Below are 71,824 nucleotides of genomic sequence, written 5' to 3' on the forward strand. Positions count from 1 at the left end.
AATAGTGGTGAGACAATGTTGCTACATCATGGTCAAATTTCCATCATTAGAGCTAGATCTGCAGATCCCCTCTGTTCCATTTGTCCATGGCACATCCCAGGGGAATACACAGCTGCTGTGACAGGACAGCCCAGGGTTCCCCACCTCCAGCTGGGGGACCAGGATGAGTCTGGCTACATCCCAGATCCCCAGCAGACTCTGGAAGCATAGCCAGGACTAGAGTTTGGGGAGGGTTGGTAATGCCTTGGGGAGGTGAGGAAAAAGAAAGAATGGGTTTCTCCACAGAAAAATTTATTTTAAAATAAAACAAGCAGAAGAGGGAAAGAAGAGCAACAAAAAGTCCTGACAATGGCACTGCAGGAGGAAATGTTGAAACCCAGCAACATGCAGTGAGGAAAGGATGGGGGCACAATAACAAGGATTTAAATGCTATTTAGGGTGAAAATCAAAACTTGGTCATGACCCTGAGACGCACAATCCTTGCTTTGGTTCTGAGTGTCCTGGGGTGTATCAGGCTGCTTGAGGGAGGTGACTGTCCCACTCTGTTCTGCACTGGGGTGGCCCCACCTCGAGTCCTGGGGGCAGTTTCAGGTCCACAGTATTAGCAAGATTAAAGCTGTTAGAGAGCGTCCAAAGGAGGGACAGGAGGAGGTTGAAGGGCCTTGAGAGGAAGCCCATGAGGAGCAGCTGAGGGCACTTGATCTGTTCAGATGGAGGAGCCTGAGGTCAGATCCCACCAGGGGCTGCAGCTCCTTATGAAGGGCAGCTCCGTTCTCTGCTCTCTGTGACCAGGAACAGGACCCAGGGAATGGCTGGAGCTGTGCCAGGGAGGGTCAGGCTGGATTTCAGGGAAAGGTTCTTCCCCAGAGGGTGCTGGCACTGCCCAGGCTCCCCAGGGAATGGGCACGGCCTCGAGGCTGCCAGAGCTCCAGGAGCCTTTGGACAGCGCTGCCAGGGATGCCCAGGGTGGGGATGTTGGGGTGTCTGTGCAGGGACAGGGGCTGGAAAGGGTGATCGTGTGGGTCCCTCCCAGCTCAGGACATTTTGTGATTCCATGATTCTAAGTGCTCTGCTTAGCTCATGTTCAGCACTCTTTAACATTCAAAGCTAAAATTTATGTTCTTTTTTTTAACTGCTTGTGATTTCCAAGTGAGGGTGCTGGGGATGGTACCAGTATAACCCACAGCTCCTCCAGTCACAGCCTGCTCACCACAGCTCATTATCCTGAGTTCCCCATCATTCACAACAAAGACTGGAACAACTCTACTCCTTGCTGTTGACATCCATGGAAGAAATTGTTTGTTTTGAGACAGAATTAGTTCCTTGCAAATGCGCAAATTATCTGGGAATACGCATTGCGTGAACTGTCATTGTGTATCGACCACAGCAAATGCGTTACATGGATAAAGGGAAATCCACAGCGTACTTTAAAAACCTGGAGGAAGCAGTGTTGAAGGAAGAGGGAAAAAGTGGATAACTGCATCCTTATAGTTTTAAGCAAGTTATTTCTTCTTTTTCTGTATTCCAGTTAATAAAGCCAGCTCTTTCCACTGATCCTAGAAAACCTCCCAAGATGACTTTTAACAATTCCATTCCACATGCCTTGTCCAGGGTATGCTTCCCCTGTTATGGTTGTGTTTAAGCTGTATTGTGTTTTCCAGCACCGCTAGAATCATAGAAAATAGTGAAAATAGAGATTCTTTTGTACCATAGTCTGGATTAGCAGATTGAGCGAGCTGGTTAATGGAAAAACTTGTAGATGACATTTTCATGTGGCCTATGCTCAAAAGATGAATTATCTTTAAAATATAATTAGCCTATAATTGCTCTGACATTATTTACCTGTATCTCTCCCCTTAGATTATACCTGTCCAGTATCAGGTAAATTAGAATTTGCAGAGTCTTCCCTAAAATAAGGCGGGGCAGAAGGGACTAGAAATTTCCAGGGTGCCTGAAATCACACCACCTTAGCCAGGAAAAAAAAGTCCTGATATGCCAAAGAAATCACATTAATATTTAATGTTTTAATCAAGAGCTCTGTGATCCAAGCCAAGGAGGAGAAAACTGAGCACATCCAGTTGCTGGGAGCCTTTTCATCCATCAGTGAGAAATATTTGCTGAAGGGTTGGTTTTCTTCCTACCTAAACTTGAGAGACTATATTTTAAATGGACAGAAAGAGCCTGAAACCATAACATTTCTCTTTGTTCAAGCATTAGAGTCAGCTTTAACTTAGGCCAAGCTCTAAGTGGCAGCAACTGGGCACAGTCTGGGCATGCAGAGGTGACAAACGGCTGCTAAATGGCAAAGCCACTCTGGCCATGAGCTGGAGCCAAGGAGCTGTGGGGGAAGAGCTGTAGGATTTGCTGACCCCCTGTGGCACCAGCTCCAGGCTTCCCATGGCAATTTGGCAAAATCAATATATACTGTTTTACTTAATGAGATTGGAGTGTTTCCAGTATTGCAACATCTATGGGTCATTCATTTCATTTATTTCATGTTGATGCCTTAGGAATTTAGCTTGTATATTTTTCATATATTTGTAATTCTGCAATTCTTTGGTGTATAACTCTGAATTCCATATACATTGCTAGCTGCTCTCTTCCCATTTTGGTCACACACAGCAATTCCTCTCCAGACCTGGCAATCAAGGACACCTCACTGCCTCAGGCCCTGAGAAATATAAACAGAAGTGAATGGAGGGGGAGCAAACCTGGGGTAAATTACTTCATTACCTGAAGCTGTAATTGGAAGATTAACCCCCAATATGCAAATGGACAAAACAACTAATTTGTCAAAGTCAAGCTCTGATGCAAACCATCGATTGATATTCAATGTGTCAAAGCAACCCTGAAACACAAAAAGCAACTTTCTAAAGTGCTAATAAAAACAATGTGTTTTCAGATTTTGAGTTAGTTTTCTTTTTTCCCTTCATTTTCTCACTTATAATTAATATAGAATGTGACAAAACATGAGATGATACAGCTCAGTTTTAGAAGTGACTGTTTTACCAGCTGAACTTCCTTCAAATTCCCTGCTAATAAAAACTGTGCTTTTCCAGATAATTGCAGGAATGATGTTCTGTGAATCTGCGAAGCTCCTCAGAAATTCCTCTTAGACATGGCTTGTTGACTTTGCTTGCTTGGAGTATTGTAGGTGCCTACAGGAAGATAAAATCATCCCCGTAACCACAGGTGACTTTAATACATGGGGGAAAATCCACTGAATGAGTTTTAGGGGTGTTTCTCTGTAACTGCTAAGAGTATCTGTTGCCAAATCTGACAGTGCTAATGGAATAAAATCTTTATTTTTTTTTTTTTAAATAGAAGCTGGGCCCTCACTAGTGGTTAAAGGAACTGTTCTGTGAGTAACACATGGAGCTTCAACCAGCCTGCAATCAGTCAGTGACTGCTACTAAATCTACCTCCATTGTGCCATTTGGGTTTTGCCTTTTTTTTCTTCTATATGCTCTCTGTATTCTTCACACATCTATTTGTAACTCTGTCGCCTACTGTATTATTTCCATGGCCTTTCCCTAGGCAGAGAGACAAAACAAATTCCAGAGCTCCAGGCTCTGGGGGGTTACAAGGCCCCCGTGCTATCTTGGTTCTTCCTGTGAATCAAGGTTGAGAACAACTCTTGGAGATACATTTCATGGACAAATGTCCTGGTTTAGGGCAAATTTGGGAGAAAACCCCCAAATAGGGTCCCTCTGGGAAGCAAACCCAAACGGCCCCTCCCCTCAACTGGTCCAGGAAAGAACTTCCTCAGAGAAAAGTAGAAAAAACTATTTATTTGACAAACAAAGTGCCCACAAGCATAAAGAATAATATGAAACAATAAAACCTTTCATTGCTCTGAAGTGAGATGGTAAATTCAGAAAGCCCTTGCTGTGGGTAGCTCAGCTCTCCCAGTCTGATCAGTCCCTCAGGAGGTCCAGGCCCCAATGGGCCCCAGGGGTGAGCTCCCGGGGCTGCTCTGGGTTTTCAGTCCAGAGAAGGTTTAAACAGTCGCAAGAAGAAGGAAAAAAAAAACAATCTAGGGAACGTCTCTGCCCTAGCTAGATAAAACTAACTAAGAGCAGATGAGATCTCTGTCCTGCTGTCTGTGCTGCAGACAACACCATCTGGGAGAAGGATGTGTAGGAGTCAGGCAGTTCCCTCAAAACAAACCCCACACTTCTTCTCTCTGCTTCCCTCTCAGAACCAGTCTTAAAGGTACAGAACTTAACACACAGCATAAACAGGACAGACAATTGGGGATACAAGCACTAAAAAGTCACCCCAGGACAACAAAGTACAGCCAGTGCCAAGAGGGGAGCTCCAGAGAAGGACACGGGGGGGGAACTGCCTCACCATTTGTCCTCCTAACTGGTGCTCTTTATTAATTATGCTAATTTCCTAAAATCTATAAAAATGTACTCATCCCTGGGGGCTGAGTGGGCTTTTGTGGACATCTTTCCTTAAGTGCCTTCGAAGGCCTTCAAATGAAGATCCTCTTTAATTATTTATTTATCACCTCCTTACTAAAATTATCTCGTGCTTCATAACCAGGTTGGGCAAAAGGCAAGACTAAGTTAATTAATTATGTTTTTCCCATGGTATTTCTGACTGCTGGCCCTGGAGGCACTGAAGAGATCAAAGGGAGGCATTGACATCCACTGCATTTCTCTGTATTTCTTCTTGCCCAAGGGAAAGAGAGAAAGAAAAACAAAAAAAAAAATCCCAAAACAACACAAACTAAACCAAAACACAAAGAGGGAAAAAATTTGAAGTGATTGAAATAAGAACAAATACCTAAAATGTTCCACATTTCCATCCTTATTCCATGTGATTTCTTTGACCCTGCTTGCTCTCAGCCAAAGCCCAGCAGTTGGTGCATCCCCTTGTTCCCTCAGGATTCTGAGTGTTGGAGCTGAAGATCTCCCAGGAACAGATGGATTCACTCAGTTTTGTACCTGCATAGAGGAGACTGTGCCATGCAGAGATTTTATTTCTTTGAATTTTACATTGGCCAGCAGAAAGGGCTGCACAGCTGCACATTGTAGCCCCTGTATAGATCCATTCATGGATTTTTATTCCTGTGTTCAGACTGTGGCATTGTTACTTTGTCATCCAGCACAGCAACCATGCCACTTGAAAACAAAAATTCATAATCCCACTGGATCCCAAGATTAAGTGAGTAAGAATTAATTGTTTTCTATCATTGTCCTCAGCCCTTTCTATCAGATGTAACCAGACTGAAGCCAGCCCTTCCATCAAAGTACTCAAGAGGGGACTGAATAAACTAGCTTTAAACATTCAAACTGCTTTGTTTTCTAGAGAAAAACCAGAACTTATAGGCAACTCTGAGTTTCGTAATAATTAGTTACATTTGTTTTCACTGAGTTTCTGTTCATGGGACTCAGTGTTTCAACCTGTAACTAGGAATCATCAGATCCTGCCTGTTTCCACCACTGCATTTCCACAGAAAGGTCTCTCCACTCCCTGTTTGTAGTGAAGCTGATTCCTCTGTCTAAAGCCTTTGGCAATCTAAGGGCAACAGATGAAATATGTACAGGTTATTTTTAAAGCATTAGTGCCAAATGTCACAGATTTAGAGAGGGATGCAGTGTGGTGCAGAGCAGTGATTGAGAAACTACAACCATACCAACCAACAGTGGCACTCTAAATAGCTTTAAAATGAGCAGTAATGAAATCAAGCGCAGTTGGAAATGGAGAGTAAGTCTGTACTATATTTTGTAGGTCTGCCTATATTTTTGTTTTCTTTTAAGCATGTAAACTAAGAAAATATAAATTGGGATGGAGGGAGAGGGTCAGAGGAGAAACAATTGGTGCAAGACAAGATGGAGGTGAGAAAATTTCATCCAAGGTGGTTTTGGAGAGCTGAGCACAAATCACCAGCATGATCAGCAGGTCCCTGTCTGTGCAGGACACAGAAGAGCCTCTCAGAAAACCTCAGCACTTGTCAGACATGAAGATGTGGCACTGAGGGACATGGTTGAGGGGTGGCCTTGGCAGTGCAAGGTTTATGTTTGGACTCAGTCTTAAAGGTCTTTTCCAGCCTCAGTGGCTCCATGATTCTAAACCAAATGAAAATAACATGGGAAAATTACATAAATGAAACACAACACAGAAATAGGCAGAAGAATACTCAGGGCCCTTCTGAGAGCTTAGGGCCAGATTGAAGCAGTTAGCAGAAGTTGGAACAAAAGTCTTAACAGAAATAAGGGAATTTTTTATAAGAGGCCTTCAGATTTAATTACAGTTGTTTTCAGGAAACAAGCAATAACAATAATGCCTTGGACTTAAGAAATTAAACATTCAGATTCACAACAGTCACAGATAGGACTCTGCCAAAAGCCTGCCCAGGTTCACAGGGATGATCATTTATCACCTTGGGCATTGCTACAAGATGAACAGAGCAAGAGCAGGTGACAGAGCATAGACAGAAGTTCTTGGTGGAGCTGCAACAGCTATGGATTGGATTGCTTCTGCACAGAGGTAAGGATGGATCCTAGAAAAAAGCTGTTTTCCCTAAAAGCCTCTTTATGACGGGGGAAGAATAAAAACCCCAAAAGCACCACCACCAAACACCACCAGTCAAGCATTTCAGATCACTATTCCAAAATAAGCACAAAGCCGAGGCAAAGAGTTATCAAAAAATATGCTTTGGAGAAAGTTCATAGAAATTCACATATATTTCTGTAAAACTTTTTGATTTATGAAGAAGTATTTTCTGATTTATGCTTCACTGACACAATATTTCCTTGCCCTTGTGTTCAGTGCATCCAAAAAGCCAAGCTCTCAAAACCTCTGTGCTTCAAAATTCTTCATTACAAAAAGCATAAAATAAATCTCTTTAAGTAATTACTGCTTGATTACTAATTCCACCCATAGTGGTTTTAAAACAGAACTTAGAAAAGAATAGCAGAGTATAAAATTGCATCAGAAGACAAAGAGATGGGGGGGCAAACATACAAAGGAAAAATATCTTATGATTGGGAGCAGAAAGTAATAACAATTACAGATTATTTTTGCAAGTTCAGAGAGTCATAAACACCAGACCTGCTGGCAGAAGAAGTAGCATAAGATTTATAAGAAACCAAAGACATTTTGATTTGCGGGACTTGGAAATAATGATGTTCAAACAGTCTCATCATATTGATAAGGGAGTAACCAAAAAGTGCTTTTTAAGCCTGCAATAATGTGTCAAAGTGACTTTTTTGGCAAGGTAACAACCACCACAGGAACACCTCAGTGTTGGGTTTCTTATGGGTTCTGTTTTCAGAAAAGACTCCAAATCCTTGCATGAAATGTGCATTAAACAGAATACCTATTTCTCTTTAAATCTGGCTAACACGTGTTTTTGAGGTGACTTGACCTGGACTGCACTTTTTCAAAAATTTGCCTTACAGTGACAAAATTCTATGCAGGCTGCCTGTTTGGGTGAGATTGAGTACAACCACCATCCCGCCTTTCTTCTATTCATGCCTCAGAAGGCCAACAAAGGTTTTTGGGTTTGGGGGGGGTTGTTTGTTTGTTTGTTTTTTGTTTGTTTTGGGGGTTTTGTGTTTGTTTGTTTGTTTTTTTCTTTCCTATGCTCTTCCCACAGTACCTGAAATAAAACAGCATGGACATGAGTTCAATGAAACCTATTCCTCATTTTCTATATTCACAAGGAAGAGTATTTCTTCCTCCAACAGCCATTTCTTCAGTAAATAAATAAAAAGAGTATAAACTATTGGAAAATAAACTAAAATAATCTACCTTCCTTGCCAGGAGGGAAGTAAAAGAAATAAAAGTGATACCATAGTCACGGACTTTATTTTCCCAAATCCAATTAATGTCACCATATTAACTAATTAATATCAATGCAAATCTACTGGAGAAAATCTGACATGTCTCCAAAAAGAATATTTCACTTAGAGACTTTACATCCCCAAATCTGCTTGCTGTGAGCATCATAAACTTGAGGGCTGAGGGGTGGGTACTGGAATTTGCACAGCAGTGTCACTCTGCGGCATTTAAAGGAGTCATTAACATCATTAAAAGGCACCACTCTAAAAGCCAACATCTTCCAGCATTACATCTCATAATTACATCCCACAGGGCTCCAGAGCCTGTCTGTCCATGCCACAAGTTCACTTGCAGTGTCGAAAGCTTCACCTCTGCCCTGCCCCATCTGCCTTTATACTCCTGTGAATCAAGACAGAGGTTTTACCTCCGTTAATGATCGTTGTTAAGATGCTACTTTGCTTTCCCATTGCTGCAATGACGGCAGAGGCTTCAGGAGCAGGGGCTGTTTCAAAAGTGTCTCCTTGCTCCTGAAATGCTGTTCAAAAAGCCCATGATTTCACTGTGAATTTTGAGCTGTTTTTCTTTTGAAGCATCAGCCATTGCAGATAGATAATCATATTAACACTGCAGATGTCTGGTTTTATTCCCATTACCCTCTCTCTCCATGGCAATAACTGCAACTTTTACCTCTCCCTCACCCCAAGTTGCTTGACTTTGATCTTGTTACAGTGCCCACAGTCAGCTTTGTGCGAACATATTCTTATCTCTTCGTCTTAGCCCAGATAAGAAGAGAGAGAAGACAGAAGAAAAATGATCAGGTCAGAAATGCAGCTGAAACACAGCCGTCAGGGACTGACTTCTGTACAGCTGGATGCCATCTCTGCTCCTGCCAGAACCCCTCCTAAATGATGAAGACAATATCCAGCTTCTTCCTCCCTGCACCCATGAGACTGGTGTTTTTGAAAAAAAGGTTCACTGGGAAGCACATCCATGTTGTTGTGCATTATTTGGGTTTATATTGTATTTCATTTTTATATTGGGTTTTATAATGGTGTCTTCTGTATGCCCCTGTTCCCCTGGAAAATGTATCCCAAGATTTGTCCCTGCTCCTTTTCCCTGCCTATTCTGCCACACCGGAATGTAATCCAACTCTGTTCCACTCCCACCTTGTCCCTGATTGGGTGGTGGCTTATCCCTGCTTCTAGCCCCTTCCACCTGATAAAAGCCAGGAGACCACGCGCAAAAATCCCTCTTGGCTCTTGTGACAGGGACTGGATTGGGATCTAGACCCTGGGGGGGCAGGACACAGACTGAATAAAGCCGTGATTCCCCCTGGATCAAGGGCAGACTCTTTCCTTTTGCCATTGATGGACGCCTGCTCTCTCTAAAGGAAAAGGTTCCAGCCACTCTGGGATCTTTAAAGCCCTGAGGAAAAAATCCTTCCAGCTGTGGTTTCTCTCTCAAGCTAGCCTAGGCAAAAACGGAGCTGGGGCTCCGAGAGAGAGAGATAAACACAACATATCCACAGCTCTCACAAGTGAGACTTTACAGTGAGAAGCACACAAAATAATTCTAGCCCATTCTGTCCTCAGACCTGAAGTTTTCTCTCTGATTTTTAACTAGATGATGCAATTCTCGCCACAGACTTCTTTTTTCCCCTAATTATGTGTTCAAACAATGTAAAAAGATGTTTCTGTGAGGTTATTTAAGATAAGTGACAGATGCTATGGACCCAGCATTCCTAACTCCATCCCCCACAGAGGCAGAGGAGCTTCACCCTGCCCACCAACGTGTGCATTTATGAGCCAACCCTCAGTAACATCCCTCCAGTCATAATCTGGGCTGCAAAAATCAAGACATAACTTTCCTAATATCGACAAGAACAACTTAAGGAGCACACCTTTACAGTGAACAGCATTTTTAGTTTCACAGAAGTAGGATGATATTTGATTAAAAGCTGAAGTCAGACTACTAGGAAGAAAAAGAAAAGAAAAGAAAAGAAAAAAAAAAAAAAAAAAAAAAAAGCACCTGTCTTTGGAAAGGAGCCACCAGAGCCACTTTTAGTCATGCAATAGACTCTTCATCACCTTTTAGGCACTCAAATGATTGAGAGCCAAACTGCTTTTATATGGCAATACAAAGTCAACCAACAGAAAGACCTGTGGGCTTGCAATGAACAGCTGGTTTTGTATCCAGGTCTGCGAGAGCAAGGTGTATTCTTTGATTTATGAGAAGAAGTAGAGTTCAGGTAATGCAGACACTCTGTGTTCTTTCTCTTAAAAAACCCCAACAAGCCAACAAAAACCCCAAACCAATGAACCAACCAAAGCTTCTCCACCAGCAGTAGGGCAGAAAAGCCTGAAACCAAAATATAAGTGTACACTAAAGCCTCAGAAGAAAAAAATCTAGTATTTTTCAAGTTCCCAAATTTCTGCACAAAACCCCCACTTCAGAGTGAACTAATACTGCTTCCTCTGGATTTCTTGTCAAATATTCCTTTAGGAGAAAGCTCTGAAGCTTGTAAGCTTCAAATGCTGTTGAGTGCAGCTGATTCACTCAGTTACAAGAAAACACAGAAAGTTGATTGAGCTCCAAATTCTCTCCGTGGAAATGAAAATAAATGGAATTTGTGATAAAGATTCGCTCCAGAGCTGGACTACTGTGAGTCAGTGAGAGAAGCAAGGGCAAAGCATTAAACTGCTGAAATTGCTTTGACAGATATATAGAAATTAAACACACAAGACATTTGTGGTAATAGGTTATAATTAACGCATGTGAGAGAGGCATCTAGCCTCTGAAGGGGTTGGAGGGACACGTGTGGGGGCATAACTGGCTTTGGCTTTTACTCAGCAGGCCTGAATAGAAATTAATTGGATGTTAGTAAGGGGAGAAATACAATAAGGTGGAACAAAGCAGTGTTTTTGTGATCTCCCATCTGATGAGGCCAAGAATTAGTGTCACTCACAGCTGCCACACACATGGAGCCACTGATCGCCCTTTTGTGCTCCTGCCAGGCTCACAGTTCCAAATGCCAAATTTCGTATCCCCACACAGTGCTGTGGCCTTTACAGAAGGCACAAAAACCATGGTCATCCCAGATACCTTTTCTTTTCCTGTAGGGATGTCTCAAAATTAGTCCAGCTTTCTTCACTTGTCATACCCAGTAACTTCTCTCAGCACCAATTAATTTTGTCTTTAGCACTTTGCAATAAAGACATTCCTCCCTGCCTCAAAGCTATTTTAATTTAGCATTAGAGCTCTGCCTGCATGTGAACAAGGCCCATTTTTCTCTTTGCAGATCAGGCTGATTCTGAAGGCAGAAGGTGCCAGAAATACCAATTCCAGCCCATGAAGAACGTTTCTGCCATTCCTTGGAAAGCAAGTTTTCTTCCCTTGCTCTCTTTGTACTGAAGGACGTACTATCAGTTTGGCTACTGGGAATCAGAGTCTGCAGACTATGTCATAACTTCCATTCTGAATTCCACTTCCTGTACAGCTACTGCCACAAAAACCATCAGGTCACACAAAATCTATTCAGGGCTCTGAAGTTCCAGGAAACCAAATAAAATTCAGATCAGGCAGCTGGAATATAATCACTGTTGAGTGCCTAATTCAGGATATTGAACTGTGGGGCGTGTATAGATGAGAGGCAGATGAAGTGAGTGTATCAGTCAGTTGAGGTTTCTTGGATGTACTGTATTATTACCCGAAAATCAGCCAAATTGGTGAAAGGGGCTCCCTTGGGACACTCATGATTTAATTCCCAGTTTTCTTGACTGCGAGCATTTCAGCATACGCTGGTCAGCACCAGAAAGGTGTCTCTGTGGAGAAGAGAGATAATTTCCTCCTGACAGGAATATTTTTGTAAATGACTATTCTTAATTCTAGCAAAATTTAAGCCATAGTTTAATTTGAGGCGGGGGGAAAAAAAAAAAATTCCCATCATGCTGTAGTTTCACAGAACCACAAGATGTCCTGAACTGGAAGAGACCCACAGGATCACCCATTCCAGCCCCTGTCCCTGCACAGACACCCCAACAACCCCACCCTGGGCATCCCTGGCAGCGCTGTCCAAAGGCTCCTGGAGCTCTGGCAGCCTCGGGGCCGTGCCCATTCCCTGGGGAGCCTGGGCAGTGCCAGCACCCTCTGGGGAAGAACCTTTCCCTGATATCCAGCCTAAAGGCTCCTGACAGAGCTCCAGCCATTCCCCGGGTAGCTTAAACCACTGTGTCCTAACAAACCAAAACTGAGCTGATGGCAGCAGAGCAACTGTGAGGCTGGGGTTGAGGAACAATCAACGAATCCCAGTGGCTAAATGCTCTTTTCGGATCAAAGTTTGAATTCTGTGAGAGTGTTGACCATGGGCTGTGGTGAGAAGGCCAGACAGGGCATCTCTGCTCCCACACCTCTCACTGCACTAGGTGATGAAATACCAATATATTTATAAATGTATAGATATTTGGGGAAGACTCTTTCCTTCTGCACTGCTGGAGTCAAAGAAAAATGAAAATTCAGACTAAGATCTTGTCCCATGGGTGATGCTGAGAGACCCTAACCTTTCAAGAGGATGGAAACACAAAGTAAAACTTTGTGCCCACACAACCTGATTTTAGGAAGGGAAACATGCCTCCAGCAGCAGGTTTACAGCAGTTATTTGGCTTGGGCAGAGTGTTCCTTTGCTGCAGCACATCAAGTTGCTGGGCAAGTCCCACACATTTCAGCTCCCACTATTTCATTTCAATCCCTCTGCCGAGTCTTATTCAAGTGCAGCTTCTCAAACACACCAGAAAGCCTTTCAGTTTTTGTTTTGAAGATAGAAGGTTCATAAATTACATGAACTTCACTCATCCTCAGCAGTGGAAAAGCTTCTGGAGAACACCAAAAGTTTTTGGGGTTTGCTAATTGACATACAAATGGACCAGTGGAAAAAAGGCAACAAAAACAGTCACAGGACTCAGCAGTTTTCCAATGATACCATAAAATCTCATTTCTCACAGGGAGACTCAGCACAGTGTCACTTCCAGATGTTGTCCTACTGTGGTCCACGTTCAGTTCTCAGCTGCCATCCACCAGCAGATGTTTCTCTTCATGCTATAGTCTGTAAACATTTTGCCTTCAGCAGAAATCTATTTAAGCAGTATTTTTGAAGTTCAAAGAACTGCTTGATTTCTTTTTCAGTGCTGTGTGTGTTTCTATCTGCAAGGAGAAGCAAAGAACTGTCATTTCTTTTTCTTTTAGTTCATATGTCACTGTCAAGCCTCTATTTATCTGTCTGCTCAGCCTGGGGTTTAGTACAAAACTGACTGAGAGGTTGCACTTTCTGAAATTGCAATCAATGATCAGTTTTCAAAATGCGTATTTAAAACCCCTTGAACTTCTCTTTCATTGAGGGAGCACACAAAACAGCAGAAAGCTGTTACTTGAACAGAAACTCAGAGAAATAATACAGGAGTATTGTTTGATGCTACTATCTGCATCTCACAACTACTTTAGGAGGTTCTCTCATTTCCATGAGAAAATAATTTCTTTTTTTCACAATTTAATTAAAAACAGGTCTTTAATAAAGATATTAGAAGCCTGATGTTATTAAACAAATCAGAATTTTATTTACCTTGCTATTCTTATTTTTCCTGAAGTTCATTGAACTTGCTTCAGAAGTTTTTTCATTTGTTTTTAATTAAAAAACCCTTCTAATAAATTATTAGAAGCTTAATAACTTATTAAGTTTCCAGTAAGTAATTAAACTTCTCATAAGTTATTAATATTATAAGCTCTTATTGAAAATAATAGGAATAGCAGGGGATAAATAAATATGCCAAATAAAAAATGGACTAAATAAACTTCCAGTGAGTTTTACTTCTTAGAATTTTATTTATTTTCCCCCTGCCATTCTTATTATTTATGAAGTTCAATTTCTTGAACTTCTTGAACAATTCAGCCATAATTTTCTACAGAAAACAGTACATTTTGTTTAAACAGAAATATAAATAACACATTTCTGGGGTTTTTTTGTGTGTATTATTTTACTATTTCTTCACAGACAAATCTGCATAATAAATACTTAAAGAACAGATGCAATAAATAAATTTATTGTTATTTGTAAATGGCAGTGTCTAGTGGTTGTTCTATATTTCGGGAAATACTGCAACCTCTTAACCTGTCATTTTGAAAAGTTGTAATTCTGAACATTTAGGTTTACACCCAATTCATTATTTCATATAATCAACGTTTTATTTATGCAAACAAGGAGAAGAAAATTCTAAAGGCTGCTGAATCCCAGCAGCCTCTTTGAATCAATCTAACATGGGGAAACATCTCCAGATATTTTCAGACTTTTGCTGTCTGTCCTCTTGCGTTGGGAGCTGAAAAGAGTTGGTTTCATGCAGTCTGAGAGAAGTCAAAGACAACTTCCCTCCAGAAATCATTAATATTTGAAATATTTACCAGATAAAAGGTGTTGCATTGAAACACACCCAGAACAAGTCAGAGAAGTGACTGCCCGGAGAAATTATTACCTGTTTGTGGACCCTTTAGGAGAGGAAATGTTACTGACTGCACCAGGTGATAAAAACAAATGTTGGCTTTTGTGTAGATGATCTCAAAATCTGATTTCTGGGATCTTTGAAAGATTCCAGAGCCCAGCTTTTAGCTTTCTCTTCCCACCCTCAAGCCCACACAAAGACACACAAGCTTGAATCCCATGCCAGATCTCATGTGTTCTTTTGGTGCCTTTTTTGCTCTGGACACTTTCACCTCTGTCCAAGCATCATTCTGGGATTTATTTCTCTCCTGTGAGCACGGTAAGACTTCCCTTTGTACAGCTCATTCCCTGGAGGTCTTAGCAAAGTTGATTGAGAGATCAGTTTTCCTCTCTGACATCCATCATGACAATTTGCAGTTATTCTTCCTGATTTCCTACTTCTTTATTACATTCACCTTGATGTAGAGGACACAGAGAGGAAGCAGGGGCAAAGCCAGGACAACCCTTGGAAAAGTTGTCCTGCTTGGATGTGTTCCAGTGGCATGATTTTAGCACAAAGGAGCTGTCAGAGGACACCTGAGACTCAGGAAGAGATGTCAAGTCCCTGTGTGCTTCACCCTGAGCAGGATTGAGCAAGGGAGTATTTACTCCTCTTATTTTCTCTAAGGGTCTTTGGCACAGGTTGACCTCTTTGATACCAAAGTTATGAAACACAGCAACTTCAAAGGTACGAAGGATGGGAAAATATGAATGTAAAATTAACTGCCATAATCAGAATAACTGTGACCAGAACAAACTGAAAACATATTTTAATCATCTTCCTAGACTATTTTACAAGCAGCTCCATCTAGAGAGAGGAGTGAAAGAGAGAAATGCAAAACAAACCCACTGATTTAGAAACACAGACTTAGTTCAGCTGCTGCTCTAATTTTGTTGACAATTTTTTAAGCTCTTTGAATTATTTTTCAATCTTTCTTGATTGAAATAGCAATCTTTCTTAGGTCTGTGCTGACAGCCTCACTGGATGACACTTCTGGCCTCCTCCTTTCTTGGTTTTCTTTTCCATTTCAAGTAGTTTTTGTGGCTGAAGAATATCTGTTCTTGCCAGGTCAATACACTTAAGGTGGAACAGGAACACAAGCAAATCATACCAAGGCCTGTATGTCAGCGATGCTCCTTCATCCAGCTGGACACTGGAAACAAATTTAGTTATTAGTCTATGGTCTTTAAATTCACTTTTTTACAAAAGACAGAGGGAAAAGCCACAAACCTCAATATTTCTAGCAAAAGCAGAGACATACAGAATCACAAAATCACTGAATCATAGAATGGTTTGGGTTAGAAGGACCTTAAAGCCCGTCCAGTGCCACCCCTGCAATGTGCAGGGACACCTTCCACTGTCCCGGGCTGCTCCAAGCCCCGTCCAGCCTGGCCTTGGGCACTGCCAGGGATCCAGGGGCAGCCACAGCTGCTCTGGGCGCCCTGTGCCAGGGCCTCACCACCCTCACAGGGAGAATTACATATTCTCCATTGAGGATACCTATAAATAGCTAAAGCTGGCAGGAGCAGAAGGGACCTTACTTGGTAGCTCACTCTCATTTTGATCTGCTGATCACCAGATCAGGGTAATATTATTATGTACTATTAATTTGGTTGGATTAATTTCAGGTAGCCACACTGAAATAATTAATAGAGACTCAGGGTTGGGGAATAGGAATCAAGAAATTGATGTATGCGGACAAGGGAAGAGCAGAGGACACCGACTGCCACAACATCTTTCTGTCCAGGTGAGGACATGAGAACACACAAGTGATGCTGGGCCCCACGTGCCCTTTATGGTGACTCAGGATTTCCCTCAGTTCATTGCCCATCCTTGGGAAAACCTACACCTGTGTGGAGCAAGAGAAAACCTACCCAAAGCACTGCAGCATTGCACAAAACTGAGCCCTTGAGGGAGGAAAAATGAGAAAAAAAACATGTCCCTTATTAAGAGGACAACAATAAAGCATTGACCTCTGCAAAAAAAAAAAAAAAAACAAACAAACCAAAAAAACAACAAAGTACAAGAACAAATTCTTAAAGACTCACCAGACTTTCGCCTTAAACCTTCCCTCAGCCCCAAAGAATGTATTGTTTCAAACTGACTATTTCAAGGAGATGCCGCCAACTGAAAGAAAAACCTTATGGAACATCTGGAGAGGAATGTGACCTTCCCACTGCAGGATTTCAAACACCAGAATTGATCTATCCTAGATCTGAGAGGATATCAAGGCCAGATGCTGCTATGGATACTCAGCCTTAAGTGGTGATAGTGTTTTCCTTCCATTGCCCTTTTCAAGCACTCAGATCTTTAACCAGCCTTGATAAATCAACCCTTTCAAAACCTGATCCAGACAGATGAATATTGTTTTCATTTTAAGGTTGAATCCTAGAAAACTTGCAGAATCAAGAAATGGCATGGTAATTACATGCTTGCTAAATGTGTTCTAACAAACCCACTGTTCTGTGTCTAGAGATTCAGCCTTTGAAATTTTTCTTCAATTCACTCACTATCTACATTGTCAGGCACTCAAAGTTTGAGTATTACAAGTTTAATGATTTTCACAGGAAGCCCATAAGCACAGATGCCCCCTCGCACAATGGACCTTTTACTAGATGCTGTCCTAGAGAATCAGATTAAATTAAATAGTACAACTACTTATTGCTCAATGTCTGCCTAACAGAAAATTCCTCCTAGTCTTGTTCATTGTTGCTTCACTAGTGAACACACATTCACTTAGGCTTCCCAAAACATTTGCTGACAAAACAAAACTTGGTGCATTTATTAATTGCTTCATCACTTACTGGAAGTAGTCTTGGAAGTTCCCAAGTTTCTTTGAGGAAAAAATAGTCTAAATGCACCATTTTCTGTCTTTAGACAGTAAAAGTGGAATCCTTCCATTAGACCAAGTTGGTCCAAAACCCATCCCTTGAACAATTCCAAGGATGGGGCAGCCACAGCTTCTCTGGGCACCAGAAAAATAACTCCAAGATATAATTATATTCCTAAGAAATCATCTACATTTTAGCATTTTTTTACTTTTTACCTTTTTTTTCCTTTTTTTTTTTTTTTTTTTTTTTTATGTTTAGCAGACACTTTGAATACAGTTTAATGCAAAACATAATTGCTGTAACTGAAAGCATAGTAAAATATGTCTATTCTCTGACTAGGATGAGACAACTAAATTTACCTGAGTCTCTGGCACAGGTAAGTCACACTGCAGTATAAAAATGCCACAGCATTCTCTAGGCATGTGACAGATGGGGCACTGCAGCTGAGAATACCAAGTTTGTGCTTTAAAAATGCACTTGGGGCAAAACAAAACTTCTGGTGAAAATATCAGGTCTAGTGGAACTTCCGCTAAGTAATGTATTTCTTCCAGGTCTGTGGGGCTGCACACAACCTATTCTTCCACTACAAGCTGAGTTCAGGTGGAAGACAAGGAAGAGATGTTGAAGAAATAGGGTGGTTTCCATGGATTTCCCAGAGCTGGCAATCTCCTCAGTGCAGTAGCCCTGCTCCCATCTGCCCCCCCTGCAGCCAGGGAGATGCTGAGCCTGTGCCATCCATTGACAGCAAAATGAAGATGTTTTGTGCTGCTCAGGAATGTGTTTGTGGTGGAGCAGTGGCAGGGACAGAATGTCCCAGGCACCAGCAGCTCAGCTGGAGCTGGAGCAGTAACTTGGCTCAGATGCCAAAACGGTGCAGAGCCTTGCCCACAGCAACTCTGCTTAAACTTCCTACTCGCTCCATGCTGGTCCTAGATTTCTGTCCAGGATTTATGGACAGGAATACAGACACCATGTCCTAAACAAAAAGAGAATAGTAGCTTTAGTCCATCCACTCAGCAAAACTGAGAAACCTCCCTTCAATGAAATCTGTCATATTGTTGTAGCATTTCTGTCCTTTCACAGAAAGGGTAACAGTATGCTCCACAGCTGAGTGATGTGTCCCAGCCTTGGTTGAGGCTTTTGTTCTTCCCAGTTCCCAAAAGAGCACCAAAGGGGGACCTGCCACCAGCCATATAAGCTTCATCTTGGCAATGATTAACATATTTTCTATAGACACAAAAGAAACCAAGTATCCATTTCTCTTATGTAAAACCTTCCATTAAATGCAATTTCACTTTATAGATGACACTGGTTATAAATAAGACTGACAACCCTAGCAATCATATAGAGGTTTGGAGTAGCACATCCCACTCACAGAACACTTCTGGGAACATCTCTTACTCAGGAGTCTAAGAGGAGCATGTTTAGCTAAAGCCAGAAAACACACTTCCTAGACGTCTTCTTAGAAGAGTTGGATGCCAAATAGGAGATGAGTGTAGAAACACTTCAGAGAGGTGTTTTGTGCCTGCTCGGTCTGGGAGAAACATCTGTGTGGGTCCTGCAGAGGTAAAGGGTGTTCCCTTCTGCGTGTCAACACCAGCAGGTGATGCAGAATCAGCCAAGTTTCTCTTGCTCTGCAAGTGCCACTACGGTCATTTCTGGACCCCTCCCAGCCCCACGGCCACACTGGAGTGGGGCTTCCCCAAAATGTGGCTGTTCTGCTGCTGTCTTCACTGTCCCACCTGTTCCAGCCCTACTCAGGGGTGAGGGACAGGCAGGACAGAGCTGTCACAGGCACCTCCATGGGTGTGGAGTTAACTAGGCCATCCTGAGAAAAGACATGTTCTTCCTTGGTTCAAAGTTTTTTTTTGTTGCAAAGTTGCTCCTTTGTGCCCATTTGCACAGGCTTCTCAAACTGGCACTCTACACCGGGCACACAGAACCATGAGTCAAGATTTACAGATGGTTTAAAATTAAATGACCAACCAAACTCCACTCAGACCTGTAGACTTCAATCACCTGAAGATTTGGTTCTCATTATGAAATGTATTTCCTCAGTGCTGAATTTTATTACTTCTGGGCTGACAGAAAAATTACATAATGAAATTGTGTTGCTTGAAAGGGGATGGTAGAAAAATATATAGATTGAGAGAGAGGATACTGCATCCCATATAATATTGTATTATCATATATTGCATCTTCAGTCAAAATTATAACACTTTTAGGAAAAAGCAAAAGATTTTTTTTTAAATAGCTTCGCTTTCTCAGCTAAATTTTCAAATACTATGCACCTGAAGAGACATGTTTGGTGTCAACCAAACATATACAACCAAATTCCCTGGAGGAAGTTCCTTGTGTAATCACCGTCATAGGAAGCTGAAAGAATCAGACGTTTTGTGAGGAAGACTCCAGCTTGTTCTGGCAAGGTTATTTTCTAATCATATATAAGGCCGTGCTCAGCCTGGTGCAAATGAAAGAAATTTGAACAACAGAAAAATCGAGTGAAAATACTGAAAAGAAAAGAAAATTTAACAATTTCCACTTAACAATGAAATACAGATTTTCTGTGGTTACATCTTGAAATGAAGTACCCTTTAAATTTTGAAGGATTAACTGTTCTTGGTTTTCTATCTTGACTGCATACAACAAAAGTCACTACAAAACAATTTCATAACCAGATAAGAAACAATATTTTCATCTACTTAAAACCTCACTCTCAGCTATCATCATTCACCCAAGGGTCTGTATTGACTGAAAACTTGTGAAAAAGACTCTTGCCTGAGACATTATTTCACCATCTTTTCTGTGGTTCCAATCTTTATGCTTTTATCTGCTTCAAGGGATTTTGTGTTCTTATTGCCTTCTTGGGAAAACTGGAGGGAGTAGATTGCTTACATGTGTAGCTGCAGTGCTTGTTCTCAGCACTGACCAACATGCTCTCCCAGCCTGTGTGTGGTTCAGCTGGGGCTGTGAAAAAGCACAGCTCTCCTTGTGCAATGCTCTCAGCCCAGCACTGCTGTCATGCCGCTAGCAAAAAATAAATATCCACAAGAGTTGAATGCAGTAAATAGATTTTTATGGCTGCACAATGCTTATTCATGCTTATTTATTGCTTAATAAAAATTTCCTTTCAAGTAAATACCCATTCAAGAAAGGCAGAGTTGAGAAAAGGAAATTCAAAAGAATCTACCCCAGGCCCTGGTGGCAGAGGTGATGGTCAAGTAGGTCTCGTAGGAGCAGGACTCACTTCACCAAAGTGCCCTGCCCAGGCACCAGGGAAGCAGGAATTGGTTTGGATGCTCTAGCTCCAAACTTCTTCCTCTCCCCTTGTCCTGGTGTCATCCCCTTGAGTGCCATCAATACAAGGCCCATTTGGTGGCTGTGAAGAGCAGCCTCTCCTCCCAGCCCTTGACTCACACAATGGAGGGTGATGAACAAGGGCAAGACAGAGGTAGAAAAGAATTCTTTCTTGTGTTATCTGCACCTTTCTTTCCTGTGAGTGTGGCTCATACAAGTGGAACATTTCATTATTAGAGCACCTCTCCTATATGGAAACACTGAGAGAGCTGGGATTGTTCAACCCAGAGAAGGCTCTGGGAAGGTTTTATTGTAGGCTTCCAGTGCCTGAAGTTGCTCTGAGAGAGCTGAAGAGGGATTTTGGACAAGGGCCTAAAGTGCCAGAACAAGGGGAATGGCTTCCCACTGCCAGAGAGCAGGGGTGGATGGGATATTGGGAAGGAATTGTTCCCTGGGAGGGTGGGGAGCCCCTGGCACAGGGTGCCCAAAGAAGCTGAGGCTGCCCCTGGATCCCTGGCAGTGTCCAAGGCCAGGTTGGACAGGGCTTGTAGCAACCTGGGATAGTGGAAGGTGTCCCTGCCCATGACAGGGGTGGGACAGGGTGGGCTTTAAGGTTCCTTCAAACACAAAGGATTTCAGGAATGCATGAGTCAGGCTGAAGAAAATGCTGTGGACTCTTCCAGGTGCTGCCCAACACCAGAAGCATTTGGCCACCTCCTTGGAGTCAGCAGTGCCCTGGCAGAGTCTTGACTCAGGTCACTGCTGCTGGACAGCATCTGACCCACACTCTCACAGTGCCAGATGGATGACACCAACACCACGGCAGCAGCAAATGCACTCCTCAGCCTCCTGCCCTGTGTGGCCAAGTCAGACTCTGTTATGCAATACTTGACCCCCGACTTGCAGTGTCCCTGCCCCATCTGGTGTCTCCAGGCCATGACAGTCCTACAGTGTGTCCCTTCTCTCCTTCAGAAGTGGGAAAAAATGAGCCTGTGCCAGCCTACACTGCTCTTCCCTCTCCCCTTAGTGGCCATTAATTCTTCTCCATTTCCTGAGCAGGTTGCTGGAGCAGTGCCACGGCATCCTGGGATCAGTGAGTGTCCTGAGGGTGTGAGAGAAGGAAATGCTCTTTTGTTGGGGAAGGAAGAGGTTTCCCACTGGATAAGGGGGGGGGGAAAAGAGCAGCAGCACCAAGTCCTCACCTGCACACTGTTCTACAAGCCAACATCTTCCTTGGCAGAAGAGGCCAGGGTCTAATCAGAATTTCCTGGCAAAGGATGAACAAGACAGCAAGACAAAGAAGCCAACAAGAGCCCTTTGCCTTTTCTACAGACTGCAAAGTTCAGTGGCCTTTTTTAATTCCCCACAAATTATTCAGAAACCCAGTACTCATTGGCTCAATTTTAGTGTTGGATGCTTGAAGGTTGCTGTTGCCCACCATGACTGAGGTGGAAAGATGGCTGGAGGCCATGGGATCTCATGCCCATGGAGCAGGTGAAGTGCCTGGTTAGCAAAGCCTAATTTACTTTTTGGGGGTGGTTGTTTTCTTGAAATCCCATTAGACCTTTCTGCTTCTCTGAGGAAGAAAGTACCTTTGAGAAAAGGCACTTTAGGATGACCTAATTGTGGCCTTCCAGTACCTGAAGGAGGTGACAAGAAAGATGGAGAGAGACTATTTACAAAGCCTGAAGTGACGGGACAAAGGGAATGGCTTCCCACTGATGGGAGCAGGGTGAATGCTAGGATATTAGGAAGGAATTCTTCCCTGTGAGGTTGGTGAGGCCCTGGCACAGGGTGCCCAGAGAAGCTGAGGCTGCCCCTGGATCCCTGGAAGTGTCCAAGGACAGGTTTGACATTGGGGCTTGGAGCAGCCTGGGATAGTGGAAGGTGTCCCTGTCCACAGCAGAGGCAGGAACTGTAAAGGTCCCTTTCAACCCAGGCCACTTGATCACTTTGTAATTCATGGAAGGAAGGTGCCAAACCAATAGACTTCTTTTTATCATGGGGTTTTGCCTTCAACATGTGATAGATGCCAACAACAAAGGCATGAAACAAGCAACACAACCCACAAAGCAGAACAAAGTCAGAAGTGCCCATGGGTGGATCTCCTGCACCCTCCATACCTGCTGTGTACAAACATCTATTGTGTAACTAAAGGATGGGATGAATTTACAGCAGTATTCCCAGCTGACATTGGATTGGAGAGAGAGGGAAGAAAAGAACACCCTTCCAAAGTACAGCCCCGCCAACGCGTTTTGGATATTCGTTATAAGCAAGAGCGCTCACATCCTTCCTTCACTTCACATCCGATTCACCAAACCAGGAAGCCAGACCAGGATGTTCCAAGTGCAGCCAGAGGAAGGCCCATGAGAAAGGTATGTGATACATGCACTTGGAGGCTTATCTCTAATGCAGCTAAAAAAGATGTACTGAGCTCCCCTGCGCTGACACCGCAGTGCCAGGAGCCCTCGCGTTCCCAGAGCTCTTCCCTTCCTCCTTCGCTCCGGTTGCTCCTTATCAGGAAAAATAAATAGATAGAGGCTTTAAAAACTGAGTTACCTAAGAAGCTCTAGATAAATCAAAGGATTTGTTAGGATTAGTTTCACCTGACTTGCAGTGGAATTTCTTGTCATGAGAAAAGCCAGAACTGCAAGGTATGTCTGAAAGTAGTTTCCTCAGCTACATTCCCGAAGTGAGTAGATTCTTTGTGGTGTAAGTGGATGTTTTGGTTTTATTTATAAGTTATTAATGATTTTATACTTTTCGTTATTTTTTTAAATTACAACAAAATATTTTCAAAACGCACAGCTCCAGAGAGAGCTCTAGATGTGGTATGGCTTGGTTAGCAAGCTAAAATAAAAATACAGGGGCCAAAAAAACTATAGTTTAAATATTCTGCCTGTATGTAGGCATAATTAAATATATATTTTTTACTTTTAAAATAGCAGCATATGCTGGTTGAAGCCTGAAGATTACAACTTCTCACCATTTTTTGTGAAATATAAACTGAATATATTTAAAAAGGAGACAAGTTTTCATTAAATTAAAATATTAATTTCTGCAAATGTCCTTTATGGGCAAGACAGTGTTTTCTTTCTGCTTTTTAAATTATAAGCTTGCCTTCATAAATTGGACAGCTAAAGTTTATAAACATCTTTACATATGAAGCATACTTTTACTTCCTACAGAGTTTTGCCTCACACAAGCCTCAAATTCCTTATATTACGGGGGGGAGAATATGTAGCTTCTTCACCGTGGAGGGTTTAGTTTTCTGTTTAAGGAGAGGTTTCATTGAATGCTGAGTTGGGTTGTTTTAAACCACTTCCAAATTTTTTTTTGTTATTGTACCAGCAACTCTTAATAAATTTATTAACATCATCATATATGTTCAGATTAATACAAGATGCTTTTATGACCTACACAGAATTCTGAAACCTGTAAACACACTGATAGCATTAACAAGGATCAGATGTCCACTGCTTTCCTGGTATAGAAAATAAGAAGGTGGAAGTTCTGAATATTTGAAGAATTTGCTGAGTTTGACATCTGTGCAGTTTGCGGCTCTCGCACAAGCGCTGAACAAGTTTTGCACTTTCAGATTAATTCTAGCAAGTTTCTGAGACCTTCTTCTCCATTTCGTGAAGGAAGATGGCAAGCCCAGATAAAATTTTTTGTAGGGTAATTAGAACACTGATCTTTGTTTCCAGCATCTTAACTTTTAAATGGTAGGAACGTAAAAACAAAAAAAATTGTTAAAATACAAAATGTATTGTGATGCTGGTTTTGTAGTGGAGTTTTTTCTCCTCCATTTCAAACTCCATTGCAACAAAAAAAAATGTAGTGCTTTATCTCAAAACATACAGCAGAGAAATGTCTGATGCTGAAAAATGGCAATCATTACTGAACATTATGGGGTCCTAAAAATCCTTTGCTGTGATTAGTTAGAATATGGCTATAGCAGAACAATTAAATTTTATTTAGGACATTCCGATATCCCAACAGTACAGCCTGTTTTAGTGTTCAGATGCATCCCTCACAGCACAATAACTAATTAAGATAAGAAAAATGTTTATGAACATAACATGAAATAACAAAGCTACGAATGCTGGATGGAAATTAGCTATTCAATTAAAATGTTGGGTTTTTTAATTGAGTTAATTATGACAACCATTAGAGCCTGTAACTTAAAGTGCAAAGAATGTAAGAATTTCATATAAAATACTGAAGCACTTAGCAAACCTAATTTTCTATCTATAGAATATACATATATAGTGAAGATATTTGACGTTTTGAGCCATAGTGATGCACCAGGTTTTGAAGTGATCAGAAATACAGCAGGTACTTCACAGAGTTAATGGAAATGCCTTCCCTAAAAGCATTTACAGTTTAAAGTCCTGAAAATGTTACTGACCATAAAAAGTACAGCTGCCACCATTCAGTTCACTTTTCCATTGCCCTTCTTTTCTCTTCATTGTTCCTAATGCTCCACTCTTGCTGCCTTTTTCCTTCAGGCAAGTGAAGAAATTTTTAGCTAAGAACACATCCTCTAAAGTTTTTCCTTTTCTTGTTTTTTGAATGAAAGCAGGATCAAGTCAGACAAGTTTATAACACAAATTTGAAACATTCAGCCTTCTGCCAAAACTATTCCTGATTAAGTATGAAAGTGAAAGAGAAGGTTAGGATTAACTGTTCATGGGCAGTTACCATTATAAATGGGCAGTTGCAAATAAATAATGAAAAGCATTATGGATAAAGCTTTTCAATAAATGTTTTGCCTGTAATTGTTCCAATCCCAAAACTCTGGCATTTTCAAGGTTTCCATCATCAATACACTCTCTATTTCTCTTCTCAGGGATTTAAAGTATTTTATTGGCAAAACAAAATCTTTTACCATATTGACCACAAGGTTCTAAAAATGAGGGTGACAGTTAAAGAAATTAAGTCAAATCTGGCTGAAATATTTTAGATCATCATGAGAGTGAAAGACAACTCACATTGAAAAGGAGTGAGAGAAGATGGGGAAAGAGTAACCAGAGAATATCAACAGGGAGTGGGAGGTTGGGGGTTTTTATGTTGCATAAACCCAGCAGTAAATCCAGTAACAACCTGTAGTTATGTGGATTTCAGTCCTTTTGACTGCTTCTAGTGAAACAGCATCCTTTCATTCCACAGACTTTCAGAGCAACCATTGGACACCAGATCTCTTGAGCCTAAAGGTAAGACATTCTGTAGCATTATTACACCAAAATGCAATGCAACAATTCACAATATTTTACTCAAATGTGTAAATCAGATTGGTTTCACTTTCACTTAATGTGTCACTTCTCCCGCTGCCAACACTGATGTTTCTCTAAATGGTCTTCAAACATACCTGTCTTCTCTGTTACTTATCACAGGGGAAAAAAAATTATAGCAGTGCAACTCTGCAGAATCAGCAGTAAGAGATGTGCCACTGAAATAACAAAGGTCTTAAACTGCTTTCCACTGACCTTTGCAAAGACAGATGGGCATAACCTGATATTTCTGGGATATCTGTTACATCTACTCCCACACAAAAGTAAGAACCAATCAGATATAACCTGTTTAACCAAGCTGGCTTCTTTCAGGAGGGATCAGGAGCTCAGATGTAAGAGAATGGGAGACCTCAATGAGTGCTGGTAGCCCTTATGCAAAGGAACTCTCATGACTCACTGTATTGTTCAAACTTCATCCTGTCATGATGCTTCACACCCTTCATTCCTCTGTTATTGGTTGTTGTTATCCATTTTCACACATATGGATAAAAAATTGCTTGACAGCGATAATTTGCTCTCCTTTTAAAATATTAGGTGTAAAATCTGCAAATTTCTATTCTGATGTTCCTTCTCCTGAAATGCTTTTGCTGTTCGACAGCTATTTCACGTTTGCCTTCCCAAATCTCTAATGAATGTCTGATTTGACATGGCACTGACTTCAACTGATTCTCAGGGCACTGGGACTCCCTTGGTCAGTCTTTCTTGTTGAAGATGGAGGTAAAGAATGGATGATGGACCAGGGGGTCTCAGGGTCCTCTGCTGGAGGACCATGATTGTGAGACTGATCAAATCCCAGTTGACCCTGAAATTGTGCAGGATCTGCTGCCCCAGCTTGATCCCTAAAAATCAATAGGGCCTGATGGGATTTGTCAAAAAATCTTCAAAGAGCTGTTAATGTAATCATAAAGCCTCTCTCAATGATTTTTGAGTGATTTGGGGAATCCAGAGAGGTCCCAGCCAACTGGATGTAGGGAAATGTCCTGATTTTTAAGAAGGGCAAGAAGGTGGACCCTGGAAAATACAGGCCTGTCAGTGTCCCCTCAATGCCCAGTAAAATCATGGAAAAAAGTTATTCTGGGAAGTCTTGAAAAACAGTTGGAGGACAATGCAGCCATTGGTCATAGCCAGCATGGCTTCATGAGGGAAAAGTCCTGCTTGTCCAACCTGATTTACTTATAGAATTATGGAACAACACCAAGTCAATCTAGGAAAGCCAGTAGATGTAATTCTTTTGGACTTCAGCAAAGTCTTCCATACTGTCTCTCACAGATTCTTCTGGGCAAAATGTTCATTCCACCACTGCACAGGCACATCACGGAGTGGATGAGCAACTGGCTCATGGGTTGGGCACAAAGGGTGACAGTGACTGGGGTAACATCAGCCTGGAACAGGTCACTAGTGAGGTTTCAGAGGGCTCCATCCTCATCCCTATGCTCTTCAACACCTTCATATATGACCTGGATGCAGGACTAGAAGGGAAACTGAGCAAGTTCACAGATGATGCAAAACTGGAAGGAGCTGCTGACTCCCTTAAAGAAAAGGGAGGCCCTGCAGGGAGACCTTAACAAATGAAAGGACTGGGCCACGTGAAGCTCAACAAGGTGAAGTGGCCAATTCTGCACCTGGCATGGGGTAACCCAGGGTGTGTGGACAGAGTGGGGAATGGGAAAGCAGCTGCAGGAAGAGCTCCTGGTTGATGGCAAGCTGGATGTGAGTCAGCAGTGCCCTGACAGCCAGGAGAGACATCCCTGTCCAGGAGGGCATCAGGCCCAGCATCTCCAGGCAGGCAAAGGAGGGGATTGTCCAGCTCTGCTCTGCAGAGGCCTCACCTTCAGTCCTGGGGGCAGTTTGCACACCACAATATTAAAAAAGACTTTAAGCCCTTAGAGAGCATCCCAAGGAGGCCACAAGGTTGGGGAAGGGTCTGGAGGGGCTGTATGAGAAGTGGCTGAGGGGGCATGGTCTGTTCAGCTGGAACCCTGGTGGGGTTGTTGGGGTGTCTGTGCAGGGCCAGGGGTTGGACTTGGATGATCCTTGTGAGTCCTTTCCCAGCTCAGGACATTCTGTGATTCTGTTTTATGGCTCTGTACACAAGTATTTTAAGTAGAGGACCTGCAATCCACCTAGGTCTGGAGCACAGTGCTCTATGTGTGGATATACAGGTTTTATCTTTCTCTAGAAACCTTGTGTAAAATAAGGCAATAATTCCTGGCCTGCTTATTTTCTTCTACCTTGTGATCTCTGGCTTAGACTGAGCTGTTTCAGAGATGTGTTTGAACTCCATTACAGTGGTTGGAAATATTGAAAGCCACCAGCACAAATTCATCTCTTAAATTACCCACAGGTCTTCTTGCTTCTGTCCTGCACTTACTAGCAAGTTTTTACAAGTAAATTAGCAAATGGATAGCCCTTCTCATATAGGGCTAATTGAGAAAATGGGAAGCAGCTTCAAAGCACAAATTATTAATTGTCTCAAGAAACATAGGTGATCTTCAGAGGGGCTGAACCCAATTATTCATACCTTCTTGAAATATTGGATAATATTTCAAGCCAATTACCCAGAGTTTATACCAATCTGGATATCAATTTCATCTAGTTATAATCAACTAGAACTTTTGTTCTTTGGCTTTGCTTATCTCAACTGCAGTGAATTTCACATCTGAGTTAATGCTGGGTTTATTTACATCACAGCAGACTCATTGGATGACCAGGACAAGATGCTTCGTAACTTGATATTGCACATTATTAGTGTTGTCATTTAATATTAGATAATGAAAGAAAGTTATTACTAAGTACAGAGGTTTGAGAGCTTGTTCTTCCATGACAAGATTTTGGCCTGGATTTAAAAAACCAAACCAAACCAAATCTCAGAGCATGAAAATGCTGAAATTTGACTTTACTCTGCCAGGGTTTCCCATTCTTGCACTGTTCTGCTGCCCAAAACTTACATTCTTTTTCTTCTTAGGAGTGAGCAGCTGTATTAGATTATGTAACCTAGAAATGTGCATTCTATTTCATCTGTTGAAGGCTAGTGTTTTTGGGAGATGTTTTGTCCTTCTCTTTCCCCTCCAGGGGGGAAGGAGGAGGATGCCTCCTGATAATGGCCCAGCCATTAAATGCAGGTGGGGCAGTGTTTCTTATCTCTTTCACCACCCCTCCATCCTCCATGGGAACATCTTCTGATAATGGGCCATTAGGGCCCACCAGTGACATGACACATTCCATCATCCCATTGGGAGATACTCCACACAGTGGGGGAGGAGCCAGCTGTTCCCAGCTAGATAAAAACAAGGACTGAAGACCACGAGGGATCCGGTTTTTCCACTGGATTCCTGGACGAAGACCAGACCCATGTCATCACCACTGGACTTTCTACAGGACCATCTCTACTCCACAGGACCACATCTGTTACTCCAGGAGGACTTAATTGGACTGCTTCCAACACCCTAACTACCAAGGTGCCAAGCCATATCCCTGACTCTGTCAGGGTTTTTCCAGGATCTTTGTTTGCTTCCTTGCCTTTTTTTTCTTTTTTTTTTTTTTTTAACACTACATTTGTATTTTCCTTTTTATTTTTAATATTCCTAGTAAAGAACTGTTACTCCTATTTCCCATATCTTTGCCTGAGAACCCCTAATTGCAAAATTATAAGAATTTGGAGGGAAGGGGGTTTACATTCTCCATTCCAAGGGAGACCCTAGCATTCCTTGGCAGACAACTGTCCTTCAAAACCAAGACAGCAGCAAATCCTGTGAAATCTGTAACTGTCCCTACAGATGGTCCTTCCAGTAAATACTTTTAGATTACCTGCTGATATTGTCATGTCACAGAATCAGAGAACCTTCTGTCTTCTGAACCTGTGGCACACTTGTAAACAGCATTTTAATTTAACTTTCTTACTAATATATTAGATAAAAAACACCTTTTAAGCCAAGATGGGAAAGCTTTCAGAATAGCAATATTTTCCCAATGAAAACATTTACAACTAAGATTAAAGTTAAAAACTAATTAATAAATTAGATTCTTGCACTGTACAAATGCAGCAAACCAAGGATGGCTCAGCTGCTTTCTGTCACAGGAGCATGACTCCAAAAATCAAAGAAATGTTGCTGAGAAGTCAGATCTCATATTTCCATGAAAGACATCAAATCCTGCTACAAAATGGTACAAAAACAACCTGAAAACTATTCAAAGGGCTTTGCAGATGATGGGTGCACACTCACCCTGGTGTGAATCAGACCCCATATGTACCCAGATCCTTGTGGGGACTCTTTTTGTCTCAGCCCATTCCCAATGCCACTAACTGCATCTGCAGGGAGGAGGTGGCATGAAGGAGTCAGAGAACAAAGAGTGATGGGAGAGCATGGTGAGGGAGCCACAAGAAATTATGAGAAGATGGAGAGGTCGACAAAATGGGGGGAATTGAGAGAGATCATGGATAAGCATGGATATTAGGAAAAATGAGGTGGATAAGGGAAAGACAGATAAAGAAAGGTGGATAAACGAGAGTGTAAAAACACGAAAGCGAGGAAAGGAAACTTGGCTAGAAAAATGGGGGAAAACAAATATCACAGAGGAAAGCATTCATGTACAGAAGAGGAGGAAGAAAAGCCAAGATATGCTAACTATGGGATAGCGGGAATTAGGAAAAGCAAAATACATTGTTTTTTGTTGTAATGCAAAAGAATGGAAAATCAAAAGAGCCAAAGAGGGAGAAAATGAGACAGTAACTAAGATGAAGCCTAGAAAAAAGGCTCAAATGTTTTTGTTGTAAAAAAAATTTTTACAAGACTGGTAGAGTGAATGCAAACCTGGTGTTCTGCATCATGTCTGACAACCCAAACCACAGTCCACTGTGACAGTGGAGTTTCTTTACAAAGCAGCACAGAACAAATCCCTGGGATTTGTTTCTCTTTTAAATGAGAAAATTAATTGCATCCCATAAATGTCTGCAATATACTGAGATGCAAATTCACAACTTCAAAGCTGAAAGGTCAGCTAAGAACAGAATTTGTCCCTAATTTAGATAACAGCAGTGTCTGAAAAGTAGGGGGTTTGCAATGGGAAATTTAGACTAAGCTTTTATTTTAAGGGGGATAAAAAATAGAATTTTCAACATGAACTGTGAACTTGTACTTTCAAAAGGAAGGCTGCTAATGCTGTAAATTCCCCTGCAGATATCAGCACGTGATTCTGTAATTGAAATGCTTTCAGATGAAGGATTTGTTTGCTGTTAAGGTTTTTCATGTGATAAATGCCAGTTTCAGAAACTAATCATCCCAGCCCTGTGAAATTCAGACAATTCTGCCAGCATGCCCCATGTCAAACCCATCACCCAACAAAAGTGCAGCAGAGAGCGAGGGAAAAACATCTCTCAAGAAGCTCAGAAATTCCATATGTTTGTGTAGGTCTGTGTCCCCCCTGCTGTTCCAGGTGTCTTCACACAGCTCCTCTGAGAAGCTGCTCCAAGCACCACTCAGGTATTTTTCCTCATCAGCTTCCTCTCCACCCAGCACTCACAGAAGTCCCATTTTGTCCCCCATATTTCTGGTGGCTGGACACATCTTTCCTTCACACAAGAACTCCATTTGTGGGTAATCCCTAAATGTCCCAAGATCCAAGCTAACATTCTGGATGCTTTTTGGAAAAAACACAGGCTAAGCACTGTTCTTCACACTTCAGCAGATGTTCTGCACTCTAAAATACTGCAACATCATAAACTGCTAGTACCTTCAATCAGAAGCAGTAAAAAAGAAAATAAACAACTTTAGATATTTACAGAATTTTCCAATCTGGGGACTGTAATGAGTGATTCCTGCTCCAAGGCAGCAATTCGCATGGCCTCGTGTTTCCTTGCAGATTTTTCAAGTCTTGTAAAGTCAGCTCGTGTTACCTTTCTATCATCTTTCTCAGCTAAACTGCCACAGTTCGGGAGGCTGACTAAGAGAAACAAAAAATGTAATAAAAAGACCTCCCAAAGAGGCATTTTTCCTACCCCAGAATAGTCGTGATGAGTCCTCAGCACTAAAATATACAGATTTGCTAATAAGACAGAGAAATGCAAGGGGGCTGCAGTTTTATTTCATATCAGAGCTTCAACCCCTCAATCAACTTTTTATTATACAACCACTCTTGAAGCTGTTAAATAAAATTTGATCATTCATCTTCCAAAAAACCCATTGCTGCTTTGCCATTCCTTCCAGTCTGAAGCTTTTGGTGCCCCGGACTGCAAACGCGAGCAGTGTTGTTGTCAGCACCTAAAGAGCTCAACCATTCCTTGTTTCCATCTATGCCCTTGCACAGAACTCACCCAAATAGGCAAAAAGAGCCCAAAAACCCAGCCCTCATGGCACACATGACATGCACATGGCTGCAAAATGGCCAACAAAAAGTATTAATATACCATGGAAATGTAGAATGTAACCCTTGAAATTATAGAAGGACATTTGATATATTTTGAATAATTGCACCCACATTCGGGCAAACTCATGTGGTCTTTGTACATGCCTTTATCAAGCTTGAGGGGAAAAAAAAAAAAAAAAAAAAGCCTTTCCTCGGTGGTGTTTTGACATTTAGACTCCACAGAACTATCTCACAGGAGTGGAGCTAATCAATGAAAAGCTCCCCGTTCTCCTGGCCCGGGAATGGCCGCGGAGCTGTTCGTGAGGATTCCCAGCGTTTACAGCGATGTTCGAGGAGCGAGCCTGCCAGGAAGGGAATCCTGCAGCAAGGAGCCCCAGACCAGCACTGTAGAGCAGAACAGATGGGGTTTTAGCAGCAGGCCTTTTCCTTCCCCTGCTATCTATCCTTTCCCACCTGAGTGACAGGAAAATCTCGGCTGGAGTCGCCTCTGCCTGAAGACGGCGGGACCGGGTCTGTCCTGGAGGGTTTCAAATGGGAGCAAAAAGGAGGGGCCGAGGGTCAACTTTCCACTAGATTTTTTTCTTTTTTTTTCCATGAGACAGCAAAGAGAGAAGGAGGGGGGATTTAAAAAAAAAAAAAAAAGGGGGGGGAGGGGGCGAGAGGGGGACTGAGAAAAAGCAGAAGTTGAGGCAGGGTAGACTGACCTTCAGCACGGGGAGCGGCGCGGCGGGAACGCGGAGCTGCGGAGCTGCAGGACAGGGACAGCACCTGCCCGGGCCTCGGGGCCCCATGAACAGGACACCGCCGGCTTCGGTAGGAACAAGCCCCCATCGCTCCTGCTCAGGGCATTTTGCCCCCATCGCTCCTGCTCAGGGCATTTTCCTCCCATCTCTCCTGCTCAGGGCATTTTCCCCGGACTGAAGCGATCCCTTTTTCCTGCCGCACAGCGCCGGAGAGATTTGCCTTCCCTCACCTCAGTCCTGCAGATTCCCCCTCACGGGTCTGGCAAACAGGAAAGTTTTAAATCTTTCTTAACTTTGTTATTTTACCACTTTTCTCTTCTGCATTTTTATTTGCTCCACTTTTCGGTTCTACTCCAAAAACTTCTTTTCGAGGCACTTGCCTGCGATTCGGGTTATTTTGATTCTGTTCGGTGTTTCTGCCTCTTCGATTTCTTCTTGGTGCAAATTTTGTTTATTCATTTAGTGTACTTCTTTTCTTCCTGAAATTATTTTAGATGTTATCTCTCTTCACTCTTTTATTACGTGATTTAAAAATTAGCAATGTACATTCCCTAAGCTATAGTTTTACACTGTTCCCATCGATTAGCTATATTATTTTATTCCCCTGTTGAAGTGCAGTAAATAAGATTGTGATAGAATGTTAAAATAAATCTTTATTTTCCTGAAGCTTTCATAACTCTAGAAAGATAAGAGATTGGATTTTATCTGTTTTAGGAGTGATACCATTTTTCTTTGAACATCAGACTGTAATTATTTTTTTGACTTGCCCTGTCAGTTTTCTCTGTAGCGCCTCACAAAAACTAATCCTACACTACACATATCCCATCGTTCAATCTTCCATTAGTATTCTTAATATGCTTTAATTTTGTGTGAGTTCAAGCAATGCTTGCTTTATATAGTTAAGATAGAAATTGCAGAGATCATTTCTGATTGCTGTTTGTAGCACCAGAATTTTTCTTTCAATATCAATTCCTACACAATTCTATCAAATTTATAGCCCTGCAATCACTGGAAAATGAACAATCTTATTGGTCATTTCATTGCAATTAATCCAAAAAGGATTGATTTCTTTCTGTTGTCCAGATTTTTTTTCTACTTTTCCCTGCTTTATTTCTCCATTAAAAGCTACAGCTCTCTCCTTCTGCTGCCTTTCAGCCACACCACGAAGGCAAAAGAGAGCTCTCTGCATTCTAAAGTGCCTTTGGTGCTGTGCCTGGAAATTTTGGAGTTTCTGGGCATCTTCTTAATGTGAGAAATGCTCTGACCAAGCCAGGGAAAATCCTGCAGAGGCATCACTGGACTGGCCCCCTGCCTGCCCCTTTAAAATTCCAGGCATTTTGCTTGGATAGTCTGAAGTCTCTCATTTTAGACGGTTTAATCAATCTCTTTCAGAGAAGTCTTTTGATGCTCATTAGGACTCGAGAGGAATTTTTGTCGTTTGGTTTTGGTGGTGGTTTGGGAGCCTTTTTTGTTGTTGTTTTTAGTTGGGTTGGGTTTTTCTTTGGTTATTTGTTCTGGTTTGGGTTTTTTCCCCCGAGAACATTCCATGTTTGCTTTACAAATATTGATTTCGCTTCCTGATGCATTTTTCACTTCACAGAATAATGTTTTTTTTCCCACTGAAGCAGGCTCAGAAAACTTTCCCAGCATTCTAGTCCAAATGCAAAAATACACAGATAACAGAGTATTTTCCTTAATTACCATCCCTTTTTCTTGTAAATAAAAAAAATCCCCACAATTCACTGAAAACTAAAGGATTTTGCCAGCTTAAATATAGATTTTTTTTCTTTAACATTCCCTTCAATATGTTACACACAGACACAGAAGCAGAGATACACATGAATCAGTCCCCAGTATTTTGCAGACTGAACACCTACTAAAACCCTTGACTAAATAATTAAACACCTTCTTCATTAAGCGGGCATGCTCATGGAGGATATTTGCAAAGAAGAAATATTAACTTTGTTATTTTTTAAATATTAATAATATTCCTTTAAAAAGGCAAATTTAATGGAAAAAAAACCCCAACCTAAGTGGAATAGTCATCCTATTTTTTTCTTTCAAATCAGACAACTTTTCTTCAAATTTCTTTACTCGGGTGGTTAAAATTTTGTTTAATTTACAATCAGTATATTGAATCTGAGTGATTAGGAAACAGAAGGTAGCACTCTCTGCAGGGAACACTCACTACACCTTTTACATTTGCTTCTCTACATTTTGAAATGCTCATGCCATTAAAAAAATCAACCTGGGATAAGGAGAAAGACATTACATTACAAGTACTGAATTAAGCATTTTGAATCTGTTCAACATGATAACTTTAACTGATTACTTTATACTCATACCTTATATTTTGCTATTCTTGACAATAGAAATATCCAAGTTAAAAATGTCTGGGTATGCACATCAGCCTCTTATCTCCCTGCAAAGCAAAATTTTAAATTAATTTTGCCATGAACTTTTCAAAAGTTCCCGTAACTGAGGCATTTCCTGCACCAGTGGAAAGCAACCCTGGAAGGGGGGAGCTGTGCTTGGAGCAGTTGCAGGTCCCAGATCCAGTTGCTGATGACAGCAGGGATGTTCTTTTTGGGGAATACTCTGGGAAGGCACAGCTGACAGAGACATCCATGCTTTTTTCTGGGTGGAAATGTATTTGCTTAAAAGAAAAATTCAGAAAGTGGCCAATTCCCAGTGGAGAACCATCCAGTGGCCCATAGTAAGTCTTCAGATGTAACGTGTGTTACCACATATCATATATATATATAAAAATAATATCTATGTATCTATTATTTAAGATCCACACTGAGCTTTTATTCACTTATATGTTGAATTTCAAAGCTTGTTCTTTCAGAATATTCCTGAGATTTTGAAATGGGCCTGACTCAATACCTGACACCCTGGAGGTAACTTCTATTTTCCATGACCTAAAGTGGTTTCAGAGATACCAAAACGTAAGGAAAAAAAAACCAAAACAAACAAAATAAAACAATTCTAAAAATACTATAAAAATTAAAAGAAAACACTTGGAAATAAATAAGTAGAGAGGTAGGTCAAGTTGGTAGGAAAACTGTAATGCCAAAAAGTGTAAAAGCAACAGCTTTGTCTCCATGATTGTACAAGTCCCCAAAATTCCAGAGTTGAAGTGAACATCCACACTCAAGGCACAGCTTCAGAGATTGGTAACATCATAAATTAAACTGAAGTTCTAGTAATTAGTTAGCCTATAACACAATTATGTAATTTCCAGCAATTTTGCTTAGAAGCTATATTTCTTAGGGGAAAAAAAATACAAAAATCAAGTTTCTGTAGTAGAAAAGCCAAAGGCAGAGATTCTAAAGAATAGTTGTTACTGAACCAGAATGGTCCAAATCCTGGAAATGTTTTGGACCTGGCTTCTACTTCTGGCAGCTTCAACTCATTAGAGCTTTGTCATCTTGCTTGAAAACTCATTTTTCATCCCATTCTCATTCCAATCCTGCCAAGCGCACTCAGGAACTGAGATATTCTCCATTTTACCTCTTGAATTCCAGGAATTGAGCTTTGAGGCTCTTTTTAGATACACTTTTCAATTTCATTGGTTTATGCAAATGTTTTCCAGTAAATTAGTGCTCTTCTTGGAGTGCAGTTCTTACAGACACAGCCACACAGATCTCAAACAAATATCCCCCCTCCTACTGAAGTCACTCCAATTTTCACATTTGAGAGCTCTATTTGCACTTTGACAGCAGTGCTGCACTACGAGCTCATTTCCACCTCAGTCCCAAACCCTTTTGCATTCCTGCTTCCCAGAACAGCATTTCTAAGCCCAAATGCACAACATACTTTTTTTTCTCTTGGATGCTTGTCCGTCATGACTTTGTTCTTAGAATGTTTATTGTTTTCCTGTGGGCAGTTAGTCCATTAATATGCCACATCCAGAAATTTGCCTTCATCCTTACTTACCACTTACAGGCTGGATTTCCCTCCTTCCCTGGAAAAGCCGTGCCTCACAGAGCTTTGTAGAGACAGTCCAGATCTCTCACTGATCTTGCAAAGATACCCCAGACTGCTCCAATATCTTCTTTCCATATAGGACACGACATCTGAGTCCCTGATCCTGAGCTTTTCCACTCACGGACAAGAGCAATGCAAATAACTTCATTCTTATTTTCTTTTTCCTCATTTCTAGTGGGGGAACACAAGTACAGCAGATAAAGTTTGCAGCTACTCCATGTGAATCCAATGGCTCCAAGTGTTGTTAAATGTCTGTGCCACAGTCAGGATAACTCAGCCTTGCCAGGATGTGGAAGGAATGTCCAGAAACCTCCTTTTCTCCCCATCAGCAGCCAGGAAGGTCTCCCATCCCTGCCACTCAGCACTCTCAACTGGGTCAAGCCAACATGTGTCACCAATATGCAAGCGCTGCCCACAAGAAGAAATAGTGTTTACAGACCAATTTAATTTGAGTCAGACCCTCTCACTGAGGATGTCAAGGGCACAGGCAGAAAAAAAAGCTAGGATATTTAGAAAGCCCATTATATATGGAACACAAATTAAAGACGTTTAGCATTGTCTTTTAAATTTAACCCCTTAGCCCCTTCAAGTTTCCCTTCAGCAGTAGCCTGCCATCAGCTAAGCAGGAAATCCTCCCTTCTCCACGGCATCCAAGGGAAGCAGGGTTTCCTGGGGGAAAATACCAGCTCTGCCCCAGCATCCTGATCCCAGGGTACGGCTGTGCTGTATCAGTGCCAGCCCCATCACCTGGAGCAGAGAAGAAACACCCAGGCCCCCACCAAGTCTGGGATACATCATCCTCGATTCATCACCAGGAGCAGCGCTGCTGAACCCCATCCCCAGGGCATGTACTGCACAGTGGGAACCCCTGCCAACACCACAGCTCCTATTCCTCACTCTTCTTCCCACCCTCTGCAAACAGGTGCCACATGGGCCTCAGCACCTCTCCCACTCCACCCTCTGACTGTCAAGCAAGTTGCTTAAAATTAAAACTGATCAGCAGGAAAAGCCAGATAGCAAATTCATTTTGTTTTTACCACCAGATATGAACTGACCGTTGTTCTTAGTTATCACATTATCCCATGGTCAGAAGGATTGGTGTTGCCCAGAGGATTTCAGAGTTGAAGCCACCATCAGCCTCCACCAGTCACAGACCAAATACTCTATTAAAATAAAACAAATTCTAGATGTCTTGATTGTAACATAAAAGCTGTTTTGTTTCTGAATGCACAAACAGAACAAACCCCAAAAGAAAAGAGGCTTCAAAGGGAATACCAACAGGAAATCTCACATATCCATGTTTGTAAAGCCTGTACCTAGTCATGAACTGGAAGAGAGAAGGACATGTCAAAAAAGTAGTATCTTACAAGACAATGCATGCTTTTACAAGATAGCAAAGGGAAAAGTATTTAAAATAGGGGTTTCTCTATAAAGTGAAAATGGAGCAGCAATTGCTTGACAGGTTCCTCTTTCATACAGTATTCAAAGGCACTTCCCTGGCTTCCCATCTTACATGCTCACCCTTCTTGAGACAGTTCCCTAGAGCTGGAAGTCATAACATCTTAGATTTCCTCCAAATGAGCTAGAAAGACTTAAACATGCAGAAAATGAGGAATAGGAGAGAACACTTAAAGAATGTTTTTTTTAAAAATCCCCTAAATCTCAGTATGAAGGCATGAGTACATTTTCAAACCATGAAAGAGTCCTGTCCCTCAGCTCCAGACTACCCTGGGACCAGGAACACAGCTCATTTCAAATAGACAAAATATTATAAGAGGCTGATGATATTAAAACAGAATGTTGGAATTACTTAAAAACAGGAAACAAAATTATACTCTTCAGAGACAGCCTTAAATTCCAAACTGCACCTTGAAGGGAGGCTAAATAGCCATCTCAGATTAGGTGCTAATTGTCAAACTGGTGAAGCTGGGTGAGAAGCTCTTCTCAGTAAAGCAGGGAATAGACAGGTAATTATCACTGCGTTATTGGCTCTGTGAATAATTAAGCCAAATGGATCCAAGCCCTGTAGATAATTAAGCCGTTGTGTGGGCATTGGCTGGACTCAAATCCTAGCAAAATTTTGGAGTAGAAGGTAGAGAACTTGATTAAAGATGACTGGAGTGGAGTAAGGAGATTATTTGGCACAGTTGAAGTCACTACCTCTGCTTGTAATGAAAAATTAGCAAGCTGAGCAGAGAGCCATGTGGCTAACCAAAGAACTGGAAGAGAAGTCATTTATATTTAGCAATTCTACAGGCTCAACGGGTTCAGCTGAGCTGGCAGATTATTTGGAAGTTACTTGCTCATCCAAGCACCTCTCAGGAGGGGAAAAAGAAAGTAAATGCATTTTCCACAATGAAGAAGAAGGATTCAGTTCTTAGAAATTGATGTAAGATAAATTTAGAGCAATGAATTACCAGAGATGTTATCACTTGGTTCAATTAAGCCTGAAATACTGAAATCTAGGCAGGGGCTCCAGCCTGTCCTGGATGAAATCCGACCATGTGATCCCAGTGGTTTTGTTTGCTTTTGCAAGCTGCAGCTTCACTACAGCTTTTCTTCCTGCTAAGTATTTAGCAGCACTTTGTTTATCCAGTCCTGTTCTGGGGATTTCAGGCTATTTTATCAAGATTCCTCTAAATTATGGCTCCAGTAGTCACTTCTAAATCCACTGCAAACACAGTAATGAGCACAGTAGCTCTGGAACAGACCACAACCCTGAAACCATTTACAAGAGCCACATCATTCATCCCCATCCCTGCAAACAGGCTTTCCCTGGGCCTTTTCTACCTGGGTAGAACAGCTCACATCAGACTTACTTCTTTAGATGTTAGTTCTAAGTATTTCTGTTATTAATCTATTTCTAGTTTTAAGATTCAGTTCATCCTCAGTTGTGTAATCTGACACCTGTATGAAAAGTGAGACAAGGATCCAACCTTTGACGGCACTTTATACGCACCATCACACCGAATAGTTCTTGGGAAAATTAAGTTTTGTCTGGTTTGGGGGCTCTTTTTGAATCTGTATTAGTTTTGAATATGAGAAGTGGCAGAGCAGACTGTATGACAGACATCCAATTCATTCCTAAACCTCCCTGACTTCAGAGACTGAATAATTACCTCCAGGCAAGGATTGCGGTGCTTCCCTAACCTGAACACGGCAAAGGTTTTCCTTATGTCTCCTCTGAACCTATTCTCCTGTAATTCAAACCTCTGCTTGTTGGTCTGTCCATCCTGAACAAAAAACAGAGCATCTGAGCAGGGACGGCTCCAAACAGGCAGTAGGAGAGAGGAGAACAAGCAGAGTCATTTATCCTGAGTTGTAGAGGCTGTGATGGACAAGCTTTTCTTCTCAGAGGACTCTTCCTTTTCAGTCTTACCACAGCTGTCCCTGAAAGCCACTGAGTCTTGGCTCCTCGCTCCATAAAGTTTGATTCCCACCTTTTTTTACCTGGAATTTGAGCTATGATGGCACAGAGAACTCAGCTGAAGATCCTCCAGAGGGAAATTTGTTTTTTTCATTTCCAGCCTATGCAAGCTCAAGTGGTTTTGATCTAAACAGTCTGACATATGCCTAATTACAGGGGGCTTGACAAACCAGTATAACTGTGAGAGAAAAATGCACACAGGGTGGTTTGCAAGAGCCTGTGCTGAGCTGTCCCCTCCATCACATAAACACACAGTTAAAAATGGTTGCACTTATATTTATGTACACAAAGCATCTGTAAATCAGGGGTTTTAAATATATGCAAGCCCAGTTATGCCCGTTATTGCATATTCTGCACATGGCAAATCTTTTCATATTGTCTGACCTTCCTAACTGCTCTGTAGGCATCAAGGAGCCCCAAATATTTGGAGGTCATATGAAGGATTGAGGCAAAAAAGGGAACTTTTGCCAGTGTAGTACAAGGAAATTGGGTATGAAGCCCAGGACCACTGGAGGTGTTGCTGGATCACCTTTTATCTCAAGCAACTATTATTCTTTGCTGGCATTCATTCTGAGTTACACACATTTTTGCTCCACATGGGTGACCAAAACTGGACATGATTCGCTAAATGAAGGCCAGTATGTGCATGAAATATTAAACACTTTCAAATTTCAGTTACAAGATACTTCTCTAGACACCCTAGAATTCAATTGCCGTTTTATACACAGCTGCATCACATTCTCACTCTTGGTAATGCGGTGAACAATACACCCAGTTCTTCTTTTATCATTTGAAATCCAGAAGTCATTACCTTCAGAAATTAATGGTTTTTTGCTCTCAAGCTAAGGAGTTCAAAGGTGGCCTCTGTACTATTGCATCTCACACAGTTTCACTGCTTCGTTCCTCAGGATAATCCAGCTGGAGATGCTGAGGACAAAGGTAGGGAAGCAATAAAAGTGTACAAAGGAAAAGTAACTAAATAAATGGAAAGCAAGAGAAAATTGCATAAAGAGAATCTATCAAAAGTAACAGGGCACAGTGGATGGCTGAAAATGAAAGAAAACAGAAAGTAGGACTAGAAATTTGAAATAAAAGGAGCAAGAAGGGTAGATTGAGTTCAGTATGTTAAAAAAAATGTTAAAGGTAAAATTGCACAGAAACAGCATATTGCATCAAACACTACAGAATTCCCTCTGGTACACTTCTCTCTGTACAACAAACACAATTCATTTTAGTGGACCAATTGTGGGGTTGGTATAGAGGGACTAGAGAAGAGACAAGTCCTGCCTCTTGGACCAGGCCCCTCTACTGGGGAATGACAAAAAATGCACAAAAGACCAGATAGAGTCTGGAAGAAAGAACCAAAGGAATGAGAATGAGCTGAGAGAAAGCCTCCAATGCCACTTGCCAGTTTTACTTTGGTCAACAATATATTACAGGCTTGTTTTCAATTTAAGGATGAAAAGGAGCAGAAATCTGGATGTAACACACCAGCATCCCAGAGAAATCCCAATCCTAGAAATTCATGTCCTTTTCTGTTTAAAAACAAGTGACGATGGCACCATTTTATACAGATGAATAAGGATTTAAACCCATTTTATTAAAAGGGAAACTGAGTTCTTTCAGCCACCTGGCCACTGCAAGGAGGAGTTTGGTGTCCTGTATCCCACCACACTTCAGGTGAGGGTCTTGCACAGGCAGCAGGAATGTCCCAGTCTGGCAGCATCTGAACACATGGGTGAAATCTCTGACTGCAAGGGGTATAAAAACCAAGCTTCACTTGCAGCTCTGCCTCCAGGGTCATTCCTGGGGAGCCTAAGGGAAATTATGTGGGCGAGAGGAGAACATTAGCTGGTAGCTTTAAATAGAGGTACTAGAGGAAAACTAAAAATACCCTCAACTGTTACCCTTAAAAAAAAAAAAATACTTGGACCTAATTTTGTTTGAAAGCCTGAAAAATTTTGATTTTCAGCTACAGACATGGCTGTCTTCATACACAGTACATGGATCACTTTTAACCACACCAAGTTTATATTTGGACCCAAGCACCACAACTGAGTGCTCTGCGTTTTTTTTAAATGAGCCAAAATGCAAAGGTAGGCCATGAAATAATTAATGAAGTGTGAGACTGGAACACTCTTGGGACCTGTTTTCCACAGCCATGGGAATTTTTTTGCCATCAGAAAATCAGAAAAGAGAAGTTAGAATAAAAGATGCCCAGATATAAGTACACAAATGGGACAATCCAATAGGGACATTTTGAATAACAAAAACCAGATATTTGAGGGGAAGGAGGTTGGAATCAATAATCATTGACTGACAAAAAAAGAATCACGTTCAGAACAAGCACAACATCTCTTGTGGTTTGTGTAAATGCATTTGTGCAATGATTACTGCAGTTACGTGTAAAGGTTAATCTGAGTTCCTGATTCAATGTCAAAACCCAGTAGGATTAGCATTGTACTAATACATTGTACCATGTATTCATGGCTTCCAGAACAGCTGAGTTTGGTAGAACTGGGGTAATTATTACTAACTAATGAAGCACAAACCCTGCAGAGAGTTGTCCATGCAAGCACTGGGGCTGGCAGTGGCCACAACATTTTTCTCCAAGAAGTGTAGTGGTATTTATTATCCTGCATCTCACTGTGCTGCAGAAGAGAGAAAAACTGGAAGTGCATTGAGGGTTTCCTATTATGATCAGTAGCAGATGGGGATACATGGGATATCTCCCAAAGGGAAAAGCCATATGTACTGAACCTGCACTGAAGGTCAAGTGGAAGGGATGGATGTGCACACATAGACCTCCCATACTCCCTTACTGGAAAAAATGTGCACACAGAGACCTCCCTTACTTCTTCTCCTGGCAAAGTCACTGAAGGTGAAAAGATTGGAAAACATTTGGAGACTGGGCTTCATGAGCAATCCCAGAGAGAGCCATCATCTCCTTCTGTGGGCAGGCTGTATAAAACAACCTGTTTGGGTCCTCCTCCAGCAACAGGAACAGTGGCACAACTGCCAAGTGGAACTTGAATAAAGCATGAAGAGATCCAAATGCTGAGGAAAACATATTCCCTGGTGTATAATCATAACATCATGGAATCACAGAATGATTTGGGTTGGAAGGGACTTTGGAGATGATCCAGCTCCACCCGTCATGGACAGGGACACCTCCCACTAGATGAGGTTCCTCCAAGCCCCATCCAACCTGGCCTTGAACACTTCTACGGATGGGGCATCCACATACCTGCAAAATTAGAAATTCCTTTAGTTTTTGTTCTTTTGGATGTGTTCAAGAATTTGCCTTTTACAATTGGATTTGAAGAGCATAAAAATTTAATTCCCAAATGGTCTAAGAACTAAGACCAGAACACAACAGGGGAACAGAAACATGATGGTTTTTCCCCTTCTCATGCTTCCAGATATCCACTTCAACTCATGAAGGGCAGACCCCACCCTAACCCAGCTGGAACTGAGCATGTGTTGAGTGTATTTCCGATCTGCGGAGTCACATTTCCACATTAAATTTGCACTCAACTTTCCTCTTATTTTAATAGTGTGGAAAACAAAGGCAGATGTGCTGGGTGTGGATGGCAAAGAGCTGTGCAAGGGGGCATGGGAGAACATGGGGAGGAGATTGAGGAGTTCAGGTGTCCACTCAAACACCAAAAACTGTCTGCAAGGTCTGACCCTGTCACTGTTCTCTCAGAGGTGTACGACAGGACCACAACAAAAAGGGGCACTGAGATTATCAACCCAGTCCCCCAGCACTGAGTGAAATGACTGAAATTCAGTGAGATTCAGGTCAGAATCCAAACAGAGCCACCATGTTGTTCTGTGGGGACACAATTTCAATTGCATAATTTGTGTCAATCTCAATTTAAATTCTTTTGTGATTTAAAGAGGAGTAGCAGCTATTCCTTTAGTTTCCTCTTTGGTTTCCTTCACATCTTTACAATCCTGAAAAAGCACCTATCTTTTCTGTGCATTCTGTGCAGTCAATCCTAAACTGCTGTTAAGAAACTTACAAGGCATAGGAAGCCCTGGCTGGGTCAGCAGAGCTCTGCCTGGGGCACTGGTGACTCCCATTTGTCTCAGGGGGCCCATTCCTTTCCCTCCAAGTGCTCCTTAACACACCATTTCCCTTTTTACTGCTATTCCTTTGCTGAAACCTGATGGTTGAGATGGGATAGCTCTGCAGACTAGATAGGATGGTTCTAGGTGAACATGGAATTCCCTCAGGAGACCCCCAGTCATCCCTTTAATTTCCATGTTTCATTTCCCAAATTTTTCAGTCTCTCACCCTCTAAAAATCTAAGCACTTTTCAAGGAAGCCATTAATTCTTGTTTTTTTCCTTGCATTCCCTTTTTTTTTTCCTGTCTTCTCCTATGGTTTAGTGGGCATGGTGGTGTTTGTTCAAAGGTTGGACTTGGTGATCCTGGAGTTCTTTCCCAGCTTTAATGATTCCAGAATCCTTTTCAAAGCAGAAACTCAGCAGCCCAGTGTAGGTGAAAATTTATTGAGTGCTGTTAAATTGTTTTCTGTATTTTATACATCTTTGCTCACCTACTTTAACATCTCGTTTTCCCAAGCAATTGTTTGCAGCTCTTTATAAAGAGGCTGATTAATTTGTGAGTCAATCTGAAGTTGACAGAAAACCTGTGTAAGAAAATGTCGACTTGTCCCTTCCAGTGTTCATAGCAGACTTTTTGCATTAATGTCTCACACTCTTCACTCTGTTGTGGATGAAGATAAATCTCTGAAGAGAGTGAAGCTGTGATAAGAAATTAGTTCTCCTCAAAAGTGTTGAACATACTGGGGTGTTTCCAAGCAAACCAAATTTCCATGAAGACTTTTAATATGACACCACAAAAAAATTGACTAAAAAGAGAAAAAAGTTGTTCCCCATCATCTGTCATTTTCCAAATTTACATTCAGGAAAAATGCTTATGAAGGACAATTGGGATAAAGATTAAAATGCTTTATTTACCTATTGAACTTAATAATCCAAAGCAGAGAGGCAATGGCACAGAAAAGGGTATTGTGATCTCTGAGAACAGTCAACAGACTTTCAAATGTCTGCCTTTGTTTTTGTTTTAAATAAATTCTTTAATTTCCTTGACAATCAAAACCACTATAACATGTTAACTATTTCCTTACATAATTTGCTAAACTACAGCCAAAGTTCACTGCTCAAATCTCATTGCTGGGCAAGACTAAGTCTCCAGAACCAAAAACTTAAAAATCATATGTTAAAGTTCTCTTCACACATTTTAGCAACATTAGGGAAATTGGAACGCTCCTCTCAAGATCTCACTATTAAAGCTATTTGCTTCTAAATTGTTAGGGGCTCAAAAGGAAAATAAATTTAAGTGCTCAGAGAGAAACAGATATGAACATAGGGAGAGGTAAGGAAAGCAGTTTGATTGCTTTATTTAATTGGACTTTGATGAGTCCCAGAAGGAAAATAATGGGCAAAATGGAAAAGTAAATCTCTCTGTAATGACAGAAAAAGAAAACAAATTTAGGAAAGTGTAGATACTGCTTTGCTGCAGACGCCAGGACGGTGTGGATGAATGTAGACGAGAGATCTCTGAAGTTGGGTTTTAGAAGATGAGGTTTATTATAAAGGATATGAGGCCCTGCTCTGAGCTGCCAGGCGCAGCTCGTGGCAAGGCCTAGAGAGGTGGGGGAAGGGAGAGGTAGGGAGTGGGGGAAGGGAAATGTAGGGAGAGGAAATTCCAAGAAGAAGATCCTTGGGGAAAGGCGCCAGGCAAAGAGGAAGAGGGGAAAGAGACCAACCCACTCTCTCAGCCCCCTGATAAGGGGGCTTCAGGGTGGGCTGGAACAAGACTTGTGCCAATGGGGTTACAGATACCTGATACTTCAGGGGAGGGGTACAGGTGTGGGATGAACCATACATTGGGGATGAGACAGAACATCCCATTTGACCTTTGGACCTATCTGTAGGTAACCTTCAGCTGGCCATATAATTGTTTTCCAGACATTCAGTAGCTAGGACACCTCAGACATCGAAACTTGCTTTCAATTCCATCCCACCTATAGGTTTCACATTCTCAGAATCCAAGCAGTCATATTTATAAGGCTTTCTGGCTTCATCTTCCCCAACAGGAAAGGGTTTTGCAATACAATGCAAAAGAGGAAACCCAAGATTAATCATAGGATCATGGAATATCCTGAGGTTGGAAGGACCACAAGGAACATCAAGTTCAACTTCTGGCCCTGCACAGACACCCCACAAATCCCACCCTGTGCCTGAGAGCATTGTCCAAACACTCCTCAAGCTCTGGCAGGTTTGGGGACATTAAGAGCTTTTTATTTCACTTCTGATTCCACTTTCCTCCTCCTTCATCCCTTCATGAACTCAGCCATTCACATCTTGCAGACTCCACTGCTCCAGGGAGCATTACTTTTCCAGTCAGTGGACAGCATTTTGCATTTTATATGTAAATAAAGCATTTTAATCTTTATCCCAACACATATTTCCCAAATATGTGTGATTTCCAGGTTCAAACACTCACCCCAGGGCTGTACAAGCCCTACCACCCAAGTTCTTGTGACTAAAAACCCTCACATGCACCAGGGTTCAAACCATGCCAGGTTTGCATTCCTACCCCAGCCACTGTTCAGGAGTCGCTGTTTGAAGTCAGCAGCTGTCAGGTGTAAAATTTTACTGTTTGCTCAGACAAAATCATATCCATTGGCAATTTTTTCTGAGATAAAGACAAGAAAATAAAACAGAAGCAACATTTTGGGGCTGAAGCTTGTTTAAACGGTACATTGGAGGTAGGCCAATGTGGTGTCCATCAGGCAGCTTTGTGCCAGCCAACATGCCAGGGGGGCAGCAGACACTGACCTGAACACCACCAGTATCTTACAGGCATATCCTGCAATAAGGCTAAAAAGTTGCTTTAAAAACCAAAATCTGCGGCATGGACACCACTATGTGCCAAGCAAAACAGCTTCCAGCTCGCAGCTTGCTCTCTTCACTCCAGCTGAGGGCAAGGAAAGAATTAGAGCCCAAATGTCTCCATCCACCTGCCACAGACAAGCCATGTGTCATGGAATCATGGAATAGATTGGGTTGGAAGTGACCTTTAAAGGTAATTTAGTCCAACTCCCCTGCCATGAGCAGGGACATCTTTATCTAAATCAGGTTGTTTAAAGAACCTCCAGCTTGACCTTAAATGTTTTCTGGAATGGGGCATGACCACCTTCCTGGATAACTTGTGCCAGTGTTTTATCACCCTCACTGTAAAAAATTTCTTTCTTCCCTTTAAGCCTAGATCTGAAAAAATCAGGGAGCTTTAATGTTTAGCATGCCAAGATTTTTAGGCAATATATTATATTTGACCAGCTGTATATTTGGAAAACATGAACAAGATTTTGGGCACACAAGTCATTATTCAGTTCTTCTATCAATTGTAAACATCTGCATAGACTATGAACATCACCAGGGATATTCAGGTTGGTAAAATCAGTTTGATGAAAAGAAGTTCCAATTGTGATCTGAATGGTTATGACCTATCGGTTATTTACACATGTAGGTACACGTTAGAGCAGTCTGTAGGATGCATCAAGAAAATCTCAGTGAGGTTTGGACACCTTTTGTGAAAGAAGATGGGAAAAAGCCAATAAAAGGGAAACTCCTCTGAAGATAAGAAAAATATGAGGGTAGGAACCTGACCTAGCAAATACGTTCACATGCTCCCATTATAAATGGGCAATTGCCACAGGTGAGGGCTGAGCTTCTGTACAAGAATTTGCAAGATCCAAGTAGATAAAGAACTAACACAGAAGTGTTAACTTGTTACTTTACTAAACTGCAGCTGCTGAAAATTCAAGCCTGTGATTTTACCATGACAACAAAAAAAATCTCACCGCAGGGCTTTGTAAATAACCTTTTGGTTAGTGGAATTTTTAATCTTCTAAACAAGATGCACCTTCTCTCAGAGGTGATTCAGGATGAAATCAAAGGCTCTTCACATCTGATATAACAAAATTTGAATCAACTCGTTCAAAGGAGACTTCTACCCACGGCTATGACTCTGATCCAGCTAGGGGCTGAACTTTGACATCTGCTTTGAATGACTCCAGCTGTGCAGCATTTCAAATGCAGACACAGCAGCACTGCCTCCCCAGAGGTTAATCCTCCCCTGTAAAACACCAGGCTCAGATACATCTCTTTCAGTTGCAGCTCATGCAGATATGTAAACCACAAAGGATCCAGCACATGCATCCCTGCAAATCCCAATGGAGCCCAGAAAAATCCAGGAGTGAATTATGGACTGTCAGAATGGTTTGGGTTAGAAGAGACTTAAAAGCCCATCCAGTTCCAACTGCAACACCTTCCAGTATCCCAGGGTGTTCCAAGCCCCATTCAGCCTGGCCTTGGACACTTCCAAGGATCCGGGGCAGGCACAGCTTCTCTGGGCAATCTGTGCCTAAATCTTTCTCTTTTAGTTTAAAACCATTCAGCCTTGTCTTATCACTCCCTGTCTGGATAAAAAGTTGCTTTCCCTCTTTTTGATAAGGGCTGAAGGGGTTCTCATGTCTCGCTGGAGTCTTGTCTTCTCCAGGCTGAACCAGCTCCCAGCCTGGCTCCAGAGCAGAGGTGAGCATCCTCATGGCACAGCTACAGCCACCAGTGGCGGCAGCCTCGATGCCCCCAGCACTGATTTTTTACATGAGCATGGCCTGCAGAACAGACAATTCTAGAACTGATCCCAAGCACTTGGAATTGAAGCGTAATACTGACCATCTCCCAGGGAACAGTGGGTCAGTGGGGCTATAAAAGGAGGTGTAGAACAAACTTGGCGTTGCAGCAGTGACCTGATTGAAGCCCTCCCAATGCAGAAACGTTTCATCTTTTAACTCTCCAGTAATTAAGTCATTACAACAAGATGAATGGCCCAAAACATTTGGTTTCACTCACTCTTTTTACTGCATCCAGTAACTTTTCACTGACACAAAGCCACCCATAAATCTGGAGACTGGCAGTGCCTCTGGGGGAACAAGGCTCCTATAACCCTGACACTGCAGAAAAATGATGCACATGGAAATAAAAATCAGCTTTGAAAAACAAGAAAGTACAAGACAAGAAGTCCAGGCTGTTGACACACTCTGTGTACCCTGCAGGGACTGTCAGCTCAGGTGAATGGCCAAGATCCACAGCTCAGGTGCCTCCATAAGCATCCCCAAATCCCAGACTTCGCCACATCTTGGAGGTTATTCAGTGCATAACCCCAAGGCACACAAACACTTAGAGTACTGGCCTTTTATAACGCACATGAGTTACGACTGTGATTTATATGGGATTAGAGCAGTCACTTGGACGTGTAATAAAACAAGATATCACTTTATGATTTATTTTTAAGACCACAATTTGTGAAGGAGAGGGAGGGTTTAAATTGTCATTATTTTTCTATGTTTTTCAGCACAAATTCATAGACATCATCTTCCGGTGATGATGTGGTTGAGTTTCTGCCCTTGACCATATAATAACAATTGTAAAGCTCAGCTGGGAGGACCCTCACATCTTGAGGGAAATAAACCTTTTGAGAAAAGAATCAAGAAAAAAATACCATCTCGGGGAGTTTTATTTAACCTAGCATTTTTCCACTCTTACAACTACAATCTTAGGTATTCCAGTACCAGAGGCAAGATGCTGGAAGTAAAATAATTGTCAGAGATTTGTGCTAAAGCTGCACAATGTGGCAGAAAACCATTGCTGAGATCCATATCCCTCCATCACTTCTACAGGTTTTGACCAACTTTGGTTTTCATGACAATGGAATTTTTCATCCCCACGATGGAAAGAAAGAACCTCTTCCTCAGCCTGCTGCTCTGCTACAGCCTGTTCAGAGCTGCTGATTCCCACTTGGTCATTGAGGAGAAGACAGAATGCAACCTGTCCAGGAGGAGCAAAATGGACCTCTCAGATCTTCCACCCATCTCCATAGTAGGTGAGTAAAACCTATGGTGCCAAATTAAGATTTGTAGGAAGTACTGCTGTTGATTATTCTGGATTATTTGGATAGTTTTGCTTGGCTTCATAGGGTGCAGAATTGTGGTGGCTGCAGCACCCAAGATTGACAATGTGGTAAACCTCAATGTAGAGGAAAAAAAATTTATACCATTTATTTTAGTTTTACAGGTTTCCCTTCAGCTCCTATCACACTATAAGCCTTTTCATATTGAAGAGAAATGGTTTTGTGCTAATATGGGAAATAACTTTCCTTTGAAAATCTTATGCATACAAGAAAAAAAGAACATAATGTGAGGGTTTTAAGGATCTGCTCTTGTGGCAGAAAAATCAACAGTATTAGCAGATATTAATATAACCTCAGTTTACCTGGCCTTTAAATAGGGGAAAAGAGCACTGCAAGGGAAAGCCAGGTGGCATTTATTTATCTATCTAAGACAGGACCAGCTCTATCCCTACAGGTACTGGCAGATGACCACCTGCCCTGTTTGGGAAGAGCCTCTTTAGGGTGATGCTTAACTCTTTTCTTCACAAAATTATTTCCTCATGTCTGCCTTAACTCTTTCCATGTAATTTACACCAGCTACTTCTCTCAAGAAACTCACGGGTGTTTGGAGATAATCAGCTACAGAACATTCATAACTGTGTCACAATGCTAATAATTAAAAAAATAAAGCTGCTCTTGTTTAGCTCTTTTCTGCACGTTTTTAGGGTTTTTGTTTAAAGCACTCTGGTTCTTGTTTCCTGTATTTTCTCCATGCTCTTGCTCAGGACAACATATCTTTAAGGAGAAACCCTTGCCCCACACATGCATTTCCAAAGAAATCTGAACCTATGAATCCCCAGTTAACTCAGTGTTTAACTGAGAGTTTAGCAGAGCTTGTGCTGTTCTGCAGCCTCCCAGGCTGTACCATTTCATGGTCCTTGTGATCCTTGATGCCTTCACTCACAATTCCAATAACAATTTACCCCAATTAAAATCAGAGATATAAATACAATCCCTTCAGCTGATTTCTCCATCTTCTCACTAAAGTCAGCCCATGCTTTAGATATGGCAGATGGGCTGAGCTGTGACACGTTTCTCCCCACTACTTCTTAGAGATACATAACCCTAACTTACAAAGATACAAGATAAATAAATTAATCCAACTCCCCCCCCCCAAACCAGCTCAATATATTTATTTTTTATTCTGCAACTCTGTAAATCCTAGCAATTAGTAAATATCAAAAAATACACTGATAGGGGATCCTGGAATAGATAAGGAGCTACCATTCACCAGTGGGGATATGGATGGTTTTTATCTCAATCATCCATTACATACAGATAGTGCTTATTGCAAAATTCACACACCCTGAATAAAGGTATCCAAAAACACCACAATAGTTTGATGAGCTGGGAAGTGTCTCACACTTTTAACAGTCTTGCTGTTTTAGAGCCCAAATCAAAGCCCAGGCATGCAATCTACAGTTATAAATACCTAAAATTAGATACGGTGAAAAAATATATAGAGAGAGCAAAGTTACAGGCACATGAATGAAACATCTTTGCAAGTAACATTATGTAAAATGAGATCATGGGGGGAGAAGGAATAAAGAACTGCAGGATGAAAGGTGGCATCACAGATGCAGAGTTTATGCCAAATCAGCAGAGTTTTTGCTTGTGGAAAGCAGTGTACACTTGTTAATTCCTTCCAAAATTATGCATGTAGCACCACCTTTTAACAGAAGAAATTACAGAATTTTAAAGATTTCTTCAATTTCTGTTCATGTGACTACTGTGCATGAGCACCCCAGTCTTTTTCACAGAGACCTTTAATTTTATTTCTCTGAAATAATTCATTGTTTGCATCTACCAAAAAATGTGTAAAAAATCCCTTCTAAAATACAAATATCAGGTGCTCTTCTGGTTTGCACAAGCAGCAGTGACAGAGTTCAGATACTCTGAATTGAGGTGAACTGCAAAACATGCAGCAATGAGGTGGCAATGCAGGTTAGCTGCCTCCTCTCACACAAGAATGGGACTATCTCATTGAAATAATATTCTGTAAAATTGATTCCACATTTTGCTGTGCTATTTTCATTCAAGATTTAACTAGAAAATCCCAGAAAGTCAGCAGGAAAGAGGCAGAGAACAAGAAAACTTCCAAGGTAGGTGGTTGTTCAGAAAACTTTGTTCGATTAGAACTGTTTATTACTTCCAGAGTTTCCCTCATGCATTCATTTGCAAGGCTTTTACTGTCATTCTGTCATCCTGTCAGTCCCTGATTTAAATAATTTACATACAGTTTAAAGCTCTAAATGTTGTAAAAATAGATGTGAAACATCTATTGGTGGAAAGAAAATTAGAATCTGAGGCTGCTCCATCCCTGGCAGTGCCCAAGGCCAGGTTGGACAGGGTTTGCACTAACCTGGGATAGCAGAAGGTGTCCCTGCCCACAGCAAGGGATGGGATGGGATGAGATGGTCTTTAACATCCTTTCCCATCCAAAAAATTCCATAATGCTGAGTTTCAGAAGTGTACAGGGTGCCTGCAGCCACTGGGCTCCAGAGATCCCTCCCAGATCCCAGGCACATGCTGGGCAACCCCAAATTTTCCACCTTTCCAAGTTACCAGCAGAGAAGCTGCAGTCCTCAGGGAGATGAGAGGTCTTTTTCCACTCCCTGAACTGTGTGTGCCAGTGAGGATTCCCATGGATGGAGGATCACTGGGCTCACGAGGTGGAGCATTGCCAGGTCACTCCCCTGTTCTCTCAGTGTCACAGCTCAGCAAACAAGAGACTGACAGGGAATTTTCACTCATTTGAAAAGCTGGGAGATCCAAACATAACACCTTAATTGGCTTTACTGATAACTTCACCATCTGAGTACATTTTTGCACCCCCTTTCTTCACTTCTGCCATGCTCTTTCGTACAGGCCCTTTCCAAAGCTCCATCCAGTCATGGTCAAAATGAGGTTTGTCATTTTGCTCAGAAGGTTGGTCTCAAGCCACCGTTTCCCATTTCCCAGCCCCACCATGCCTCTGCATTGCTAGCACAGCTCCCACTGCCACAGCCACCTACTCATTCCTTCAGAACCTCCCGCTGTTCACCACCCTCATTTCACCTGTGCATGAATTCTCGTGTTTTTGTCTTCCAGAAAAATGCTAAGCGCAAGATATCTCCAAAGCCAAGGCCCTCACCTGCTGCTAACTGTGTGCCAACCTTCAAAACCTGCAAGCCACACTTGAATTCCTGCTGTCACTACTGTGCTTTGTGCAAATGTCGAATTTTCCAGACAATCTGCCAGTGCCTGATGTTAAACCCCAAGTGCTAAGCCAAGTCAGAAACACAACAAACCTTCTGTCTTTCATTAGCTTCCTGAATGGCTATTTCAAATTGCCCCATGTGTCCAGTAATCAAAATAGAAAGCTCTGAAGCTTGAATTTGCCCTCTTAAAATTTAACGGACAGTCTTTATTATAGGGTTAATGTTTTCACAAGCTGGATGTTACTTCAGGGAGCAGACAACCAGGGAGATTTGCATTGATTAGGCATTTTTAGGATAAGAGTGTGTTTTATGATGAATTCTGGATTCCTGTTTGTTTGAGGGGTTTATTTGAAGGGTCATATTAATTCCAGTCTGCAGAATTATCTAACTAGTACCACAGAACCTGCCCCCATGGCACCCAAATAGCCACTAAAACAGGACTGGTTAGGCCAGTGAGGGACTGGAGCTTGGCTTTGCCCACAGGGACATCACCAGCCTCCAGCACAGCCAAAGTGTCAGGCTGAAAATGCAGGGTTTGGGGTTAACTCCATTTTTACATATTCAACAAAAACCAGGACAAGAATTTCTGTAGGTTATTCCACCTGAAAAGATGGACCTGAGGCTATAAGAACATTTTTTAGTCATCCACAGCTAAGCATCCACCTTCTGGGGTCTTGGTCATTCTGCCACCAGGCAGTACCTCCCAGGGGTATGACATACATATATACTTGAAACCTAAATGTATCTGTGCCTTGGAATATAAAAATCAGATTTTTTTTTCCCCCCCCAGCCATATCTGTAGGAATCAACTCAGTCAGCCCTTCTTCTCCTGCTGCCAGGGACACTGCATGTACAGAGCCCAAAAGCAGGAAGACATATCTGGGACTTTGAGGAAGAAAGGAAAGATCAGCAAAAGATGAATGTATATCCCACATGTACACCTTGAAGCAAACCATTCCAAACAGTCAATCCCTTTCTTTGCCCTTTCTTGCTGCAAGAACTCCCAGAACCAAACCTGAGGGTGAATTCAGGCGGGAATGTCCAAGTGCTGCAGCAACCAGGGGAAAAAAAGTACATCACGTGCTGTATCAACACTTAAAGGCTTAGAAAGAGATGGCTGAAGCTCAAGGCAACAGAAGATTTCTTTCTCTTATTCTTGAAGGTCTTTTCCTTAAACTTGAGGTATCCAAGACAGCACAGGAGGAAAATCCTTCTTGGTTAAGCTCCCAGGAGAGCAAGGAGGGAGCAGACCCAGAAAATGTCCCTGACATTGAAGACTTTTTATCTGCCAGACCCTAGCTCTTGCTTTTTACCTCCTCTGTTCTGTACCTACAGTGCCACTCCCCTGCTCTCTTACATTCTTTTTTCTTCTGTGCTACTTCCTTGTTTTTAGCGTCTCCCTTCTATCCAACAGCTACTCTTCGTTACCACAGGAGTACTCTAGGGCTAACCCACATCTCCCGTGTTCTCTCCACCTGCCTCCATCAGGGTACCTTCCAGGACTCTCTAGCTTTTGCAATCAGATTTTTTTCTAGCTATGAATTTCTAATCCCAGTCAGGAATTTTCAATCCCCTGTTCAGGTCTAATTGAGAAGACAGTTGTTTACTGATTTAATTCTAAACACAGCTGAGGACTACAAAAGTCTTCTAGGCAGGAAGAGATGATACAGATGACACTCCAAATGGGCTCAAGCCATATAAAGGTTTTTTTTAAAAAAATTCTAATAATCAGTCTAAAGCCCAGAACTCAAAACTAAGGTCTGCTATTGACAGAATTTTTTGTTCATACTAGATATATAGTTGTCAGATTAATCTAAGAAAGAACCCTAATGATGACAGAATGTCATTGTGTTCCTTATCTTTTATAAGGCACATTAATTGACATGTGTGATATAAACTTGAATTCTTGTAAATATATGTAAGTGTTCCTTTTAGCCAGATTTCTTGGCTCAGGAATCTGTAAGCCACTCAGTTACTATAAAAAAGGAGATGAGAAGGAAGAACAATACATTACAATGGATTTCAGAATGTGGCTCCTTTTATTACTTGATAAAGATTTATGTTCCATCAAATTGTTTTAAAATTCTCCTAACTGTAACAAGCCATTATTGATTGATACTGAAAACTTAACCAATAATCACACTACTTCTTATGTGGAAACAAGATCATTTTCATACCAGGAAGTCCAGCTGGTCAGAAAAATTATATTTTACTATGGTCAAGGGGAGTGGGAGCAGAGGGAAGGGAAGGAAGGAGAGCCAGAAATCCAACAAACAGCTGCTCTCAACTGCAGTTTCCACTCCAGCTTTGCAGAACATCAGAAGGGTTGAGCTCAGCAGGGGCCTCTGGCAGCCATCCATCTGGACCTTCTCGCCCAGGACCACATCCAGGCAGCTTTTGAATGTCTCCAAGGAGGGACACTCCACCACCTCCCTGGGCAACCTGTCCTGGTGCTTGGTCACCCTCACTCACCATTAAAACCAGAAAAAGAAATGTTTCCCAATGTTTGACTCTCTCCAGTATAGCCCTGTCTCTCTTGCACTGGGAAGCCCAAACTGGACACAGCAGTCCAGGGATGAGCTCCACAGTGATGAGCAAGGAGGGATCCCCTCCTTGACCTGCTGGTGACAATGCTCCCAACACAGCCCAGGGCATAGTTCACCTTCTCATGACTCTTGTTCAGCTTGGTGCTTACCAGGTGCCCCAGGGCCTTTCCGAGCTCCCTGCTGGGTATCCTCCAGAGGGTCCTGGGCTTGCTCTTCTGCAGGGACAGGACTTTGTGCTCCTCCTTGTTGAGCTGTCCAGCCTGGCTGGGTCCCTGGACAGCAGCACACCTCTCTGGCACATCAGCCACTCCTCCCAGGCCTGTGTGCCTGGACACCTCTGAGGGCTCCCTCTGCCCCATCATCCACATCATTGATGGAGATGTAGCACAACTTCGGGCTCTCAAACAAGGAAACCAAAGGGCCAAGACCCACACAAAGACCTATGGACACAGCAGCTGACCCAGACAAGATAGGATGGCATGTGTAGGCAATGAAGGAAAAAAAACCTGTCAATGGCAGTAAAGGGATTTATTTTTCAACATATATGCACATACTTTTTAATATAGCATCTATCTGTAGTTTATCTTTAAATTTGATTGATTAATAAGCCTTCTTTGTAACTGGAACTGATTAGAAAGAGGCTTTGCTTTCTTTGCTGTTCATCTATCACACCAGAGAATACATATCATCAAGTACTCTGGAATTGTTGTTAATAAGCCTTAGTGATTTGACTTTTCTGGGTAAAGATCACATTGCATGAGGTATTGACACGGGATGCAGAAATCAGCAAAATATGTACACCAAATATTTACTTCAGTGTATTTCGTTTGAGCAGTTATTTATACTGAGGGGATGTTTGTCAGTGCGGGAGTCCCCTCGGGGTCCCAGTCTGAAATGTCATCAGCACACAGATGATAAAACATGCACATGACAAAGATGGAGTATGTAATTTTTACCTGTCATACACCAAAATGTCTGCTGAAAACTTACTAGAATTTAAGTGCAGAGACAATCGTAGGAATGCTTTGTGACAGAGTCATTGTCCTCCTAGAGACTAATGGAAATTTTACCCCAGTTACAGGTTAGTAGGATGAAACAAATAAATCACTGTTAGCTTTTCCACTTATCACCTGCCTTGTGTAAATTTAAAACAGATACTGTAATTTCCTGATTTGATTGCTTATTGTTACACTCAAAGCCCATAAAATCCAAGTTTATCCTGATGGATAAAACAAGTGGTAGAATTAACACCTTGTCATGGGGTGACTGTGTATCCCCAATCGTCTGTTGGGTGCAGGGGGGAGGGCAAGCGCGGTTTGTTTTTCCCCAGGAAAACTCTGCTCATCGGAGTGACCTTGAAGCGGGGGAGCTGGAACACGGCAAGACGAAAGCAGCTCTGTTGTTTTTTTCCCCGGCAGTTAGTTAGTTTAGTGCTAGCGTAGTTAGACGCTGTAGAATAGCTGAAGCTTTTTGCTTTTTTTTTTTTCTTTTTCTTTTTTTGTCCTTTTTTTCCTTCCTTTTTGCTTTTTTTTTTGTCCTCTCCTCGGAACTGTTCCACCCTCTCTGGACTAAGGACCTGGGGAAGCACCGGGGGCCTCCACAGGGGACCCACCCCACCAAGACCAGCCCTGCACATCTCCTTTTCTCCCAGCGTCAGCAGAGACGGAGCGGTGGAGCACAGTGACGACCCTCGAGGAGACTTTCTTTAAGTTTGTTATCCCTCCGTAAGCGGCACGAAGCTCTTGTCATCGGGTATTGTGCTGGGAGTGCTTTGCCTGTTTAATAAACAGGTTTTTTCCACTTCTCTCTGAGGAAATCTTTTTTCCCGAACCAGTTGGAGGAGGGGAGGGGGGCCACGTGGGAGGGTTTCTCCCAAAATCTGCCTGAAACCACCACACACCTTAATGGCTATACCAAACTACCTCTAAACACGTCATGATTTTCAAAGCTAATCACCCAAGTTCTCTGGAAGACCCCAAAAGGAAATCAACAAAAGCCTTTAGGAATTTCTGAGAGAAGGGCAGATTTGACAGAAGGTAAAATTACTTTTCCCAAGCTCTCTAGAAGAGTCAGCAGCATCTGGCCAAACGTGGTAAAAGACTGAACAAGGCCCCTTTGAGATGAGGACAGCATTAAACACATGATGAAAAGAATTATTGGAGCAGCAGAAGGAGATTTGTATCATCAAACCAAGAGGCCAAGGAAGAACTTGTGTGTGATGTGCTGAGCTGTGACTCTGTGGGAGCTCTATTTTACAGGGCACAAATGACATCCATCCCAGTGCTACAGCAAAGAGGCCTCTCAGAGCATTGCGGGACACGCTCTTCATGAGGTACTGCACCCTGCTCACTCCCTGGGTGGGTGTAGACACTTAATGGTACTTTAGGCCAATGCATAAACCCATTAAACCATAATATATTTCAGAGCATTTTAAGATGAATTTGACCATTCTTTTAAGATGAATTAGACCATTCTATGGACAGAAGTGGCTCTATAATACAGACCAAATATAAACAGACCAATTCACACTTGTCCACATCCAGTGATCTATTTAACTCCAAGACATGCCTCTGAGTTGCACACTTAGACCCGGAAAAGAAAATAATTAATAATGGATTCCCCTAGCAAACCCAGAAACAAGTTTTTTCTGTCTACTCCTGAGCTCCTACTACCTGCTGCTCTTCTGGACAGTGCTCCCCACACAATGATCTCCAGAGCACAGCAGGAAACGCATGATGGCCTGCTGTGGCTACTGCACTCCAAAATCCAATTAGCCCTGTAATACCTGTAGCAGATTTGCCACAGGCACCTTATTTCCAAAACCAAGAATGCACAGCAAGCAGCTATTCATTGCTAACCAGAAATATAATCCTATGTTTTTGTAGCACATTTAATTGGTAGAAAGAAATAATTGCTTCCTGGGACAGCTGCAAACCACTTGAAGCACCATGTGCTTTTCTAAGTGTGGGGATGAGAAAGTCACCTCTCACTTTTGAGAAAGTCACTTTTGGCAAGCTCTGGCCAAAGACAACGAGGGAAGTCCCAGCCTTATAAAGGCAACAGTTGGCAGCTATCATGGGTTAGCACAATTTTTTTTCTGGTTATTGAAAAATGTGAAATGTTTTTCCCTGCCCTGACTGTGCAGTGGTTTGGGGGGGGGGAGGACAAGGACCTATCAAAAAGCTGGCCAGGATATTGGCAGCTGGGTTGACCAATGGGAAATGTCAATGAGACTTTGGAGGGGACATTTAAAACTAATCTGCAGCAGATCAGGCTCTCTCTCGCTTTGTAATCAGCCATGAGGTAACACCGTGGGCGGCGGGCTGGCCCGGGTTGGGCCCTGCTGCCTCTCTGGGTGGCCGGGCCGGGCCCAGCTGGGCCTCTGAGGGCCGCTGCCCTCACAGAGAGCGCCTGGGCCTGCTGAGCCCCTTTCCTCCGCTGCGGGCAGGGAAGAAATCAGCTGCAGTTTGGCAATGCTGGCCACGTGCTCGGAGCGCGGCAGAAAGGGCCAAGCCATGGCCCAGCTTAATCACCTCTAGCAGCAGAGAAAGAAAAAGCCGGCAGCTTCATAACAACTCTGAGCTGAGCCGCCCTGGATGAAACCAAGGGGTGGAAAAAGGGACATCTACCAGCTTCTTCCATCAGCACAGCTTTGCATTTCCTTCAGCCTCATGCAGCCTGGGGCCTGCACATGGCCCTTGCAGGCCTGGGCAGATTTAACCCTTTCCTAGCAACATGGAACTTTTAAAGCACAATTCTTCCTTGAGAGAAAGAAAGGAGAGGGTACGTGGAACAGACACCAAATGAAGTCACTTAGATGAGAAGTGAAAGAACTAATAATATTGGAATAGGATTGGTGAAGTGGACATTTTTAACCAGACTTGTCTAAGGTAAACTATGGAGAAATGGACTGTTCTTTGCAGCATCTTAGTGTTGGTGGGGAGAATGCTAATTCTAATCAAAACTGTGGACTGATGTAATTGGGATTTATTTAGGAACTTTACAGCCCCCGCTCCTGGGTTAAAAGGAGGTCTCAGCCTTTGAGACAAAGATGATTTTAGACTAGAAGAAGTATCCGTAAATAGTACCCCAGATACACTGAGAAGCTCTGCTGACAGAACATCGCTGTCTGCGAAAACTCCGGGCAGCAGCAGATGTGTGACATTGGGAGCACTGGACTATTTTGTCTTGTGGCAAATGTCTTCATGAAAAGATCTTAGAGAGACTCTTCTCCTAAAGTAATGCGTGATTATGTCTAAATAGTGAAACTGACTGAAAATTTCAAGTTGTGTCTTTCTATGTTGTTCAACAAGAAAGTTAATAGTTTGTAAAAGGAGAGAAGCGTGTTTTAAAGTGTCATTCTGTTTTAGTTTAGGTTTTCTTTTTCTCAAATTTTTTTTTTCATTCTTTTAGTGTGTGTTAATAAAACTGTTTTTGTTCATTTTTAAGCTTAAGCCTGCTTTAGTTTTTTTTTCTCTTAATCTCTCCCTCCCACAGAAAGATAATAAATACTAAAACCCCTACATTAATTGGTGTTGCCACCCGGTTATATTAAATTAAGACCATTACAGCAGGTCACAATGCAGTCATAAAAAGACAACTGGGGACATCACAGGTGGGCACACACAAGGACAGTGCTGAATCTTGGCACTCCATGAACAATTCTTTCCTCTCTTTGTACAACCTCCACTGTTTCAGCTTCCATTTTGCTGGTGTCCAGATTCCAACAGGCATTTTTCAAAAGCCTCAGCGGCTCCTGGGTAGCACAAAGAACAGGAATACACACAATAGCACTACACTGCAATTCCTCAATCTTAGAATCACAGAATTGTTTGGGTTGGAAGGGACCTTAAAACCCACACAGTTCCACCCCCAGCCATGGGCAGGGAGGGACACCTTTCACTGTCCCAGGGTGCTCCAAGCCCCATCCAGCCTGGCCTTGGACACTTCCAGGGATCCAGGGGCAGCCACAGCTTCTCTGGGCGCCCTGTGTCAGAGCCTCTGCACCCTCAGCATTGTGGGAAATCCAGGCACAGAAAATTCTCAAAACCTTGTGCCTACAGGCCCAGAAACGAATGCAAGGTTCAATCTGAGACCTTGGAAAAAGCTTTCAGATTTAGAGAGCAGAAGCAAGAATGTGGATTTATAGCTTAAGCAGAAATATGTTAAGCTAGGTAGTGGAAGGTTTTGGAGCTTAAAGTTTAAGATATAGAAGTAGTTATATAGGTAATAAGTTTTAAAGTGTAGTACTGTAAGTTTGTGTGTCTTTACATGATCGGTTAAGAAAGTCTGCACTGTGGCAAAAAGGTGTAAAACCAAATAATTATCAATTGGGTTAAAGACATAAACATTCTTTGTGGCAGTAGTTTATTGGCTAATCAGTCTTTAAAAGGCATTGTAACTAGAGATCTTGTCACCTCTTACTTAACTCATGATGTTCTCACCCTTCATGAAACTGCAGAAGATAAGAGCAATAAATCATGTTTTAAAAGATCTCTCACATCCCGTCTCTCTTGCACAATCCCGATAAGCATAAAAAGCAAAAATCTTTGTATCTAGTTTACATCTACATTCCTTCAGTTTACAACCAAACCCCCTTCTCCTGCCACAACTGGCCCTGCTAGAAAGTCTGACCCCATCTTTCCTATAGGCCCCCTTCAAGTACTAAAAAGTCACAATTAGGTCTCCCCAGAGCCTTCTCTTCTCCAGGCTGAGCACCCCCAGTTCTCCCAGCTCACATCGTGGCCTCCTCTGGACTTGCTCCAACAGCTCCAAGTCCTCCTGTTGTGGCCCCAGAGCTTCAGGCAACCCTAGGTGTGCTGAGAGGGGGAGAGAGGGAAGGTCCAGCAAATTACCCCTGATCTGGGGACAAAGACACCCCAGTGTCAGTCTGGCATGACAGGCCAGTTCAAGTTTTTCTGGTCCTTCAGAATCAACCTAAGTATTTTCTGCCTCTTGCACAGTCACAGCAGAGCGGGTTGGAAGAGGGAAATGAAATCCTGCCCCTTGCCTGACTTCCACAAGAGGCCCGGTGCTGTCTCGCCATGCCAGGAGCACCCACATCTGCAGGGCTGGCAGATGTGATGTGGGACCTGTGGGACACCATTCCTGCCCCAAGGAGCAGCACCAGGCCAGGGACACATGGGGCTGCCCAAAAGCACCATCACCCGCTCTCAAAGTGCCCCTCTGAAACCTGTGGGGCCTGCAGATGACTTTCTGAAGTAATACAAAGATTTTATTGGCAAGTTTCTCAGATGATATGCAGATGGCCAACATATGGTCAAGTCACTCTCCCAGAAGAAAAAGAAGGATATAGTCATTTCTGCAAGGTTTTTTGTTTTTTTTTCACTGAAATGAGAACCTATTTCAATTTCTGCATGGCATATGCACATATCTTTCCATCCAGGAAATCCTTTAAGATTAAACCCTGCCTGAAATATGGGAGCCCTAAAATGGCTATAATAATGTCATAACACAATTCACATGTGGCTTTCATTTAATAGATAAAGGCAGGAAAAGACTAAAATACACCATTCCCTAGTGATCCACTGCAGACCCCTCTGAATCAGTAGAAATTACCTATTGACTTTAATATACTCTAATATGCTTTATTGACACCTTCATCACTCACTCTCCCTATCACTCTCATCACTCACATTTTAGCTAATCTATTAGATTTACCTAATGGTGTTCTTGTGGCACCCTTGCCATTTTGGGCAGTTTCCTCAGCTAAAATATCATTTGAGATCTCATATGGGCTCCCATTCACTGTGCACAGCGGTCTCAAATAGATGAACAACAGCATCATGTGACTTGCAACAGTAACAGCCAGAAATGAACCATGAGAGTACACGAGAGGCCTCACTCTTCCTTGTGTTCCATAACAAATCAGAGTGGCATTTAATATATATATGATAAATATATACATAAATTCATTAAAACAATACTCTTTCACTTGTTGGTGAAAGACATCAAATCTTAGCGGCTTCTAAAGTGGAAATAGAAGCATTCAAAGTAATTCTACAACCAGGGATCCCTTGTCCTCTGAAAAGACCTCAGAAATATCTGACAGAGCCAGACCACTTTAAACAGGAAGGTTTTAATATTTCAAAGATTTCCTTACTATAAAGCTGTGATTCAATTCATATTAATTTCTCAGTTTGGGAAGCAAATATTCAGAGCACTAAATGAGCAGAGTGGATGGTTTGCTTCCCTATATTCCCTTCAACATTCTCCATCACTGCTTCTCTCCTCTAAGGCTGGAGTGTGGTCAGAGGCATTGATACTTATCTCCAAAATGACATCTCAGTGGCAGGACAGACACCCAAAAAGGGTCAAAGTAGTCTGCAACCAGTTGTTAATAAAATACACATAGGACATAAGTTTTGGAGAGGAGGAAGAACAGAACCACCAAATGTTTGTTCTTAGTGGAAACAAGCTAATAAAGATGCTGACAGTAAGCCTTGGCTCCACCCAAAACCTCATGCCCAATTACTAAGCATTTAAGGTGCCTGAACCTCTGCAATCTGTTCAGCTTATCTGCAAAATGCTGCTGCTCCATCAGGGAAAAGGAACACATACATATGACTGTGGCCCATTAAATATTCTCTTACAGAAATGATTTTCCAGTTAATAAAGTCAAAACCAGGGTGCTACAGAAAAGTACCAAGTTGCTGAAAAGTGTCTCTGGACTCTGCAGGTGGAACAAGAAGTGAAAACATTACTACAAACTTTCTAAGTATCCTAAAGAATTCAATCTTTCTGCTGTGCAGTTTCAGCAAATTAGACAAGAAGTTGGGGTGTCCCCATGCCATAAAAAAGATGCTGCAGAACCTTAAACCCATTTTTTTAAACACACTCACTTCTGGAAGTATTTTTTTCACAGGGTTGGGATTTTTTATATTATTATTCTGTCAGTCTATTGTTTGTTTTTGCTTTCCTGAAGCTGGCGTGCAAACCACAGGCATGAAGCAGATTTTAAGAGAGAAGAAAAATAATTGTAATTGTTACAGTGGTGCAAAGCTGTCCAGTGGCAAACAACGCTACTGCAGACCCTGCTGAGGCCTCCCAGCCTGCATTTACTACATTTGATTTGTCTTAGCAAAAAGCCCTACGGGCTAAAAAAACCCACAATTAGCTTCTGAGAAGCTTCATATCATCTGCAGAAAGAACCACTGCTATGAAAACAAGCTGTCATGGGCCCCAGAGTCATCAGTGCAGCATCCATTCAGCCAAGTCTTGCTTTTCTCTGCACTGATCTGTATTCCCCAAGGCAACCTGTGCGCCTCCATCAATCTCCATTTCATAGGACTCCAGCCTTGCAAAAAAATAAAGAGCAGGGCCTAGGAAGACTATATTGCAAATTTAAAAATCACAGAGTCTGGCATTTCTGGTTGAGGTAAATGGAGAAAAATGTACAGCCTGTGCTCTCTTATCACTTCTGACTCAGCAGTGGAGGGAAAACAGGGGCAGGAGGTACCTTATTTACAAGAGAAGGGTATTTCCACTGGTAACAATAAGGAAAGCATTAACAGAATGTTAGTCTGACAGACATTTGAGAAATTCTTGATTACTTTTGCCCAAATCAGAGCTGTCTGAAGACCAGGAGCACAGTCTTCCATCATTAATTTCACTTGATCACCAGGTTCCATCAATTTGCAGGGGCAGATTTCCAGGGACGACAGTGCTTGTTAGCACCCAGAACAACCCAACATCACTGAAGGCAATGGGACACTGAAAACCACTTAAAGGTGCTAAATAACAACCTGAAACTGGACACAGCATGAAATAAAATCTTTTCCCAGTGTGGAAAGAGATCTGGTTTAACACTACTTTACTACTGAGGGTTTTTTTCCTGATCAAAGAAACAGTAGAAAAGCCCTGCTGAATTAATAGCCAGGAAAAGCTAAATTTAAGGAACAATTATTAACCAGAGTGAACTTACTGTTTCCCAGTTCTCAGCCAGTGGTTGCTGGTATTGGGGAGATAAGGGGTGGGAGGAAGCTGCAAATCTGAGCCAGTTGTTGTATGAAAGAGAGCACACACCAGCTCTCCTCATTCCCCACCCAGCATCCACACTTTCCCAAACTTCATCTCCTTTGGGCACACATGGAAATCTCACTTCTTGAATTTTTGCCCCTCAAAACGATCCTGCAAACATGACTGGGGGAAGAGGCTGCTGAATTGAAAGTAGGGCTGCTTCGGGACTTTGTCCATTTGCTCAGCCTGGTTGGGACAGGGGCCCGAGGGCTGCTCTGGGACAGCCTCTCACAACACCTTCCACAGGGAGCAGTGCCCTGTTCTGTGCATCCATCCTCTGCTCACCTGGACACCAGACCTGCTGAGCTTCACCAGTCTGAGACTGAATCTCACCTCTGCTCCCCTCTTCCTGTGCACTCTGTGCTTGCAGTGACCCAGCTCCCCCTCTCCGGGATCCCCCAGACAGACCCAGGGAGCCTGTGGCTCACATCTCGCTCCAGTGCTGGGACATCTGCTGTGCAGAGGCCCAGAAGCGAGAAAAGCTGCAGCCTGTCACTGTCTTCTGACTCATCAGCCACATATGGGATGCCAGAGGAGCCCATCTGAGGGGTTTTGGTGCTGGGGAAGGGACACTCCCCAGCCTGGGCACCTACAGAGCCAGTCTCTCCTCAGTGCTAGTCTTCATTCATTAGCTTCTGCTAAAACCATTGTAAAGCAGCCACAATGGGTCTGGTATTCTGTATTTAGACAATCTAGATACTCAGTCTCAGGCTAGAGTGAACTCTGAATTAATAGCATGTGGATTGAAAACAAAATGAAAAGAGCGAAAAAAATTAGCTGCGAATGATTTAGCAAAACACTGACATCAGAGGTTCTCTTGCCAATAAAGAGCAAGCAAACAATAAGGCTGAGTGATTTCAGTGTTATTGAGGTTAGAAGAGACCCTTAAGACCATGGAGTCCAGCCACTCCCCTAGAATCTCCAAGTTTGCCACTAACCCATGTCCCCGACTGCCACACCCACACAGCTTTTGAATCCTTCCAGGGAAGGGGACTCCACCACTTTCCCAGCTCCCTCAGCCTCGCCTGGGGCTCCAGACCCTTCCCTAGCTCCATTCCCTTCCCTGGACACTCCAGCCCCTCAATGTCTTTTTTGTGAGGGGCCCCAAAACTGACCCCAGGATCTGAGGTGGAGCTTCGGCAGTTCCCAGCAGAGGGGGCAGTCACTGTCCTGGTCCTGCCGGACACAGTCCTGGGACAGCCCAAGTGCCCTTGGCCTCCCTGTCCACCTGGGTACACTTTTGCTGTCATGTGGATTGTATACCTTAAGAAATCAGCAGGGAGTCAAAACATAGAACAACATGTATTTTTTAAAGCAAATCAGCTGCTACATCAAAGGTCAGGTTTCTGAGTCTTTCCTTCATCCTAGAAAGCTTCTGAAATGGAAGAGAAATCTTCAGTGTTTTTTGGCCCTCGAGAAAGAGTTCAAACAGCTCATACCACAGTGAGAACTAAGATGACCCCACTGAGGCTGAACAGCAGTATTTAAACAATATCAAGTGCACCGTAATGGTTTTAAGTAAAACCGGGTGGAATCACTAATTAATGTAGTAGTTTCATGTTTGCTAAATTTTGTTTACCAAATTTAGTGTTTACTCTCTTTTTTGTGGGAGGGGATCAGAAGAAGCAAAGCAGGCTTAAGCTTAAAAAATAAACAAATAGTTTTATTAACACACACTAAAAGAATGGAAAAGTTAGAAAAAAAAATGAAACTTCAAAACTCTCTTCCCTTAATAAACTGTTAACATTCTTACAAACAACATAGAGAGACACAACCTGTGATTTTCAGTTAGTTTCACTATTTAAACATAATCTTCCATCACTTTGGGAGAGGATCTCTCTTGAGTCCCATAAGGACATTCACCACAAGACAAAAACAGTCCAGTGGCTCCCAATGTCACAAATCTGCAGCTGCCTGGAGTTTTTGCAGATTGTGCTGTTCCACCCATTAGTAGCAAATACGCTCATGGACCTCTCAGTGTATCTGGGGTACTGTTTAAGAATGCTTCCTCCAGTACAAAACAAGCATTCTCTTCTATCTCTAAAACTGTCTCTATCTTAAAAGAAAGTAGAGACCACCTTTTACCCCAGGAGCGAGGTGCTTTGAGATTCTCACTTCAATCTCAATCATATCAATCCCTAACTTTGATTAGAACCAGCATTCCCCCAAACAACATTAAGATGTTACAAGAAGCAATCAATTTCTCCATAGTTTACCCCAGAGAAGTCCAGTTAAAATTGTCCACATCCTCAACCCCTCTTTTTAATAATCTTTATCAATTCTTTCACTCTTGTTCTATTGACTTCATGTGGTGTCTTTCCTATGTCCACTGTCTCTTTCTTCTCTGAGAGAAAGGGTTAGGCCTTGGAAGCTCCATGTTGCCAGGAAAGGGTTCAATCTGCCCAGGCCTGCAGTGGCCATGTGATTTCTGCCCAGTCTCTCACCTCAGATCTGCCCATTTCCTCCCTCCATTCTTTTCCTCTCTGTCTGGGAATCACCGGAGGAGGGGGCAAGAGAGAGCTCTGCTTATCCCTCGGTGACAATCCAGCAGCCCCAGGCACAACCGGGCCCATAGCTGTTATCAGGGGCCCGGAGGAGATCCCTCCCTGCTCCAGGGCTCTGTGGCAGTTTTAAAAAGTAGTTGATGGAAGGGCCTCTCTCTCTCCCTCAGAGCCCATGCTCTGTTTTTGCCTCACCTAGCTTGAGAGAGAAACCACACCAGAAGGAATTTTCCTTCAGCATCCCAAAGATCCCAGAGTGGCTGCAAACCTTTTCCTTTAGAGAGAGCATGCATCCGCCAATGGCAAAAGGAAGGAGTCTGCCCTTGGTCCACAGGGGATCACGGCTTTATTCTAGGGTCCTGCTCCCGCAGAGTCCAGAGCTCAGTCCAGTCCCCATCCCGGAGCAAGAGAGATCCATCCCCACCTGGTCCCAGGGCTTTTACCCAGGGGGACGGGCCCAGAGGCAGGGACAAGCCACCACCAAATCGGGGACAAGGTGGGAGTGGAACAGAGTTGGATTACATTCCGGTGTGGGAGAATGGGCGGGGTATGGAGCAGGGATAAACCTCGGGATACATTTTCCAAGGGAACAGGGTGGCACAGAAGAAACCATTACAAAACCCAATATAAAAATGAAACACAATATAAACCCAATTAATGCACTACAGCATCTCCCCCTTTCTTATTAAATTGAGAAGGAGGATGGCTCAGTCTGTGGGACATGCTCAGAGTTTGGATCCTGAGTACCTTTAAAGCCGAAAAACAAAAAAGTGATGTCCAGTGCAAACAAACTGTCCAGAAAAACACTGTTAAGGGAAATGGATAATTAGAAGGAGAGGGTTCAACGCTTTCTTCTCCTCCAGGCAACACTGGCCACTTGTGGGGCCTCTACAGGTGGCTTTGCAGTTTTAGGGATGAAAGGTTTCCCCCTTGGCTGGCACCCACTTGAGACCTGAGGGAGTGGACACATAGGCGTACCCACGACCCCAGGTGACCTGATCACGAGGACTTTTTGTTTCCCATGTTGCTGGATCCTTTACTATTACATCGGTGACTTTTGTTGAAAAGCAGAACTGGTTAAAGCAGGATTAGTTAATTTAACATTTGCATTTTCTAGTTTTTTCTCTCCCCTCCTCGGACTTGCTCCATTTATGTCTGCATGCTGGGCAAACCGGCGCTCACCTTTTAGTCTTTTGAAAAATTCCCTTTGGGCCCTCAAGACCCCCTGCCCCCATTGTCCTGAAAGTTCAGAAATTGCTTCTTTAAAGGGCATTGATATGCCCAATGTCCAGCCTGATCGTACAGGAGACACGTTGTTCCTCTCTTGGGCGGTGGCCATGGCACAGGTGGCACAGTGTCTGCAGCAGCAGCTTTTTGTGGTGGCTTGACTCTGGAACTGTGGTTTTGAGGAGCATTTATGAAGGGAATCTTTCTGGCACACACCTGGAGCACGTCGTGTAAAGTTGGAGCCGGTTCTATGGACAGGCTGAGGATAGCTGCCTTGCACTGTTCATCTGCATCGGCCAGAGCCATCTCCTCCAGGACCTGTTCTTGGGCTCCTTCATTCCTGACCTGTAACTCCATAGCTTGGGTTAACCGCTCCACAGATGTTACTAAAGGTTCTCATGGAAGCTGCTTTATTTTACTGTGAGGTTGGAAAGGCCCATCGGACTGGATTGGATTGGAAGCAGCATCTTTAATGCGTTCCAAAACAGCTAAAGGAATTTCCTCAGCCTGCTTGAGGGCTGAGACCCATTCACTATCACCACATAGATGTTCTAATCGAATTGGCAAATTATTATCATCAACAGCCGTTTCGGGATTTTGCCACAGCTCCGGAAGTAAATGTCTTAATCTTTTTTTCCACGTAGACTCCCAGAGCCTGAACTGTGTGGACGAAAGGAGGGAAGGAAAAGCTGCCAGAAGTCAAAGGGAACAATAGGATTCCCTGCTAAATTTGCTTTTAAACGGTTGTGAAAGTATTCACTTTCGGGTCCAAAATCGAACTGAGCTTTGCATAAACCCTGAATCGCTTGTTGGGGGAAGGGGTCCCAATGACTGTGGACAGCACCTCCTCTTTTTGACCATCGGTATGTGACAGGGGTGGCAGAAAAGCCGGGATCACTTCCTGCTTCCGGGTTCCCGGCTCCCCGTCCCCTGCTCCCCTCCGGGGCGTGGGAGCTGGGATTGTGGGCGGGGAACCCGTGGGAACCAGGGGCAGGGAGGGGCTGGAGGCTTGAGTCACACAGGGAGGAGTCGGAGGGCGGAGGTTTGACGGGAGGGGGCAGAGTCAGAGGAGAGGGCGGTGCCGGGGGCAGCACCGAAGGGAGGGAGGGATCTGGGGAGAGGAAGCGATTGCGAAAGGGATTGCGGGAAGGAGGGACAGACAAAGGGAGAGGCTCCTCATGGCTCGGGAGCACGTGGCTTCGGCAATTTTGGGGAACAAATGAGTCTCCGCCGTCTGGTGATCCCCCCACAGGACTGAGACCAGCTTGGGGATCACTAAGATGGGGGTCCTGAGCACCCAAACTGTCTGCAAAAGTAAATTGAACATGGGATTTACAAACTGGGGAAGAAGGGAGGTGTGGGGAAAGTTTAAGCGTTTCTCGAGCAATCTGGCCAGGATTACTTGAGCAGGGGGACTCAGGAATTCAGGGAAAGCCAGGGGAGCTGCAGCTTCCCTGCCATGTCTGGTGAGCTGCTTTCCTCAGAATACCCGAGCTTGGGGAAGGGATTTTGGGGTTCGGAGAGGGAGAAACTGAGGAAACCGGGGAAAATCCACAAAGAACTGGCTTTTTTTTTCTTTTCATTTTGCTTTTGCAATGCAAGCTGAATTTGCAAGCTCCAAAGACCAAAATTTGCGGTTTCTTTATCCTTAGGGGAGCCTGATTCAGCCAATTTATTTGCAGCAGCTTCCCAAAATTCTGGGAAGCTTATTTGCTCAAATGATACACATGGAAAATGAGAAAACAACCACCAAATTGATTTTTTTCAACTGTTTCTTTGAACAATGGGTCCTCCAATCATCCAAGGCATTTAAAATTTTGTAACAGACTCTTTATTGAGACACAGACAGCCTAGCACCCATTTTTGGCTCAGATTTTAAGTTTCCGTGTCCCCTTTAACTGCAACTGGGAAATCGAAAGCAAAAAAACTTCCCTGGAAAGAAAAAGGGAGGAGAAAAAACAAACAAACAAACCCACAAAACAACAACAACAACAAAAAAACACCTATTCCTTTTTCCACCCCCTCAGGGACACGACACCCCCTGCACTGGATTCTGGCAGCCAGCCCCAGCCTGCCCTGTGCTTGCTTTGGGCCGCACAGCCCCCAGCCCCAGGCAGGCTCAGTTCTGGCAGCAGAGACCCGCTGTGCCAGCATGTGCCAGCCTGGGCACACATGGAACACCCTCCGTGCCTGACTGGAATAACCATGGCACCTCCTTTTCTTCCAGGTCTGAGAGAGATGGCAGACAGAAAGACAACCACCACCTGTATATAGGTTTTAGAGTTTGTTGTTGCCTTCGGGCTATAGGTTTTAGAGTTTGTTGTTGCCTTCAGGCTATAGGTTTTAGAGTTTGTGGTTGCCTTTGGGCTATAGGTTATAGGGTTTGTTGTTGCCTTCGGGCTATAGGTTTTAGGGTTTCTTTTGGTCTCCTGTAAATATGTTTCATCTATTATTGTTAGACATGTTCTTATTAAAATTACCTTCCATAGATTGTTGCTGTTCCCCATATTCTTACAATGTAGAATGTTCTGTAGTTCGTGTTTGTTGCTGTGTTTCAGAAAATAAACAACCTTTCTTTTTCAAACCCCAGTTGTCTTTGCATGTTCTTTGGGCACGGGCAGCATTTACAAAGTCGTGGTTCCCACTTGCTCCGGCTTCCCAGGGCTGGAGGTCCCGGCGGGAGCTGGCACAGCCGCTCCGGGCCTGGGCGTACCTGTGCACACTGGGCTCCCACTGACAGAGGTCACCCTCTCCTTGCAGTTTCTTGGGATACACTTGGTGTCTGTAGGGGCAGATCCTCGTGGGCCCCATCCCACGGGATCCCACGAGGGAGCAGGGCTGAGCCTGCGTGCTCCTGCAGAGCCTCATGCGTGGCTCTTCCCTGCGTAGCCCCAGGGCTAGCGAGGGTGCACTGGGCTGCAGGCAACCCCTCCTCCTGGGCACCCTGAGGGGCTGGAGACAGCCTGGAGGGAGTTTCAGCACAGGGGCCTCT

General features: G+C 42.7%; 1 protein-coding gene and 1 long non-coding RNA gene across 6 annotated transcripts; one reads left to right on the forward strand and one right to left on the reverse strand.

The window, feature by feature from the left end:
• Window positions 1–23,062: 23,062 nt before the first annotated feature.
• On the forward strand, window positions 23,063–53,600 carry ASIP (agouti signaling protein). 4 transcript variants are annotated; one of them, XM_040080347.2, is made up of 5 exons: window positions 23,063–23,138; window positions 25,619–25,662; window positions 50,051–50,253; window positions 52,360–52,421; window positions 53,410–53,600. In XM_040080347.2, the coding sequence occupies exons 3-5, from the start codon at window positions 50,073–50,075 to the stop codon at window positions 53,584–53,586; spliced, it is 420 nt and encodes a 139-aa protein (XP_039936281.1). In that variant the 5' UTR covers window positions 23,063–23,138; window positions 25,619–25,662; window positions 50,051–50,072; the 3' UTR covers window positions 53,587–53,600. The 4 variants fall into 4 exon arrangements, with proteins under 4 accessions (XP_039936281.1, XP_058278727.1, XP_039936280.1 ...); XM_058422744.1 differs by lacking the exons at window positions 23,063–23,138; window positions 25,619–25,662 and adding exons at window positions 32,803–32,916; window positions 33,006–33,112 and having other exon boundaries at window positions 50,047–50,253; XM_040080346.2 differs by lacking the exons at window positions 23,063–23,138; window positions 25,619–25,662 and adding exons at window positions 32,803–32,916; window positions 33,006–33,103.
• LOC120760291 (uncharacterized) lies at window positions 32,278–38,662 on the reverse strand. 2 transcript variants are annotated; one of them, XR_005703345.2, is made up of 7 exons: window positions 38,523–38,637; window positions 38,361–38,430; window positions 37,895–38,002; window positions 36,789–37,247; window positions 35,192–35,268; window positions 32,808–34,497; window positions 32,278–32,620 (listed from the first exon to the last, which is right to left on the reverse strand). It is a non-coding gene; the product is annotated as an uncharacterized LOC120760291 (long non-coding RNA). The 2 variants fall into 2 exon arrangements; XR_005703344.2 differs by lacking the exon at window positions 38,361–38,430 and having other exon boundaries at window positions 38,523–38,662.
• Window positions 53,601–71,824: the final 18,224 nt, after the last annotated feature.

The sequence above is a fragment of the Hirundo rustica genome, chromosome 16 (genome assembly GCF_015227805.2).
Source record: "Hirundo rustica isolate bHirRus1 chromosome 16, bHirRus1.pri.v3, whole genome shotgun sequence".
NCBI lineage: Eukaryota > Metazoa > Chordata > Aves > Passeriformes > Hirundinidae > Hirundo > Hirundo rustica.

Bases quoted from the DNA above. Each gene is read 5' to 3' on its own strand.
- ASIP (XM_040080347.2), top strand. From the start codon at position 50,073: ATGACAATGGAATTTTTCATCCCCACGATGGAAAGAAAGAACCTCTTC. The intron at 50,254-52,359 runs GTGAGTAAAACC...TTTTCATTCAAG, and splicing joins TCCACCCATCTCCATAGTAG to ATTTAACTAGAAAATCCCAG. The intron at 52,422-53,409 runs GTAGGTGGTTGT...TTTGTCTTCCAG, and splicing joins AGAACAAGAAAACTTCCAAG to AAAAATGCTAAGCGCAAGAT.